At 41.6% G+C, this 72,089-nt stretch overlaps 1 protein-coding gene across 2 annotated transcripts; it reads left to right on the top strand.

The window, feature by feature from the left end:
* The first annotated feature begins 15,052 nt into the window (after nucleotides 1-15,052).
* On the top strand, nucleotides 15,053-56,788 carry WNT2 (wingless-type MMTV integration site family member 2). Of its 2 annotated transcripts, XM_012721083.1 has the most exons (6): nucleotides 15,053-15,864; nucleotides 17,863-18,089; nucleotides 23,007-23,284; nucleotides 38,020-38,284; nucleotides 52,370-52,492; nucleotides 54,140-56,788. In XM_012721083.1, coding segments are annotated over exons 1-6 (978 nt in total). In that variant the 5' UTR covers nucleotides 15,053-15,781; the 3' UTR covers nucleotides 54,142-56,788. The 2 variants fall into 2 exon arrangements, with proteins under 2 accessions (XP_012576537.1, XP_004677028.1); XM_004676971.2 differs by having other exon boundaries at nucleotides 52,370-56,788.
* The last annotated feature ends 15,301 nt before the right edge of the window (nucleotides 56,789-72,089 follow it).

Raw genomic sequence — 72,089 nt, 5'->3', positions numbered from 1 at the left:
AAGTTACAATCACAGAATGCTGAAAACTCTAAAAGCATCTCATGCCTGTCAGCAGCAAAAAGGTAAGACCTAGTTTTGACCAAGATACATTAGGCTAATGAAGGTTGCATCAAGAGCAAGGCTACAATTCTCAACTTTCAAAGCTTTTCTGTAGAAGTTTAATATCTAACTTAATTATATTTTAAACAGGATATTTAAAAGTCACTCAAAAGCAAAGCTACAATTTCAAGTGCCAGAATCAAAATCGAGGGGTTTTTATTAAAGGAGCATTTTAGAGTGCCAGCCTCTTTTTTGAGCTTAGCACTATGATGAAAGCTAATCTTTAAAAACACAGATAACCACGATGCCTTCTGCTCTGTACTCCAAGTCACTCTGTCACTGTTTAATAAATAATCATTTGTAGTTCTGTGGGGGTGGAAATAGGGTGGGGATTTTCTTTTTGGCATGTCCACTAGTGAGTAATACATTTATTTCAAGTGCCAATAAAAATGTTATACTGGACTTATGTGACACATTTGTTAGTTATTAGAGAAACTAATTCTAAACCATTTGAACTATTTCTCTACCTACAAATTCAGATTATTTTATCAATATTCTAAACAAAAGGAAGAAGTTTGTAATACTATAACATTCTGGGAGGAAAAGCAAATAATATTTTTAGGAGTGGCACCATCTCTGGACTTAAGACAGTATTATTCACCTTTAACCGATCTTTTATAATTGTTTCCATGAATACCCTTCCTTTCTGGAATCTTCCTAACACTATAACCATATATTTTTGTCCTTTGAAGTCCTTGTCTAGAGATGCCTGCTGCCTCTTCCCCTCACACCCCTAACCTGCCTCTCACCTCTACACTGACAGCAGCTAGAGCAGAAGGTAGCCTGAGCCTGGGTTCTGTTGGCTTCAGCTTATATATTCTCTGGGTCTTAGATTCCTTATCTGTAAAATAGATTATCGCTAAGTCTAAATGCCTCAGAATCCTGCCATCCCCAGAAATAAATTCAATTTGGAATTCTGAAATTACAACAAAGGTATCCAGGCCTTTTTATAAAAGAATTCATGCTTACTACGCAGACGGGTCTCCCCTGAGTGGCTTTACTTTAGATCTCATGTTCAAAGAACTGACAGAACTGTTCTTCCTATTTGATTATTGTCGATATTTTGTATTAGTATTTTAATTCAACTACTGAGCATCTAGTATGCATGAGATATTACATGCATGCATTATTTATCTTACATGAGATCAAAAAACCTAAATAGTAAAGACAATGAGAACAGTGTTGCTTTAAGAACATGAACTTAAAAAAAATTCAACCTACCTTGTAAGACCATTTCATAGGAAGGGATGTGGTTGGACAGTTGTTTTTTTGGTAAGTTTCTATAGTTAAGAATTTGGTGGTAGATTCATTTATGAGAACAGAACCTCAACCTCAATCAGTAGCCTCCTATAAAAAAAAAATAGCAAAGTTTCCCAAAGTGTGATCTCTTTTAGAATAGATTTATACCAGAGTTAACTTCTGCTGCCCATGGGTTTAAGGTTCATTAGTGTTAGGTTGATTTCTGTAGTTGCATATGTATAGTTTCCAATGTAAGGTATTAAAATACAAAACCTGGAATAGCCCATAGTCATACTCTTAACTAGCCAGTTAGTGATAATATTGTAATTAATTCATTTCAGTGGTAAAATGACAAGTAATTATCCTATTAGTGGCAACATTACCATAATATCTATGGTTAACTGTGTTATACCAAGATTGGACTTAAAATAAAAAAGCAAAAGTTTAGCACTATAATAGAAAGTTCTTAAATTAGTTTCTAGAAATACTTCAGCAGCATAGAATGATGGAAAAATTGTGATTTCTGTTCTTTGTAAGATTTTGTATCACAAAGCAGATGCTGTAACTCCAGGTCTCTTTTTAGGAATAAAGGGCGTATTCTCCCAGTTGCTGGGAATGCAACTTGCAAAGAGCCCTAATAGGGAGTTTTCTCTGCTAACAGATTTGCCTTCCCCAAAGCATGTCCTTTCCCAGCAATGACTAATCAACATAAGAAGTTTTAAGCCCCCCATTTCAGGGGCCCTTTTTCCCAACTCAAGAAAACTTGAGGGATCATCCAGCTTCCGAGTTCCTGATGGGACTGCCTGCAGGCTGTATGGAACTTATTATCACAGCCCATCTTTTCTGTTCCCAATCCTGCTTCCATACCTTCTTCTGCACAGGTACAGCTCTCCAGGGCCCTCCCTAAAAAAAACTCTGTGTGCTGTTTTCCACCTCAGGATTCACATCCCCGGAGCCCATCTCTGTCACTGACAAGCAGTGCTTTACATAAGTCGTGAAACGTGATCAGTATTATTTTCTCTGAAATTTAGTTTCTTAATCTGCAAATAAAAGTGCATCCTGAGCCAGAATTGCTGGTGAGTGTTAAATGCAATAACAGAGAAGGGGATGGAGAGTTTTATAATTAATGCAGACTTGTGGCAAAACAGGCCTTGGTTTCAAATTCAATTCTTCCACTCACTGGGTCTGCAATGTTTCAAAAGCTACCTCAGCCCTCCAGATCTCTGCCTCTTCATCTATAAAATGAGAATAATAATTATACTAAAAATTATTATCTTAATTTGTTTACTATATGCCTGTCACTTAACTCATTTAACAAAACTGGTATTTTAATAAACCTGTTTAGTTAAAACCGTAAGGTTAAATGAACAAAGACAAAGGATTTTCTACAATGCCTGGTACCTGGTGTACAAGTGAGTAGGTGGAAGCCAGTATAATTTCTGTTACTGCCATTCATCATGAAGCATTTGTAATGGCAATTTGCGCCAAAACTGATACTCTTCATAAGGAAAAATAAAGTTCAGTTTTTTTATCACCAAGATGATGATGTTTTTTCTGAAAATATTAGCAGTGTGACATGTAATTAAAAATAGTGAAATTCACTAAACTGACACAGATGTATTCCTAACCCACAGGGCAACAGTTAATAGGTCAGCAGATAATAAATTATCTGATAAGGCAATTTCCCAGCTCCCTTGCTAACGTAGCATGCTTAAATTCCGAGATGCACAATCAGCTGTGGATTAGTAGAAACTAATATTCTAGAAAACCGCACTCGCTAAAGCCGCCTGTGACAGAGAGTTAGAATTCTTCTGGTTCCACACATGAAGACTGGGGTGGTGTGAGGAAGTCGGCCACTCGGGATTCGGCTGTTGGCTTATCCCTACTCTTAACATCCACTTAATTTTTGCCTCAAGTTATCTCTTTGAAATGTTTTAAAACATACCATAAGGAGCACCAGAGTTTATCTACTGGATAGAGATATATTTTCTCAGTGTTTTAGTCATCATTTTACCTGAATTTAAAGTTATGCACACAGTCCTGTCTACTGGAGTACTGGTACTAAAGACATGGCAAAATTCAAGTTAAATAAATTGGTGAGTGACTCCATTTTTTTTTTTTTTTACAAAAGTTTATTTTTACATCATTTTGTACATTTTTTTTTCCCATCTCAATTGTAATCCCCGTGGGTTTCCCATCACCAAGTCACCCATGTGCCATCATCATAATCCCGTGCATTTCCCTCCCCACCGCCCCACCCCCCGTTTTTGATCCCATTCCCCACTCTACCCCCGCAAAATGTCTCTGGTATATGGCTGTTCATTATTCTTGTTATTTACTCGCCTGGTCCATTATACTCCTGCTATGAGTGAAACCATCCGGTATTTTTCTTTCTCTTTCTGGCTTATCTCACTAAGCATGATCTTTTCCAGCTCCATCCAAGTTGCTGCAAAAGACATGTGTTTCTCTTTTTTGGTTGCTGAGTAATATTCCATTGTATATATGTACCACATCTTTCTAATCCAGTCATCTACTTTTGGGCATTTGGGCTGCTTCCATGTTTTTCCAATTGTAAATAAAGCAGCAATAAACATGGGGGTGCATGTGTCTTTTTGAATCAGTGTTTTTGTGTCTTTTGGGTAGATACCTAGGAGTGGGATTGCTGGGTCGTAGGGAAGCTCCATGTTTAGCAGTTTGAGGAACCTCCAGACAGTTTTCCATAGTGGTTGTACTAGTTTGCATTCCCACCAGCAGTGCAGGAGAGTTCCTTTTTCTCCACATCCGGTGAGTGACTCCATTTTAAGCAGAGATACTAGGCTGCTACCAAGTACCTAAAAGCCATACGACAGAGGTGGACACTGAGGACACTGAAAGAAGCTTTTCTGTATGTCCTGGAGCAGCCACACCAGCTGTACATGATCTAACTCTGCCACATCAGAAAAAGAGAAGCCCTGTGTGATTCAGCCACTGTCGTTGGCTTTTCTGTTAATGGTGCCAATGTCACTCCCAAATAATACCAGGTGATGCTTATGTTACCTCATTCTGCAGTTTACTTTATCCATCAACATTTTTTTGAGAGACATTCATGTCATAAAGATGTAATTAATTGCTTTTAACTGCTCTAGAGTCATTCATCATCTGTCCATCCCACATCATACCTACCTGCCCCCACTGATCAAATTTCAAGTTATTTTTTATTTTTCAAAATACGGCACTGTACTCACTTGTACATGTGACAGTTTCTTAGCTGTTTTAGCGTGGTCTAGCCAGTTGCTAGGGCACAGCTATTTTCAGTTTCAACTACTGCTGTTGCCAGTTATTTCCGTTTGCCCCTTCGGATCCAGTGCCCACCCACCATGCTCTGGGAAGTTTCTGAATTATTCAGGGGATGTAATTCAATACCTGATGGGTTTTATCCAGAGGGAACCCCAGCAGAATGTCCGAGGCAGAGTGGGTCCTGCTCTGAAAGACTGCTCCCCTCCTCTGAGGAGCTCTGCACCACCCAAGACAATCCTACAATCTTTGATCCTCTGGGTTCCAGAAACTTGTATTCCCTCCCCTGTTCCTTCTGTTCACGGCTGTTAACAGATTCTTTGCCCACACATTCAAAAATAGTCTCTGTAAATCAACCTCCCTTGAATAATTCTACCATCTATTTCTAGGTGAAAGTCTTGACTGCATGGCTGCTGTCCTGTGGTCCTTTACAGACTTTCACAGGGCCTAAGGGTGTTCATCCCTACAGAGCTGAGCGGCACTTAATAGCAACTGGCTTAAATTATTTCCTCTCTGATTATTCAGTAAAGTGGATGTTTTGTTTTATTTTGTTCAACGATCTCTTTATGTATACAGGTTATTTTTTTCTCTGTAAATTGCTTTTTATCCCCCTCTATTTTTCTATGGGATTATCTTTTTCATGTTGACTTTAAATTTTTGAGCTCCTATTCCTTTATATTACATGTGCTGAACTATCTCCTAACTACACTTATCTTTTGTGTATGGTGTTCTTTGTGTCAAACATGTAAAATATTTACCTACATTTTCCTCTTTTAAAGTTGTACTTCTTTTGAAGTTTATTATTTTTGAAAGTTATTTTTTGCACAATTTGAAATAGGAGCTGTATAGCATTCCCCTGATAGTCTGTTTTCATGGCACATTAGTTGAATTATCTATCTTTTCCTATTTCTATGCCTGATTTCTAATACACTGATGGATCTGAGTTTTATTTACCTGTTCGTTACTAATGTGCATGGTTTAAAATAGAAGCTTTATGTCTTAATAGTCAGGGACACAATAGTAATTTGCTATTGCATTTTCACTTGTCTGTTGCTGATTTAGAACTGTAAATTATTTCTATACTTATATTGGATTCAGATCAAGATTCTGAATTGCTTAACTGTCTTGTTTATTCTAAGAGATTTGATAGTTTTAGGTGTTGTATGTGAAAATTTGATGGAAATTTTATCATTTCCATTTCATAATTATTTTTTTCTTGTTTTATTAGAACATTTAAGAATCTCCGTCTGATTATGATGGATGTTATTGTTTTGTTACTTTGGAGACTATATCTAGCATTTCATTATTAAATATGATCTGTTCACTGTAGGGCTAACAGATTGATTTCAGTTGTTCAAGAAATATTTCTTTACTGCTCTGTGAAATAAAATTTTTCAGTGTAATTCATGTCAACTTTTGAATTTTGCCAACTATTTTTTCTGTTTATTTTGTGAAGATAATCATGTTTTTATTTCCCTTCTCATGTATTCATAAGATAAGTACATTGACAGTTCTTTAAAATATTGACCTATTCCTTATTTACTGGTTATGATTCACATTTACACATGGTTTTATATTTATGATGGTTTCATCTACATGCATTAGTAATATTATTCCTTTCTTATTTGCCCTTGTCTAGCTGTATTATTAAGTTTATAGTGTCTCATAAAAGTGAATTTTGTAGCTCTCTATCTTTGAAATTTTGGTGAATTATAGTTGTTTCCCTTTTTCTAAGTTGTGTATGCTTTTGTTTTTTTTTCCTTTCTGGATTCATCTTGAAAGATGTTCTTCTATTTTGTTAATCTTTTCACAATAATAGCATTTGCTTTGTTGAAATTTTTCATTTTCTTCCTTCTATTTTCCCTATGTTTATTCTGTTTTTTTCTATTTGAGGGGATGTGTACAAAAATTATTTTGCATCATTCTCCTTTTATAATGTAAGCAATTAAAATTTAAGTTTTCATCTAATTATCACTTTAGCTACGCAACCATTAGTTACATCATAGTACTATTATTCCATTCAAGGTATTTTCTAATTCCTTTTATGAATCTTCTTTGAATGACATTTTCTAATTATTATTATGAGTTCTACTTAGAAACATTTAAAATTTTCCAAATTTGACTTTTTGGAAAAAAATAATCTTTTAAGAAATTCCTAGCTTAAGTGAATTTTGACCTGAAAATGAAGTTAGTGAAAGGTAATCAATCAATTCTGTAGTTTTTTGGTGATATTTGTTTTTACAACCTGGTATATATATTATCAATTTTTGTGTCTCATATCTGCTTTAAAAATTTGTTATTTTCTAACAAAAATAATGAACAACCATATACCAGAGACATTTTGTGGGGGTGGAGTGGGGAAGGCGATCAAAAACGGGGGGGGGGGGGGGGGGCGAGGGAAATGCACGGGATTATGGTGATGGCACACGGGTGATTTGGTGATGGGAAACTCGCGGGGATTACAATCGAGATGAAAAAAAAATGTACAAAATGATGTAAAAACAAACTTTTGTAATAAAAAAATTAAAAGCAAAAAAAATTGGTATTTTCTAATGGTGGAGTACAAACTTTTTATATATTGATGATATAAAATGTGTTGCTCAGATTTTGTAGCTCTAATAATTATTATATCTTCATGACAACATATAGATTGGAAAATGCCCACAAAATCTCTTCTCCCTGTGTCCATGCAATAGGATGGCAAATCATGAAAAAATGGAGTTCTGTTACCAGTTCATGTATTCATGTTGGCTGAGTGATTTTTTTAAATGGTACCTGAGCAAATGTGATGCAAACAAATACTGCAAAGCTTGTGCTCCTGTATTTGCATTCCTCTCTCTCTCTCTTTTTAGATTTATTTATATATGCATACAAGAACTGGGATGTAGGCTAGAGGTGCAGAAGGGAGAGAAGATTCACCAAAGACAGAGTGGGGAGCAGAATAGGCAGATCTAATCAAACATACTGCTGAGGAGAGCAGCAGGAAAGACAGGAGAGGTCTGCTGCACCATGTGGGTCACATCCCTGGGTAGGGATCAAACTCATGCTACAGTGGCTGCCAGTAGTGTGGATAGAGCTAAGACTTATTCCTGCACCACCCGAGAGGCCCTGCAATTGCTGTTTTGCTGCTTTTCAGAACTTCCATCATATGAACAGTTCACGATAATTTAATAGAGGGTGAGATAAACATGGTCCAGTCATCCCTCACACCAACAAAGGCATAAGCATTGAGTGAGGCTTTCAAACATATGCCTCCCCAGGTGAGACAAAGAGGAAGACTGACCAGCTGAACCCAGTTGAAATGATCTGAATAAAAGTGAGGTGGTGTATGGCTGTTATTTTAAATATCTAAATTTTGTTTATTGTGCTCAACTATGTATTATATAGCAAAAGCAAGTTGATCAAGTCAATTACTGAGCGAAATGAGTTAAATATTTCTAATATTATCGATTTGTCAGTTAATCTAGTATTTCAGTTTTGCAATGAAAATTTGAGACTGCGTTATTAGAGGAATTTAAGTCTAAAATTATTGTCCCCTTCCAACTAAATTGTGTCTTTTATCATCATGTATTCAACCCTTTTACTTCTACTGATGTTTTTGCCACAAAATCTATCAATGTAGTACAGGAAGTTCTAGTCAAAGCAGTAAGAAAAATAGATAAACAGGTATCCAAATTGGATAAATAAATAACTGGGGTACAAATTAGAAAGGAAGCCAATTAGAAAGGAAAACATTGTATTATTTCTTTAATGCAGAGATTTATTATATATATCCTGGACTTAGAATATGTATAAGTACAGTTTCATGATAGTGTATTTTTATTTAGCTCAGATTAATATGTCTTGAGAGTTCTTTCACCCATAGATTATTTAGAAGTATGTTGCTTAATTTTCAAGGTTGGAGATTTTCACTATTTCTTTCTTATTGATCTTTCCATTTCATTCCACTATGATCATTATTTTGTATGATTTCAATTCTTTTAACTTTTTAAGGTTTGCTTTACTACCCTGCATACACTCTATCTTAGAGAATGTTTCATATTCACTTAAAATAATAAATATTCTGCTATTATAGAATGTCATCCTGTAAATGTCAGTTAAAACCATTTGGTTGGTGGTGATGAGTTCTATGTCTTTCTGATTTTCAGTCTAATTAATCAGTCAGTTACTGAGAGTGGAATGTTGACCTCACCAACTACAGATGTATATTTGCCTCTTTTTTGTTTAGCTAGCAATTTTTGCTTCCTATATTTTAAAAGTCTATTGTTTGGTACACACATATTTAGGACTGTCTTTATTCGTAGTGAATTGATCCTTTTGTCTCTATGGCATGTCTCCCTTCCCAAGTAAATCTTTTTGCTCAGATATCTATGTTGGTAGTAATATATTCACATCAACTTTTTTTTTTATTGTTTACATGATTTATCTTGTATCCTTCCTCACTTAAATCTACCCATTTTATTACATTTTAAGTGAGTTGTTTGCAAACTGCATATAGATGAGTCTTGTGTTTTTATTCCTTCAGGTAATTTTTGTTTTTTAAATTGCTTGGACTATACATAAAACTGTACAATTATTGGTAGATGTTACTTATGTCTACCATTTCATTATTTGACTTTTATTTATCTACTATTTTATATTCCTCTAGGTCCCCCTTTCCTACTCTCTTTGGGATTATTTGAACAGTTCTAAATTATCCTAATTTGCTATATCTTGGGGTAGGTTTTTCTAGTGGTTGATACACTGATTATTGTCCTACACACAAAACTTTTTACAGTGAATTTGAATTAGCATTTTATGGCTTCGAGGGGGATATAGAAAGTTAGTGCTTTATCAACAACAAATGTTGGCGAGGATGTGGAGAAAAAGGAACTCTCCTTCATTGCTGGTGTGAATGCAAACTAGTACAACCACTGTGGAAAACTGTTTGGAGCTTCCTCAAACTGCTAAACTTCCATATGACCCAGTAATCCCATCCCTAGGTATCTACCCAAAAGACACAAAAAGATACCTGCCCCCTTATATTTATTGCTGCCTTATTTACAAGTGAAAAGACACAGAAACAGCCCAAATGCCCAAAAGTGGATGACTGGATTAAAAAGATGTGGTACATATACACAATGGAATATTACTCAGCAACCCAAAAAAATAAACACATGCCTTTTGCAGCAACATGGATGGAGCTGGAAAAGATCATGCTTAGTGAAATAAGCCAGAAAAAAAGGAAAATTACTGGATAGTTTCACTTATTGACCAGGCAAGAAAATAACAGTAATAATGAACAGCTATATACCAGAGACATGTTATGGGGGCAGGATGGGGAATGGGATCAAAAACAGTGGGAGGAGGGAAATGCACTGGACTATGGTGATGACACATGGGTGATTTGGTGCTGGGAAGCCCAAGGGGATTACAACTGAGATGGAAAAATGCATAAAACAATGTAAAAATTATTATTCTTTAAAAGAGTTAGTGCTTTATATACAAGTCCTTTTACCCTTCTTATTGTTATTGAAACTTCTTAAGTACAATCTTTACATATAATCTAAGCACCATCAGATAATTTTAGTTTTTCCTCAATCATCAAACATTTTAAATACCAGAGACAAGCTGGTGCTTAACCAGATATTAACCATTTCTCCTGCCTTGACTTGATTCCACATTTCCCAAGTTTCTTTCTTATGTCAGTTCCTTTTGATATTATATCATTTCTATCCTTAGCATTTTTTGAAGAATACTTTTACAGACAATGACTTCTCTTTGTTTTCCTTTATGTCAGAATTTATTTCACCTTTAATCACAAAGGGCTGAGGTGAATCTGTTACACCCAGATTTTATAATTTCTGAAGAGAAATTATCATTCTTTGTTCCCGTTAGTGAATCATCTGCCTGCATATAAAATTTTGTCTTTACCTTTAGCTTTCAGCAATTTTATTATGTGTCTTGCTATAGATTTCCTTCATTTTTCCTGTTGGGGGTTTTCTGAGCTTTCAAAATCTGTACCTTTGACAAAATTTAGGAAATCTTCAGCCATTATTTCTAAAAGTATTTTTGTTGCAACATACACAATGTCATACCTTGTGGAATTGTTCCAGAAATCTCAAAGCTTTGTTTTCTATCTCCTTTTTAAAAAAAAATGATCCTTATTCTTTTTTCTTTTATAAAGACTTATTTATTCATACAGAACTGAGGTACAAGCCAGAGGTGCAGGGGCGGTAAGAGAATTCAACAGAGACAGAGTGGGGTGCAGAACAGGCAGAAATAATGAAGTACACTGCTGAGGGGAGCAGTGGGTGGGTCAGGAGAGGTCTGCTGCACCATGTGGGTCACCTCCAGGGCTGACTGAAGCAGCTTTGGCTAGCCACCAGGGAGGACCCTCTATCTTCTTTTTTGGTTGTTGTATAATTACTTTTTCTCTGTCTTCAAGTTCACTCATACTCCTCTGTCATTTCTATTTGTTATTGGTCTTACCCAGTGAGATAGGTATTTTCCCTAACTCACTGTGAAAAAGTGAGTACATTTTTCAATTCTGAAACTTCTGTGTGGTTCCTCTTTGTATTTTGTGCCATGTGGGTCACCTCCCTGGCCAGGGTTTGAACTCTTGGTGCAGTAGCAACAGATAGCTTCATTGTGCTGTGCTTTAACCCCTTGGCCACCAGGGAGGTCTTAACTTCTGTCTTTAAGTCTGTTTCTCTTACCAATTTTATTCCATTGTTATGCCCATTAAGTAAATTTTTCACTTCAGACATTGTACTTTTTGGCTTTAGATTTGCATGTTTTTTGTGGCTTCCATTTCTCTACTGAGACTTTTCACCTATAATCATTGTTACCATGTTTTCTTTTAAGTACTTGAACATTTAAAGATTCATTTAAAAAAATTTTTCTTCTCATTTCATGTATCTGCCCCACCTCAGAAACATTTTCTTTTGATGTTTTTTTCACAAATATCTGCACACTTTTCTAACTTGCTTTTTTTTTTCTATTGTATGCTTGACATTGTTGTCCTTCTTTAGTTGGTATTTGATTTATTTTTGTAAATTTCTTTTAGCCTGTCTCATTTTTGTTCTTTGTTACAGCATGTTTTACAGGTAAACACCTATTTGGATTTTACATGAAGGCCTTTCTATATCTCAGATTGAATGCCTACAATGCTTAATGAGGCCTCTCCACCCCCACTGAGCAGCAACTGTAATGTCAACTCTTTATGACATGCAGTAGGCAATATCTGCTCGGCTCTACAGAGTCTTTTATGTCTGTCTTGAGCCTCGCTCTTGGCCAAGGCCTGAAGGTGAATCTCCACACAGTTAGTCGGACCACACTGTTCACAACTACCTATTTTCATAGATGCTGCCCTGCCATTTTCAGCTGCTTCAACAGCCCAAAATGCCATTCTCTCCTCCTTAATTAAGGCTGCTGTTCTCTTGGGTTCTAATTTCTTTCAAAAAAGTGCCCTTTAGCAGGAAAAAAAAAAAAAACAGGATAACTACAGGGTAGTTGGGGAGCATATCTTGTGATGTCCTTATCTGAAAGATTGCTGCTATATGGTGCCTATTGTCCAGTGTCTTAAAAGATTTGCTTTATAATTTTGTTCTGTCAGAGATCTTTCAGCAGGACAATAAATCAGATACCTATTACTCTCTTATAGCTGGAAGCAGATCTTGGATGTACATTAACATAATAAATGCACACTGAGGCTTAAATCACTGACATTATATTGTGTCCAAAAAGCACAACTTATGGCAAAGAATAGGCAAACTTGTGATTAGTATACATTTTAGGAGTGGTTAAAGTGGAGGGGCAGTGTTTTCAAGGGCACTGTAAACTTTCCATTGCAAACTTAACCTATGTTATTATGCATATGACCCTCTTAGTTGGGTAGACTTTATTTAATGTTAGATAGCCTACATATTCTATGTTTTAATCTAAAGTTATATATTTTTACATTCTAAACTTTAACAAAAATACGTGATTTTGTTATCTGATAATATATACTCTGTGTTGTTATGTATATGATATTTGTAGGCTTAGAAAGTTTAAAGGATCTATTTTTTTCCTTTCCCATCCTGGGCCTGTCCTATTAATCAAAAAGGTCTCTTAAGATCACTGATGTTGGAGAGACTGGGGGACGTTGAATCACTAGTTAGTGAGTAGCTAAATTGGCCCTAGGAAGAAGTCAGCCTGAAAGACAAATAACTATTTGGTTGAAGAAGTACTCCATTTTTAAAGGGTGGAGATGGTTTGGTAGTAAATTAGTTCTCTCTGCCCTGGGAGATTAGACAAACAATAGATCTAACTAAGAAAATAGACTGACTCATTTGGCTACAATGCTACACTGAAGTTACAAGCAAACTCACAATGTCCAGAAAGTGAATTGGGTTCTGTATACTGTAAATGAGTTTTACAGTCAATTCTGAGATTTCTCATTGAATAAACCAAAACTCAAATGTTAAAACCAGAGATACAAAGGCACTCTGAGCCCTGTCTCCCTTTGCCTGATCACTTGCTAGAACAAGGCTGAAATAACACTTCATTATTTACTAACTCTTCTTTCGGATGTTATTTATTATCATTATTATTATCAGTTACAAAAGAAGTGAGGTTTGCAATAATCTTTCCTCCTAATTTTCTTGGGCATTTTCCAGCTTCTTCCAGAAGTGAATACACTATCATCAAAGTGAGGTACAGATGAGGAGAGAGAAGAGTCAGATCTGCTGGGGAGGAAGAGAAATTGTACAGGGCTAAGTAATAGGTCATAAGTGAACAGGGGTGGAGAATGGTGGAAATGGAATCACAGATCTGGAAGAGACTAGTCATCTGGTCCACATTGGCTCAAGACAGGTCAGGAAGGGGTGTTTTGGGTGGACCTTGTTTCGCATTTGGATTTCACTTTTCTTAAACTTTGTCAACCTTTGCCTTTCACCAAGCCTGATTTCCTCCTTGCAAGTCATTGGCACATCTCCTGCACTGGGATGAAGCCCTTTAGCGTGCCTTTAATTACTTCAGGGGATGAACGGTTCTTTTTCCAGGAGGTCTGTTTCAGGTTTAGGTCATTCCATTGGCCTCACCAACAACAGAAGGGCAGATCTCCTGGCCCCTCAGTTAATCCCCCGGGTGGAAAGGAAGTGCCTCTCAGCTGATGGTCACACTCCACATTTTTCTAAGTCCCCTCAGCTGTGAGGACACACTGTGCTGAGGTGGGTGGGACTGTGAATGGAGAAGTTGTGTAGGTAGTTTCAGGTCTTATTGTCTAGGAGCTAGGCACAGGACTGCTGACTTCTCTCAGCACCCACATCCACACCCCTAGTTTATTCGCTGCTAGAAATGAAGTTTTGGCAACTTATGGTTCCCTCTGGGGCCACCCATCTCTTCTACACGTTCCACACGTCTGGATTTACTGTAAAGGACTGGACAATGGAGGGCGGAAGTAAATTTCAGCTAATTTCTTCATCCAGGCGAGAGGTTTATGAACATTAGCATGGAGAGGTAAATGAGATTTTTTTTTTTTTTTTTGCGTTCCGGTGCCTATCACATCCCTCCCTGTGTCCCCACACTCCACACCAGCCTGTGCTCACACTGAGAGCAGAAACGCCCCCCATACACTGCCCCACGCCCTCCCAGCCCCTCCCTCGCAGCCAGCACAGACCGAACAGAACTTCCCCTGGGTCGTGGCCCAGCGATATGGAGCGGCCCTGGCACTGAGCCCTGCTTTTCCCGAGTCGTGGGTGGCGCGGTGCTTGTTTGCCTCCCCTCCCTTTCCGGACCCAAACGGGGATGTATCTGGGTCAGCCTGGGAGGGGCCGGACCTGCCGGGGACCAGCGGGGGAAAAGGGGTGGTGATGACAGCATCTTTCAGGTTTTTGGCGTTTCTGAGGTTCCCTGGTCCAGCCCCTCACTGCACTCACACCCAGCGAAAGCTGATGCTCAGGCCGTCCAGGCCCGAGGAGTCTGGGCGCGGGGGGAGCGCACCCGTCCTTCGTATCTGAACGCCACCCTCCACGCCCTGCGAACAATGCAGCGCCCACCCCCACCCGCACACATTCCGCATCTGCCAAGACACGCTCCCAGGCGGCGGGTCCCTCCGCCCCAGGAAAAGAGCAATGGAACAGTTCACGGCCGCCGCGAGTTCCTGGTCTTCCTTCCTTTCCGGTGATAAACGGCGGGGCTACACGCCAGTTGCTGCTCAAGATGCTCCACCCGCGGGCCTGAACGCCTCTCTCTCTCTCTCTCTCTCCGTCTCTCTCTGCCTCTCCCCCCACTCCTCCCACCCGCTCTTGCTCTCCCCCTCTCCGATCTGTGGGGGCCCAGCTGCAGGATCCGGGGTCCTTGTACCTCAGACAAGCGCAGAGGTTGGGCGCCCGGCGGCGGGAGGCTTCCTCCCAGCGAGCACCGAGGAATCAAGGCCACGGGTCTTCCTTTCCCCAGGCCTGACCCCTCCCTCCCCACCCTGCCCTGCAAAGACCCTGCAGCTCCACGTTTACAAGTGCTCGCCCTTCCTCTCGGTGTCAGGGAAAGGAGCGGGCAATGAGTTGAGACTCATAATCCTGGGTTCTTGCATCCTGCACACAGATAGCTCATCTTCTCGCGCCCCCCACACTGCACGGCCGGAGACTTCTGTTCGCCGAGGCCAGTCTCGCCTAACCGGAACGCGAATTCCTGTGGCTGGAGCCCACGGATGATGCTCGCTGGCCGGGAGCTTCCCGAAAGGTGTCTGCCTCCCCAGGTGCTCGAGGCCACGCTGAGGGGCTCCTCCTTCCGCGCCTCACCTCACCCCCAGACATCTCTTGCCACCACCTCGCCCACCCTTGTCTAAACCCCCGCGCCCCCCGCCCCCGGGCGCAGCGCCCCCTCCCTCGGCTGCGCCCGGGCGGGGAGCTGAACGGACAGGGGCGCGCGGGAGGCGCGCAGAGCTCTCCGGCTGCCGGCGCTCGCCACGCCTGGGGAATTGGGCTGTGGGCGAGGCGGCTGAGGCTGGCCTTTATCGCTCGCCCCCTGGTCGTTTGAAACTTTATCAGCGAGTCTCGCCACTAGCCGCAGACGCGAGCGGGGGGCGGGGGCGCGGCGCGGCGCCGGCGGCCGTGACTGGGCGCTCCCGGCGCTGAGCGCTTCTGCTCGGGGCACGCATGGCGCCCGCACAAGGAGTCTGACCTGATGCGGACGCAAGGGGGTTAATATGAACGCCCCTGTCGGTGGAATCTGGCTTTGGCTCCCTCTGCTCTTGACCTGGCTCACCCCTGAGGTCAGCTCTTCATGGTGGTAAGTACTCTCGCGCGCACGCGGGCGCAGGGGGACTTTGGACATGGGATTGGGGTCACCACTGGCCACAGAGATCCTTCCAGAGGGCGCTTTGCGGAGGCCGCAGTTGCCACAGATTCTAGCCTGGCTGCTGCCCTATCTTATTGCTCTAACCTGAGCTCCTTCACTTTTCCACGAAAGACCATTTTAGCTTTGACAACTCAAAAAAAAAAAAGCCATCTACCCATATTACCCCCTCAAATGCAAATGAGACCTCAGATGTTTGGTTTATTTGGATCAGCAAATTTCTTAGCCCATTGAGAGAGGCACTAGCTGTGTCTCTAGCCATGGTATGTGTTTGGTGTGTGTGTGTGGGGGGGGTGTTCGTTCACCTTGAAAACCATACCCCCCCCAAAATTGCCATTACAGGCAGTCAAGAGCTATAGAACCCAAAGCAGGTGATTTTTGCTTTATTTCCCGTCCTTCCACATTCCAAATGCTTCACCCCAGTGGGGCAGTGCATTTGCTGCCTCCGGGAAGAGAGGAAGCCTTAAGGGGAAGTTCCAGAGCCCGAGGCTCTAAAAAATTCCGATTAAAACCCATTCAACCCAGAGTAACTTTGCTGCTGTCCTTTGTACATAGCTGTGCGATTTATTTATTTAGCAAAGTGAAGGCACACTGAAATGTAACAGGTTTTAGCATCATCTCTACAAGCCCAGGAGAGGACAGAGAAGAGTTTCTGGGTGGGAGAGATCTATCTCCCAACCTTAGCTTGAAAAGATAGGTAGTTGAGAGCTTTGTAATGTCCTTGTATCTACAAATGACTCTGAAAGGCTGTCCTGTGAGTTGATTTTAAAGAATCTGGCAAAAGTAAGGATTCTCAGGCAAAGGGAGGACTAGAGCAGGGAGCTTCAGGACATCAGAGCTCTTCAAGGCAAAGCGTTGATGGGAAGAGTAAAGTCGATTCTTTCCTAAGCCACTTTGAACAGGAAGGCATTTAGCCTTGACACTGCCGACACAGGATCAAAGATTGATTTATCAGAGTAACCATTTTTCAATAAAATGACTATTTCTGTTTCCTTGGGTGTATAAACATTATTTATTGCATGGGCTTTTTGTCACATTGTCTCTCAGCTGTCACTTAAATATATTTTTTAAAAGTCACAGCTGTAACGATTTTATGATCATAGAAAATAATGAAAATACAAGAAAAAGACATTCTCCTTATTTGATCGCTTCAAAAGACACCTATGGCAGCTTGGGTTATATAAAAGGTACCTTTCTAAACATTTCACAACTAATAGAGAACATCTGGGTAGAGATGATGATGTAATTTTTTGTTAAAGTTTCTTTTCAAAAGTACTTTATGGAGCTATAACACTGTTTGATTCTTCCAAACATTTAGTGTCCTTAATAACAATAGAATTTTTTCCAAAGGCTTTCCATAAAAGCCAAGAGGCGCTGGTGGAAAATGGAAATATTTAAAGGATTCTTTAGTAAGTTAAGAACAGCATGTCTGTGATGAGAGCGTCACCTTAGATACCAGCAGGTGTTGATTAGATAAATAAGGACAGTTTCTTAAGACAGCTCAACATTAGGTCCAACACATAGGAGCTGGGAACTTCTAAAGGTCAGCATCCCCCAAAGCCAAGTTCAGACACATTGTGCCATGGAGAGCAGAGTTTTGGGGGCTACATCTTTGAATCACTCTTCCCCACACACTTTGCCTCTTCCCCAGTCAGTCTGTCTCCTGACTTCAGACTATGCCTCTGCTGTCCCGCCCAGAGCACCCCCTGGTGGCCCTGACTTCGTGTCCAAGAGCCAGACTTGACTCCAGATCTCTTCTGCCCCTCACTCTTCATGCCTGACTTGCCACTAAAATTAAATCATCTTTGCTTTCTCCGATCACCAAAAGGAGAAGGAATTTATGTTCCCAAAGTGCTTTGAACTCTTAGGGCTCCTGGGAAAACACCGGGCCTCACTGTTGATGGTGCTCTCACCTCTGTGGGTGTTTCCCAGGTACATGAAAGCTGCAGGCGGCTCCTCCAGGGTGATGTGTGACAATGTGCCAGGCCTGGTGAGCCGCCAGCGACAGCTGTGCCACCGACACCCGGACGTGATGCGTGCCATCGGCTTCGGCGTCGCAGAGTGGACAGCAGAATGCCAGCACCAGTTTCGCCAGCACCGCTGGAACTGCAACACCCTGGACAGGGATCACAGCCTCTTCGGCAGGGTCCTGCTCCGAAGTAAGTCTCCTGCCCTCCTGCAGCTCCACACGCTCTCCTCCACGCACACTCCCTTCCCTTGGTCGGCAAAGTCCCCGCTCAGCTTTCCTTGCACTTGCACTTCATTCATTCCAAAATTTGCTGTTAGGTGGCATTGGCCCCGGTTGTATGGGATGAGAGAAATCAAGGGACTTCATCTAAAAAGTTGCAGGAGGCTGGTCAAAGTTAGGCTGCAGCCCAAGCTGGTGGCTTTCCACTCTTTGCTCTTTCCATCTGTCACACACTACAACTGCCCGTCCCTCCAGATTTAGATGTTGGCTCTAGGAGGAAGCAGGCAGAAGATTCTTTTGATCTGTTTTACTCTTCTGAGATTTCAATCCTCCAGAAGGATTGGAGCAGGAGATCAGGATGGAACACCCTTATCTGTTTTGTACATGGATCGTCATTATTACAAAACGCCATCTGAGTGTCATTGAGAAGTAGAAACAACTCTCTGCCCAATACCTGTGACCTTGATTCTGCTGCTCAGCCAGAGTCACTCCGTGTCCACCTTCAATGCTTTTCTATAGGGCAGGTCTTAGCCAGACTTCCCTGTACCAGCTCACTTAGTACACTAAGTGTTGCGGCACCGTTTATTCACTGAATGGTTGAGTGAATGAACAGACAGACTCATAGGGTGCCAGGCACATTGTAGGCAAGGGAAGGTTAGGGACCATGAATACATCTATTTTCTGTTTACTTAGAAGGAGCATTAAACACTATCTACTTACATAATAAACCTCTTAAAAGTTCTGAATAAGGAAAGTAGCTCACTAGCTGATAAATATTCTGAGAAAATTAATTTAAAACTAGATTCTATTAAAAGAAACCTATCACTTAATCTGACATTATTAACACAATGAACTTGGCATTATCTTCAAGAAATAGTATGACCCATTTGCTCTTGGGAAATCTGAAAACAGATTTCTGAAAATGCAGCAGCTTATAGATGAACCCCAGAAACAGGAAACTTTACACTTGTTTTTGCCCACTCCCCCCCTTAGTAAGAAAATCATTCAAGCTATGCACTTGGTAATGCTTAACAGAGGGTGTTTCTATCATGTAATCATCACAGCCCTAGGGTTTTATGAGGCCAAATGCATAACTGACTGTCTCTAAAATCCCCCAAGGGCGTAGTACTCTCACTCTCCGTGTATCCCTAAAGTTAATTTACTGCAATATTCTGCAATTTTATTCTCTAGTTTAAGAATTATATTCTTCTGCATTCCTCTTGGACTTTCAATATGATACTGCAAATTTTTGAAAGGTTAATAGTTAATTTCAGCTGCATGCTTCTTTAAGATTGCACCTACATTACTCACTAATGAATCAGTTAAAGTGCTGGACCTTATTTAAGAGACATTGCAAATACTAGAATGAGTTAATCTCTGGATGTATTGTTTATAGGTGCTCAAATTTTAAGATGTATTAGGATTTTTCTTCGTTAGAGTCCTCACAATCATTTTACAGTATCACAAATTAAATGTATTTCTCATTTATAGAATGATCACCTTTAGATTCTATCTATGGAAATCCATTAAGATGTCTTTGCCTTTAGAAACGAAAAGAAGCACCTTTTGGTCACAAATCAAAAGAACCAAATTTGACCACTGATGCTGAAGACAGTGGATCTATGGAAATGGAGGATTCATTCACAAAATATTTTAGCTTAATCTGGTCAATATTCGCTTCTTCAGAATCCTAGAGTTGCTAAGAGGTCAGTGGTTAAAACTAGAAGTAGCAGAGATAGTTAGACTTAGTCTGGCACCTCAGGTTAATAAGGGATCCTGACTTCTTGTAGTTCCTTCAGATTTCTTGCAGATGAAGCTGAATGCTTTGCCAGAGTACTCAAAACTTAAAACATTCATGCTACACAATTTCTTTCCATTCTTTACAGAGGCCAGATTTCTTCCTGGACTTTTATGTAAACTGCTGTGACTGTCAGTGACGATTTTGTGTTGGGTATAGGAGGGCTGATTTGGCCTAATATAGCATATCCTGGAAATAATCATGAAATTCCAACAAAACTATCCAAAGATTTTTACAATTAATTGCTTGGAGAGAAAAATCACATCTCAAGTTGTGTAGAACTCTCCTTTGGAAATCTAAATGCCCTCATAGGGGAATAGGAAAGGCAAAGGGCACCCGCACGTCTAGGACAAGCATGAAGCTATTGACATATGCATGATTGCAGAGAAATGGAGAACATTATCTCCCTTGCCCACACAGCTGGAGTAAAACGAACCATTTTTTAAGGAACATTTGTAATTCACTCATTCAATGGACTATCACCAGTCACAGGCTCAAAAACCTGTGACAGAATAAATCCCAAAATACTGCTGTAAGAATATGCCTCCAGAATTCCAGAAAAAGCCTTTAAAAAAAAATGGTGATTAGCTCTCATCCTTGAAAATGTCAAAGGGGGAAAAAAAAAAAACCCCAGCATTTTAAAAGGGAGTTGAATAACCCTATAACCTTCTAGAAGCCTCGCTTCTAGCTTTTGCCCTCTTAGGCATCAGTCCCCCACCCCAAAGAAAAGCTATGCCTGTGAACTTGGTAGACATTTCTTCACTTATCTCAATCCAAAAATTAGACTCTTTAATAGTAACACATCAGAAAGTATAAACATCACCATTTAGATTAGGATTTTGTTTCATTTTGTGATGACTTTAAAAGGAATCAGTTTTTCTAAGAAGAGGCCCAAGATCAAAATTTGTTTTGTTACAAAGCCAATGCTCGAAATGTGCTACTATTTCACACATAGCATTTTAGTGATTCATCTAAGATACTTAAGTGAAAACATCTTAGGGCTGTATCTACACAATACTAAAACATCTGGAGGTAAAATATAGAGTCATTCATTATGTGACCATTTAATTTAAATAAACAGTTGTCTCTTTAGTAAAGTGTTTGAATAATAAACGACAAAGGTGCTACTTTTGTTTTGGAATTTTTCTCTGAAATGTAGATTTCAGTGATTTTTTTTTCCATTCAATTAACAAGCTGATGTTAATTGTTTGCAGTTTACATCAGGATGAATTCTGAACCTAGACAACTTCTACTACTTTCAAAATACTGTCTGCTTGTTAACATCCTATCATCAACATCGTCTATACCTTTGTCCTAAAAGACCACCTCACAAAATTTCTTTTTTTCTTAAAAAAATAAACTAGGGCTAACTACATAAGCATTCCAGAGTTTTCCTCTATGTCCTATCTCTAAAATGTGGGCACTAGATACCAAATCCAAAGCCAGGCTTTAGCTGATTAATAGTAAAACTCCATACAAGGTATTTTCCTCAGCCATAAAGTAGCATCAAACAAGTTTTACTTACCCATTAGCCACTACCTGAGATTACTTCATATTCACCCCCATTAGTTACTTTCATCTATAAAATGTCTCACTTCTGTTTAGAAGATCCGAGATCCTTCTTGTCTGGTGCTCTTTACCATGGGCCCATGGCCATCACTTTTCTCTCTGGAGAGAGCTACCTGCTACCTGTGGCAAATATTCATGTAATTGATTTTACCTAACTACCAGCATGATTGATTCCTTTTTTGATGGTTAGAGGTTTGGGGGAGATATTTTTTGAAGGCTGAGGTAAGTGCCATTTAATATGGTGTAGATATGTTTTCCTGATTTTTAATAATGAGACTAGCAGAGCAAATATTGCAAGGGATGAATAGTAAATTTTAGCACTGAATGACAAACGGAAACAAGCAGAGCTTCCAGACGAAAAGGTGGTTTGTTCTCCCAGCTGTGTGGTTCAAAAAGTCACACTCATCTTGACACACAGAATTGCAAATGGCTCTCTATTTTCTGCTCTGCATTGGCACTAGGTTGTTCAGCTTCTGCTTTGATTGTTAATATTTTTGCTGCAGCAACCAATAATAAAAAGGCATACTAATAACAATGAAATACAGCTCCGCTTGAAAAATGAGGTGCACACGGACCCTACAGAGCCTTATATCTGTCACTATACCACAACACTGTGTTATGAGTTACTACAGATTATTAAAATAATTTAATGTAGTTATTGCCCTGAAATATGTACCTTTCAGCCTGTAAGTGAAAGTAGCCTGTGCTCTAATAAAGAACAATTCTAGGCAAGTACCCCAAAGGGTTCTTACCCAAGTCTAATTATAGGCGGTAAATTTGTTTCCTTCCAGAAAAACCAAAGAAAAGCTTTTCACTGTCTTTTACCCAATACCAGTGATTAGTGCAGGTGTTCCAGAAGAAAGTAAATTCACCTTAATAGTTAGACATAGTATGTAACTCAAGGATATTGCAGGCTGCCTTCAACAGTCTCTCACTTGTGAAAGTTGATGCCAAAGCGTCAAAGCATCAGTGCGCAGGCTGCTCACTGCCTGAGTTCTCACCCCAGATTTCTTTGAATTCAGTATTTCACTTTCAAACATTTAAATGGATACACACCTCCTTGGTTTTGCCTAGAGGCATGGAAGCTTTTGGTTTTTGTTTGTTTCCCAAAGATTGCTGAATACCAAAGTAGGTTGTGATAGACGCCATTGTAGGATTCTAACTGTAGATCACAAATGAGGACACTGAGGCCCACTGATGTCAGCACCTCTCTCCTCAGGCTCGTGGTATTCCAGGTGAGAGCAAGTATATGTGTGAGGTGACAAGGAAGCAGGCCACAGCAGGTTTCTGCTGCCTTAGCTGACATATGCTTGTCCAACTGACAACAGCTTATCTTTAGATGGACACGGTTCATATTCAGGCAAACACCTTGGCTCTAGAAAAGAGCCCTTGGAGAGGACGAGAGCCATTGTGCCCAAGGAGGAAGCCTGGGGAGGCCGAGCAGGCACTCATGGCCATTGCGTGCAGTTATTCAGAACTAGCAATTCCAGACCATGTTTAAGAAAAGCCTTTTTGTTTCAGGTAGTCGGGAGTCTGCCTTTGTTTACGCCATCTCCTCAGCTGGAGTTGTATTTGCCATCACCAGGGCCTGTAGCCAAGGAGAATTAAAGTCCTGCTCCTGTGATCCAAAGAAGAAGGGCACCACCAAGGACAGCAAGGGAACTTTCGATTGGGGCGGCTGCAGTGATAACATTGACTATGGGATCAAGTTTGCCCGAGCGTTTGTGGATGCCAAGGAAAGGCGAGGGAAGGATGCCAGAGCCCTGATGAATCTCCACAACAACAGAGCCGGCAGGAAGGTATGGATGGCAAGGGGGTCTGTTCTGTAGGTGGCGTGGTGTTAGAAGGCACTTAAACTTTCCTCGAGCAGAATTGAGATCTGGTCACAACTTCCCACTGCCTCCCAACCCAGAGCTGTTTGTGCAAAAGAATACCACCAACTGGGCTGAACATCCCCACCCACATTCCACCTTCCTTCCCACTGCTGAGTTGAAGGAGCCCACCCATTGCTTTTGGCAGGTAGAATCAAGTGTTTATAGGCCCTTCAGACACCGTATCATCCCGACAGAAGGGCTTTCTGTGGGTTAGAATAGTGCTTCATCCCCCACACAATGGCACACTGAATGCTTGATCTGAGCGATGTCAAAACTCGGAGCATCTGCTCTCAAAGTCATGACTGCAACTCACAGGCTGCTCAGCTTCTTCTAGATTAAGGGAATCTCTTCTTAGAATTAGTTCCACTCTCGCTCATAAAAACTCATCCAGCACCAGAAACCACAAGGAAGATAAATGGATCTGGGGAAGACATGACCCCAAAGGGGGATTCTGGCCCCTTCTCTAGTGCTGGCAAACCCTGGCCTGGGGGATCTAGCCAGTGTCATAACTTTCTACCTCCCATTTGCTAGATGAGAAAACAGGGGCTTAGGTACTCAAGAACACACAGTCAGTAGAAAAGTCAGGACTAGAACTCAGATTTCTTTCCCAGGGGTGCTTTGGCCAAATATTAAACTGTTTCCCTATTGGTGTTCAGCTCCATCAGTGAAACATGCCTTTCTACAGGGTGTATGACAAGACTAATCAGAGAATCTGAGTGCTATACCTTATGCTTTGTATAAAAGCATAAACTGGCTGGGCTAATCAGATGTTTTTTCAGAACCATTCTGGAGTAATCTAATTACAAATGGAAGAGATAACCATAATTGTGTTTAATCAAGAAGCACAAAATAAAAATGTGCTTGATATTAATATATAAAGAAAGATCAGCATAAAATTAAAGATTCCCTGAGGGTCTTTTAATAGGAAAAATAAAAGGAATGCAGATCTGTTTGGATGAAAACCCTTTAGCTAGGCTCAGGAAGGAAACAAAGCTCATTTAAAGAGGTTGGAAGGAGAGAATTCTTGCTTAGCACATGGAATAAGATGAGTGTGACCTGAACTGTTTACAAATAGTAACTTGCTTGAACTTTAAAAATCAACATTCCTTATTTTCATGAATTTATGAACTTATAGTGACGATTGCCAAGACTATAGACAGTGCTTGTGCAATCCTACAACTATGGGTAATTACTGTTTGTGCAATGGTTTGGATTAAAACAATTTACATTGACCTTTGTTTTGACATTGATACCGCATGTATACGTTATAAAGTGTGGTGTCTTTGAAAGGAGCATGCTGCCTAATTATTCAAGCGGTGAATCTTAGTTAGATGTCTCAGACTATTTATAGAGATAAGGGCATATGGTCATACACTGTACCCAAAAGAATGTTGACTTATCAAAATAAATGTTAATTTTGCTTAATGGGTCATTAGATAGTGAATGTTTCGACTCTTCAAGACAATAGAACTTAGCTGCTATAATGTAGGTACTGAATAAACATGACTTTGAATGCAGATCACATGATTCCACCCTATGTAGAGGTGAACAGCTGTCAAGCCTCAGATATTCTCCTGCCTACTCTGCAGAACTTAGGAGGCTACTTTTGATTGGAATAAAAGTGCACACACTGACTTTTTAAAATGTGGCTTTAATTAATGGTGGGTGGGCAGACTTTTTCAAGGAGATGCATGATGTCAGTGAATATGAACTTTAATGAGAGTAAATGTATTGAGATAAACATGCGTCTCTAATTCTCTTCTTGCGGTCATTAGACCCCAGTCTCTACTCCCCCCCTTTGTACCAGCAGAAGGTCTGTGGAATCAAAATGAGAACAGGCTGGGCTTGTGTTTGAAGGCAGGCCTCCTCCTGAGCTAAGTTTCCAACTGGGCCAGCTCTAGAAGACTCCAGACTCCCAATACTGACAGCGGCATCAGACCTTCCTTTATTTTCTTTTTAGTGTTTTTCAGGATTTCCCAAATTGTCCAATATGAACATCTTCTACTTTTAAAGTTGGAGCAGTGGGCCAAAATATTGTACTTGAAACAAAAACCATGTATTCCAAGATTACTCTGACTGATGCTGTCAGTACTTAATATAAATATGTAATTCAACACAACCATTCACAATGGGTCTTAGTTTTGCCCTAAAATGTGAACAGTTTATTCATTTATAATAGCAGCTGGCTAGAGCACCCTCATGTGTCTCTGTACTGTAATATCATTTTGGACTCTGTGCTGATACATCATTTAATTTTAATCATAGCTTCAACAGAATTTGTGTTATATTTCCTTCATATTTACTTGAAATATCATCCGTGAGTATAGTTTTCCTCCCCATATAAGACTAGTAAGTCCTAAAATGATAATATCTACTTTGTTCAAAACATTAGCTCAAGAAGCTTATTACACGACTTCTCTCAATACTTCTTTCTAGATCAAAAGATGCTATGAAAACTATATTTTAAGACAGATGTAGGTCAACTACATGTGACAGGTACTAGTTTGACATCCGCCATTTGCCCTTTCATAAGTTTGAAAAAGATTTCAAAATTATCCACTCCTTTCTCTAGATGAATCATCACAACCTCTTTGAACTTTTCTAAGAGAATCTGTATCAAAATAATCTCTGTATCAAAGTAATCTATGAAGCCAGATACTAATCTTCAATCACTGGAAATATTCTTAATTAAAATAAGAGGAATTCTATAAAAATACTTTCTTCAAAAGATATCTTTACTATAGGAAAATAGAAGATAGGATGTGAAATCACACTTACCTTAATTTTAATCTTGCAATACCTGTGGCTTCACTGAATCTCAGTTTTTCTTGTATGTAAGACAATATTCTCTGGTGCTATGGGGACACAAGAGTAAGACAAAAACTACAAATCTATACAAAAAAACTTCCAAAGCTCCTTACCCTTTAATGAAGGGAAGGTTAATTGTAACTTAGGTAACAGCATTAGGTACAAATCCAATTTGAACTATTACTTAGGATTCTATTTGATTGTCCCATGCATTCACAGACTTTGTTACAGTTTAAAATGCCAATACAGAAAACAGGCAAACAGTGTTTGCTAATATACAAAATACCGTCAAGTGTTTTGTAATTAAATCTTCCAAAACCCCCTACAGCAATAAAAACCAAAATAAGCATTCTGAATTTTCAGATGAGAAACTGGGTCTCAGAGGGATAAAGCGACTACCCCAACCCAAGGTCACACAATCATGAAAGGTAGGATTGGGGGTTCAAGCCCAGTTCTGTTCAACCTCAGTCCTTATTTACCTTTGCTTGTCTAGTGAAAATGTCTTAGTGTGTGTGTGTATATATGTATACACACACACATTCATAAATGTATCTCTCTATATATACACATATATAAACATTGACAGCTTCCCTTGGAAGGTAGTTACTGATGACCTTCTTGCTTTTTGTGTCTTTTATTTCACAAGTTTTCTAAAATGATTGTGTATTATTTTTCTTAACAACAGGGGGACAGTTGTTTTAAATGCCAGAAACCTAACTGTTGGCTTGAAGCAACTTAACCTTATTTGGTGGATTCACAATATTTTAACTAATAGGACTGCAAGTTTGAGAGCCTTATGCTTTTGTTCTGTTGGATTAAATGTGGTTCAAGGAATTACTTTGGGAAAGGCACTCTTTGGGCTGCTATGTCAGATATGGAAAGAAATAAGACAAGCCCCTAACCACAAGAAGCTAAATTTTAGCCAGACAGATAACTGAAACTCAAATGCAAGGCAAGCTCTCTACTAATACAATAGAAAAATTAGCCAAAGGGCCTATTAGTTGCAGAGAGAAAGGCGGTGTCAGTAAAGGAAGGGGGTGTTTGAACTAGGGATGAAGATTTCCTAAGACTGAAGCAGGGAAGTGCCTCCAGCATAAGGGCCTAAGACAAAGATACTGGAGCAGAGAATATCATAAAGTTGAGGAACAACAGAGGCTCCAGCCCCAGAGCTGATGGCTGAGAGTTCATAGGAGCTAAGGCTGTACATTCAAAACTCAGCCAAACCCGGAACCGTGAATGCTGAGCTGAGTGAGACAGACGTTATTGTGAAGCAATAGGAAGGCACTGAATGTTTGGGAAGAAGTTAGTTAAATTGAATTTCTAAATTAAATTGCATTATTAATTCTCGATTTTAGCAAAGTTCAAATCTTCCATAATATAAATTAATGACTTAAAAATACTAGTAAAGGGCCCTCCCTAGTGGTGCAGCGGGTTAAAGCGCAGCACTGAGAAGCTAAAGCCACTTCCTCATGAGTTCGATTCCCGCCTGCCCCAGAGGTGACCACATGGAGGTGACCACATGGCGTGGCAGACCTCTCCTGACCCGCCCGCTGCTCCCCTCAGCAGTGTACTTTGTCGATCTGCCTGTTCTGTTCCCCACTCTGTCTCTGGTGAATCCTTTCACCGCCCCTGAGCCTCTGGCCTGTACCCCAGTTCTGTATGCACAAATAAATAAATCTTTAAAAAAATAAAATAAAAAAAAATACTAGTAAAACTGAGAAAGCTTTACCACCCTGAATTTTATTTTCAACCACATATATGGACTGCTATCGATAGTAAGCTTTTGATGTTTAGTAATCAAAATTAGCATATGTCAGCTGTGTTGCTATTTATACTTTTTGCAAAATGCTTATATTATTCTGGGTTATTTTACTCCATTTGGGGTTTTTATCTGTCAGTGCCGCCTTGATTGAGACAACATGGAGGGCGTGGCTCTGAAAAGAACACTGGCTCTAAAACTTGAGCATAACCTTGCACAGCTTACCTACCTGGCATTGCCTTCTAATAGAAAACACATACACATATATATGAGGTCTTAAGCAAACTCGAGAGCGACTGTCCACATTTTGCAAATGACACTAAGATTTAAGAGGATATCCTGAAATGTTTAAAAAAGGAATTTCTGGCTGAAATTATCGAAAAATTCAAACTTCACTTGACCACCTGTATTTTGTATGGGAAAAGGTCAGAGAGGGTGGAGCCACAGTTTCTAGTTCCATTTTCTGCTCCAACCAGAACCATTCAAGGGCAGTGCTGCCGACTACTGGGCTTGCCACTGCGCTCAGTGCACAGAGGTGTTAAGACAAAGCAGAAACTTCTCAATTCCACAGGAAACACCTCTAATGTCAACAGAAATGGATTTAGGCTAGATGTAAGCACAGCATACAAGTAAGTAAATCTAGAGCCTGGTAAAGTCTTCCAAGACTAACTCTTTCAATGCCACTTAAGATGATAAAGAAACGGGTCAACCAAGAGAACTGGAGAGTGATTAAGGAGAAATCCCACTCTTCACAACTACTGAATATCGAAAGAAAAGAAAATGATGGAACTGAATTATGGAGCCCAATTGCTTATTGATTCATCTGACACAAATCTATCAGAGAAGCTAAGCATCTTTAATGATGCCTAAGTTTTCATAAGTAGGTTTTTGTTTTCTGATTGGTCTCCTTAGAAAAATGCATTATAAAATTAAATGCATTTTGAAAAATTTCGCTCACTAGGATCCCCGTTGTCGTGTTGGATCCCCAAAATAGTATGTGCACAATATTCTAGATCTTTCCCTATCATATGAATCCAAAAACTAACCAGAATTAAAGTCTCAACACAGGGAATAACTCAACAAAATTATTGCAGCCCCATGTAAAGTTCTATTATTCATAGGAAATATTTTTTAGACTGGCCTCATTAGTCAATAAGAATTATTATATATATGGTTAGTCAAAGGTAATGTTCTTGAATTGCACAAATATAGATTCTACACCTTATATTTTCCAGCTAAGCCCACCCACCGTTTTTAAAAAATGACAGTGCTCAAGAAATCACAATGTCTTATTTAATACATAAGCAAATCAGCTGCACCATTTGCTAATAAATATTCCTTGTTTTCCTAGTTCCAGAGCACATGAGTTTAAAAGACACACTGGTCTTATTTTTAGTAAGTCTTTTGTCTTGGAGATGTGAACCTGTCAAAAGGACTCGTTAATAAATGTGCTTGGCTTTAAGCCAGTATCTGAAAAATTAAGTTTTAATGTGTGTTTTCCTCAGGAAAATTGATATAGGACCAGAAACATATTAGTTTCTTTGTGGCATTCACCCAATTAAACAGTGAAGCACGAACACTTCTTCTAATGCTCACGTGCACGAACACTTCTTCTAATGCTCAAGTTTAAATAATTTAATCAAAGCACAGCATGTAAGGACCTAAGATAAATTCTACATAGGATGTCTAAGGTAGTTCAGTTGGCACTCATTTCACACAGTAGAAGATAGGTCCTTCTGACAGGAGAAGGATCAGCATGGCGTGACACAGGGTCTGTAAACTTAGCTTGTGCAGCAACGTACAAGAAAGAAAGAAATCCTCATGTTCTTCAAAGAAATCTTAAAAGGGAGCCTGATTTCAGAAAAGCTAACTTAAGCCATTTCATTCTCCTAGAGAAATATTTCCTGAACTGGCAAAAAAAAAAAATTTTGTAATTATATTTGGACACTTAAGTGTAAACTTTTTTGTAGAAATGACTGAACCTAGAGAACATGAACCCCCAGGTTGGCAAATGCTAGCAGGAGAAATATGGCAGAGTGGCTGAAGGTGTAGCCTTGGGGCAATTCAGGTTGGGGTACAACTGTCTCAGCCCCACTGCTGGTGAGAGTAGGGCAGGATCCTCAGCTTCTAGATATTTCCGTATCCTCCCCTGAAAGCTGGGACGAAAGCAGTACATGTATTTTCTGTGCTTGTGTGGATTAACTAGTGCCTAGAAAGCACTTAGCAGGATGTGACATCTGGGAAGATCCTAATGAATGTGATGCCTTATTCTTATGCTTTGACAGTAAGCTGGGCAGGTAAACATAAAATTGTTCTATCCTGCACAAGGTATTACCTTTTGCCTGGCTTACTAAGAAACTATTTACACCCTGTTGTGGCAGAGATTGATAATATTTAGATGTCTCAAATTCTAAAAGTAGGAAATAGCTGCCATAGACCAAAGACAGAATATTCAAAAATCAAAAGATGTAAGGGTCACAAGAAAAATCTACCAAGTGTGAGTTTAGCATTGATGTAACTATGAGCCTATTGAAGATTTTTTTTTTATTGAGAAACCTATGTGATGCTAAAAAAAAGGTTTCTATGAAGCAAACCGCTAATACTACTACAACTTTTAGGATTCAAGCTTATCACTTTTTTTTATTAAAAGCAAATTTATTTATTTATATCATTCTTCATTTTGTGCATTTTTTCATCATGGTTGTAAGCCCCATGGACTTCCCAGCACCAGTTCACCCGCGTGTCATCACCATAGTCTGTGTTGCACTCTTCCCACCCCAGTTTTGATCCCATTGCCCTCTCCACCCTGGTATAATGTCTCTGTTTTATAGTTGTTCATAGTTTTTCATTTTTACTTTATTACAGTTGCTTTTCCCCCCATCCCTTGGGCTCCTGCTATGAGTGAAACCATCCAATATTTTTCTTTTTCTAAGATACTTACATAAAGTGAGCAGGTAGTTATTGATAGGCCGCCTCAGAGTAAACATTAGATGGGATGAAGCAAGTGGCAAAGAAAGAAGTTTTGATGAATTGTACTGGCTAATCTGGTGACATAAAAAACCAGGAGAGAGATGAGAATGTGAAGAGAAAGCAAAAAGAGAGATGAGAATGTGAAGAGAGAGCTAACAATGGGATTTGAGCATCAGCTGACATTCCAAATCAAAGAAGTAGAACCACAGATCCTATAGTAAAGATTCAACCAGACAGGTGGTGTTGTGGACCTTGTCTAAATTCCTGGAAGAAGCTTTCAGTATCACACTGCAGAGATACAGAGAAGTCACTAGAACTGATTCTTCCTGATTTTCTTTCTTTCTATTATAAAAACAATGCTCTCACAAAGTAACAAGTTGGGCAGATCAGCAGTTCACCTCATAAAAGGAGGACCTTTCCTCCCCTCCAGAGGTTCCAGAAGACACAGACTAGGTGGATCAGTGTGGGGATGGAAGAAAACATTGACTTATTAATGCTTGTAATTGGTAGTAAGCAAAAATGAGAAAACACCAAACTTTATGAACACTCTTCTTTGGCCTAGAGGCTACACTATTGGATCTGAGATTGTAAAATGCAACCCGGGATAGTCCCTGATTGTACAGTTAACAGTGTTATACTGAGGTTTTTAGTATCAGTATCTAGATACATAATGGGAGACACAGTAACAGAACTTTAAAACGATCCTGTTTACAGCATTAACAGAACAGGCACTGCTGACAGTCTGGGAAGTAGGAGAGCAGGGAGGAGGTATTGCAGAAACCTTCCTATCACCAGGGAGTGCATGTATGGTTTTTCCAAACAAGAAGCAGGTTGCTCTTTGAAGTTGCAGAACCCTGATACAGCCACAGTAGGCAGGAGGGCCAGAGAAGGGCTAAGTTCTCACCTTCTACAATAAGAAGTCGACTAGGAAATACTTGCTGTTGATTGGCTGGTAAACAGCTAGTGATTTGCTGAGTTGTGCCAGTCCACACTGCATGGCTCCAGAAGATTCGTTCACCCCATTGTTGCTGTCCTCGTGTTTTGTTATTATGGCAAATTTAGGGCAAGATGTCCATAAAGTGTCTTGAGATTAGAGGGATAACTTTTTCTATTTCTCACAAAGCTGGCAGCCGGCTAGCAAGCGGCTGGTGTTACAGCACTTGGGGAGCTGTGAGGGGCTACAAGCTGGACTCATTAAAAGTGATGACCTCTTGGGGGTGGGGTGTGCTGTGCAGACTGGGAGGGGAACCAGGAGACAGGAGAGAAGGGTACAGAGGGCTATGGCTTTTTACCCTGATATATTCTGGACTATCAAATGGTTTTTAATCGTGTACACCTATTTCTTTAACTTACAATTTTGGAAATAATTATGAAAGACAAACACATAAAGCTGCAGGCCACCTGTGATGTCCTCAGCTTCTTCACGCGGCTCACTCCTCCCTTACCCCCACGTGAGAGGTGTGCAGCTGCTCCATCCAGACCTCCATCACTGGAGGCCCACTGAACCCCCACCCAGGGTCTCCAGAGAGGGAGGGTGTGGGAAGGGAACCCACCTCAGGCAGGACCCTCAGCCGCCGCTTGCTGCTCTAAAGCTGGGACTTTACTCCTCTGGTTGCCCCACCTTGCATTCTCTTCAAAGCAGGAGTAGCCCAAATTGCTGTCTGTGGCAAGTTTCTCCCGATAGTTATGGCGCACGGGAGACGTGGGTAGGCCACGGCCGCTCACTCACCCAGCAGATACCCCTGCCCCTCGCAGTATAATGCCCGCAGGACTGTCTCACCATTTCTCCCAGGCTCGGCCCGCAGAAGGCCTCACTCGCGGAGCCTAGCTTGGTGCTGTGGCTTCTTCTTCCTCAGCTGCATGGAGGAGATGCTCAATCCTGATCGCTTATTGGAAGCACCTGAGATTGGAGGCCACAGGGGGCGGGGCCGACTCCCAGTGGGGCTCTGAACTATCCGGTCTGCAAAGGGCCCAGCTCCTAGACCAGGAGAGGCCCACAGGTGACTTTCATGACCCGGGAGTGCAAACAACAGCTCTGCTGTCCCCAGGTGCTGGACCGCCCTAACCCCTGCTACTTTGCTAAACAGTTTGACTCTTGAGTTGACGGCTTGGATGGTTGTTGTTGTTTTTCTATTTAATATCCTAAAGGGCAGGTTTATTATTATTATTTTTTAAAGATTTATTTATTTATGCATACAGAACTGGGGTACAGGCCAGAGGCTCGGGGCGGTGAGAGGCTTCACCAGAGACAGAGTGGGGAGCAGAACAGGCAGATCGACGAAGTACACTGCTGAGGAGAGCAGCGGGAGGGTCAGGAGAGGTCTGCCACGCCATGTGGTCACCTCCGCGGAAGGCGAGAATCGAACTCATACGGAAGTGGCTTTAGCTTCTCAGTGCAGTGCTTTAACCCGCTGCGCCACCAGGGAGGGCCCTATTTTTTTAAAAAAAAAAAAAAAAAAAAGGAAAGGAAAGAACGCTTGCACCATAGAGCTGCCTCTTTCTGTTTTTCCCTCTTTCCAGACCACACAACTCCGCCCTGCCCGCCCCGCGCTCATCCAGTTGTAAATGAACATTCTTTCCCTTCCACCTCTGTAGATGCACCTATGTGCAGACTTTTAAAACATGCCTTGTACCACCTCTACTCTGGCATTTATCACTCGGCTTCCTTTATGCCTCTAAGACGATCTGCTTCCTTAGCCAAAGACCACATAAGATTCCATTATTAAGCAAATACCATAATCTGCTTAACCATTTTCCTATTGATGTCATTGGGGTTTTCTTGCTATTTTGCTACTGCAAATTATATTGCAATGACCATCGATGTGGGTGTATATCTTTCAAAACTTGTGTAAATATTTCCAGAGGAATCACCAAGGCCAAAGAATGCATGCATTTACAATGGTGCTAGATGTTGCCAAAAAATGCTCACTTAAATGGCGTATGAATTTGTTTTCCACCAGCAGTTTGTTAAAACATCTCTTTCCCCATAGTCTTACCAACACCAAATATTATCAGTGTTTTTCCTGTTTGCTAAAATGTGGGGGAAACGATGGGGCATTGTTTCAGCTTGCATTCTTCTGATGGCCACCGGGGTCCTCCCCGCTGGTTATTAGTTCAGCTTCTTCTGGGCATGGCCCTTTTCATAGATCTGTGCTGCCAACTGTTTGGCGGAGGCATGGTAACCCCCCACCCACCACCATTTCTTTTCTTCTTCCCCCCTCACCCCATAATAGGTTTATATCATCTAGTCCTGTCTTGATTAATTCCAGAAAAATTGAGAAACATATGGTGTACGTGATTCAAAATTTGAAAAAAGCACAATGCAATTTATATTGGGATGTTAGAGGTTTTAGGCAGGAGCACAGCTTTGGGACAGATCAACTCCCATTTGATTCCTAGTCCTGTCTTTGCCCTGCTGGGAGACCAGGGATCTTGCTTTCCTCACTGACCTCCTGGTTTTCATAACTTAGAATGGGAATAAGAGCACATCTCATTGGGGTCGTTAGGTGACATCAGATGGTGTGTGGCATGGACCCGGAGAGAGAAGCACTCAGTCATTGTGGTGGTTGCACTAATGTCATTAACACATTTTGACTCTCATAACATTTGAACACTGAGGCAACATTAACTTTTCTCCCCAGCAGAATATTCATGTCTTCTACGTTTGAATCCTCCTGTGAGCTTGAGTCCCATTCCTTACTCTTAAGTTCACTTTCCCAGTCAGGCCAGATATGTAGGCTTCCACTCCCTTCCCTAGTCACGTCTTTGACTGACAGGGTGTGGTCCTCTGCAAGCCTAAGGGTTTGAATGTCCACTCTGCAATCTTGGCAGAACTGAAGGCAGCTCCAGCCTGTGGGTGAGCCCTGAGCATCTGGCCAGGCTGTGTGTTAGAGTCAGGCCTGGAGATGGCAACAAACCCCATACCAGAGAGAGTCTCCCTCCCCCAAGGTTCATTGTCAGAGCCGGTGATTAACCCACAATTAAGAGCTGAGTATGGGCCAGTAGAAACACTTAGTTCAAAGCGTCAGACGTCAGAGATACTGAATACCAAGGAAAACTGACTATCTTTGGACAGAGCAAGATAGGGCAGGGTGATGTGGGGTCATTCAAGCATTTCAGCAACATCCCAGGTCATCTCACCTTTTAAGGCTGTAGTCTACAGTTTGTGGCTTCTCCTGCATTGGCTGCCTCATACCCTAAGGAGCCTGCTTCGGGAAACTATCCAGAGACAGAGAAAAGAACTTTCTCCTTAAGTTTCTCTAGAAATCTTTCTTTAAAATTCCCAACAGATTATGCCTTCTGACATATTGGTCCAAACTGAATCATCATATGCCTTCTGCAGGAAAAAAAAAAAAAAAAACAGTCAGAGGCACAGCAATGAAATTACTATTATTGATTTAGGCTGCTCTGAGTCAAAGAGAGGCCTGTCACTTCCAAAGCACTGGGCCGCTGGACACCTGAAGGAATGTAGTCAGGTGTGGGCCGAGGGTGGCCTTTTACAGTGAGTGAGGAGGCTGATGAACAGTGTGTGCCACCCCCTGCATGTGGGTTTGTGGGATTCAGAAGGTCTAATTTTGAGATCCAGTTTAAAATGAATATGGAAATATTCAAGGAGTCAAGTAAAAATACCAATTTTGACATTTGCAACCTGGACACTTAGCATTATAAAGGGAGGGAAATGATATTTCAGGCCAGGTCTAAAGCAAGGGGTATGATTCTGAGTCAATAAGCCAACTTTAAAAGGAAGAGATTTTGAGGAGTGAGCATCCATAATCAATCCCCAAGGCCTTAGCATGGGGTGAGTTTCGTGGGACTGTATTGAGCTCTTGGGAGGAAAAGCACCTGGATGCGGTACCCCCACGGGGCAGGCTGTGGAAGGCAAGATGGCCCTCCTACAGCAGAAGCCTGCCTTCCAGGTCCCCCCATGAGCCTCACACCCATTGCTGAATATAAAGGTATTGGGGTAGCGGGCACTGGAAGAGCAGAGTCCAGCAAGGAAGTGCATTCTGCAACCCTCTAGAGATCCTAGATCCCTGTGACCTGAGGGACAGTCCAATGACGCTGCTCCTGCTCCCTTCCGACCTTGCCCTCCGAAGCTGATGGGGATGGATTTCAAATGGAAGAGGTCATTCATTCTTTCCAGAGGGGCAAGCAGGAAAGAGCTGGATCCTGCGGCCTCCCCTGGAAGGGCAGGAGTGAACTCACAGTCCTCGTACTCTGTGATGTCTTGGCTTCCTTACTCTTGGATGTTTTTGAGACATTCTCAACCATGGGAAGAAATTGGGGCTGATTTCTAGAATATAGGCTATTTCTACACACTTGGATCCATGACAGCCTTGGTCAAAAACTGAGTGTGTGGAGGCGATAAGAAGGAATTCAAGCACCTGGGGGAAGGCCCCAGGAGAGAGGAGCCTGGATATTGGTATCGCTGTGTGGTTGGGTGGGAGGGGAAGGGCGGAGCAGTGCTGCAGGGAATTCCACCGGGCTGTGGGCTTGAGCCACCTGTCACCTACTTATGTCCCAGTCTTGTCAGGGAGGAGACATAGCAGCATGGAAACTGCATGTTCCAAATTCTTACAAATAGTCCTGTGGATGTTTTACCTAACAAATTTGTTCAGTAACCAACCACCTTGGAGGTTGTCTCTGCCTGTGCGGCGCCCTTCCTCCAACCTCACCTGTACCATTGTCTTGGAGATGCAAGTCAAGAGGGTGGGGACCTTTTGCAGGGGGGTTTCTCCTCTCTGATCTGCAACTTGAGTCAAAGTTCAAAGATGGCAGAGTGAGAAGCTGAGGCTGGTCTCCCCAATGTCCTGCTGTGTGCTCTCTTGCTTTGATGGGGGCAGTACTAAATTGTCAGTGAGGATGTCCTTTGTTTAAAAACAAAAGTCTTGCTTTTGAGATAGTAATTCAGAAAACAGACTGCACATAAAAGGAGTGCTGTTGAAGGAAAATTGATAATCATTACAGCATTAAATCAAATGCAAAGGGGGAACACAGAGGTTTTTAGCTAGAAAAAATTATTTGGAAGAAATACATTTACTTGCACATCCTATGAGTAGTAAGGACTTCATAGTTCTGACCACTTCTCATCCTGGCCCGGGATCCTTGCTCGCGCTAGCCGTTACACTCCACCTCTGAGGAATGGAAAGAACAGCAGCTCAGGGTGGTTGTGAGGATCATGAGCTGTAATAGCTCTTCATGAAGGTGAGTTAGGGAGAAATAGACCCGAGGGGAATAACTTCCAAAACCACCTGGGGTTGGTATAGGTCAGGTCTGCTGGCTAATCCCAAGACCAAAGCAGGAATTTCTCTGGACAGTTGCAGGACTCATGGGTGACCTCCCGTCTGCAGAGTCAGCCCACGGAGGAGGGGACTTGTGCTGAGAACCCCAAGATGGGTTTGCGCCATTTCCCTTTGCTTCCTCTCTAGCAAGGAGCAGAGCGAGCTCAGCCCTGTCGTTGCAACTGAGTAACTCCTGTAGGGTCCAGTGATAATCTCCCAAATGTATCATCATCTTGTTTCTCCACCTGATTCCTGTGAGCCCTGGCCCCGCCCTTCCCCACCTTGTAACTTGGGCAAACACTTATACCTCTCCTCACCTGCTCCTTAGTCAGCAGCAAAATACTCAGAGTAGCATAGGGTTGTCATGAAGATTAAAGTCACTGAGACCGAGAGTGACAGATCGGCACAGTGTGCAGAATATGGCAGGCAGCTCTGGTGACAACCATCACTGTCACTCATGTTTGTTGAAAGACATGGTTTTGGTGATTACTTTTTAACCTAATTTGAATAATAGTATACATTTTTAAAACAGCAAAGCTATATTTATTTGGAAAATATGCTGGTGCACTCCCTTACTCTTGAAACAGGCCCTCAGCCCTAGTAAAATTTTGTGATGCTGGTCATAAAATGGGGTTCAAAGTCAGGGGCTGCCCCCCCACACACACACCCCAACCCCCCATTGTAGTCACTGTGGTGTGACTGACAGGACAGCAAGTGACTTCGGACACCTCCCAGTCTCCAGGACCCTGCATCATCAGAACCTATGTTGGTCCCTGCTCAGAGGGCCACTGGTGGCCAGGGCCTGCTCTGCCTCTGCTGACCTTGTCCATCTTCCCTGGCAGGCTGTGAAGCGGTTCTTGAAACAAGAGTGCAAGTGTCACGGCGTGAGCGGTTCCTGTACTCTGAGGACGTGCTGGCTGGCCATGGCCGACTTCAGAAAAACAGGCGATTATCTCTGGAGGAAGTACAATGGGGCCATCCAGGTCGTCATGAATCAGGATGGCACCGGCTTCACTGTGGCGAACAAGAGGTTTAAGAAACCTACAAAAAATGACCTTGTGTATTTTGAGAATTCTCCAGACTACTGTATCAGGGACCGGGATGCAGGTAAGCTCAAAACACTTAATTCGTAGCACCTAATTCTTCCAATGATCAACACCATAGTTAAATGAAGCTCTGTGTTTTCTATCAGTGCAGCCTGCTGCCTTTGGGTCCAAAGCTCATATTCACGCGATGCATAGGGTGCAGAGAACTTTCCTGAACCATGGGAGAAAGGGTTTGATAACATGCAGATTCTGGAGAAAAGAGAACCCAACGAGAATATAGGTGGCAAAAAGTCAAAATAGGCAGCTTAGCAAAATTCTTTAACTTGGGCAGACCTCCAAACCACTACTCTATACAGTGGACTGACGTGCAATCTTCTGTGGACCTGAAGCTGAGCAGAGGACAGCTTTGCTATGTCTCTCCCTCCTTACTAGCCCTGCATCTGCAATGATGGAAGAGGGTCTGGGGCTTTCAGATTGGCCTATTATGAACGTTGTCATGCTTTCCACACCCTTGCTCTTTCAGGGATGTGCAGAAGTTGCCAGAATTCATCCCCACTGGCATGGCCATTGGAGGGCACTGGACAAGGGCTATGTAAGAGCCACTTCCTCTGTGAAGACTGCCCTCTCCCCTTGCGACAGCACCTTCTCTGTCTTGAGTTCACCCAGTAGCAGCTCTGTCATCCTCAGCACAACTGTTCCCTCTGTCTGGTTTTCTACACATGCTGCTCTCTGCCTTGAGCCCCTCTGGACTTCAGGTTGATCACAGTCTTTGCAAGGACTCTGATATAAATTAAGAATGAGTTGAAGTCTCGATAGGTAGGTGATGGAGAGCACACAGCCAACCTTGGCTAAACCAGCTTCTCAAATTTAGTGGAAAGCAAGGAAATCCATTATCAGGGAAAAAATCCTCGAATTAAGTTTTGAGATTTTTTTTCTTCCTGAATAATTGCAGAAGAACCAATAAGACAGTGCAGATGACAATCAGCTCCCAACATTAACTTGACCCAGAGGAGAGTTAGAATCAGGAAGTCCAGGATCTCCCCTATGCTCCCTAGTGGGGGGAATCTCCTCTTTGCCCCCCCCCCGGTGGGGGGGATCTCCTTCACAGTTTGATGAGCTTCTTCTGTGAAGAGAGCAGGTTCGTACATGCCGTTTGTGGATTAACAACTGCTGAGCAAAAGGGCCAGAAGCTGCTGCATTCCTAACATGCTTCAGGACCTCTAACAAGTCATCCTACCTGTCAGGCAAAAGTTGTGGCTGCATCATCATGAAACCTGTGCTTTGATAGGGGATTGTTTCAGAGGTCTAACTCCCTCTCTGCCATTAACTCTGTTTCATCTCAGGGTCCTTGGTTAGGACAGGGGATGACCATAGCAGGATAATTTTTAGGAACGACATACTCACTCCCATGTGGCAGGCACTGGGCTAAGATCTTCACCTAACTGGTTTTACTTAATCCTGTGGGCTGCCCTGTGCCATCGATGCATTGCAAGTGGTTCCTAAAAAAAAAGAGAAGGTGGCTTCTGGTTGATCAACACCAACCAAAAACCAAATTGCATATTATTAGTTGAAATCAGATAAGCAGCCCTCGATATTCTCATCCCAAATGTGTGAATGAGAAGAGTGAACAACTAGCTGAAGCTCTCGATGGTCTGACTGTGACCGGAGTGCCTGACCCTACCACCACCACTGGTCCCTCCTGAAGCCCAGGGCACGAATATGAGATGTTAAGAGGACCTGTTTCCCCAGGCCATCTCTTCTGGTATTTAGATCAAAGCAGTTGTGTTTGATGAACATTTAACTGTCTCATGACTATTCAGTGAAATGAAGGCCTGACTTTCCCTTTCCCACAGAGGAGATTCTGAGTCTAATCCCTGAGGCATCTTCAGGATACTTAGATATGCTTTCCTACTTTTCTTTTTCTTTTCCCTGTTTTGAACAGTGTTCTGTTTCTTGATCCTAACATACCAAACACATATTGCATATTATTTGTTGAAGTACTTGCACACATTAGGGCCTGATCTGTATCTTCTTCATGACTCCACAAGGAGTCGATAAAATGGTAGTCTCACTGCGCCATTTCACGAAAGGAAGCTGAGGTTCTGACACACAGGTTATAGATTTTGCCCGAGGACTCTCAGTTGGTAAGAGATAGGACAAGGACTTGAACCCTGAGCCTTCCTCTCAGCCACTTTACTCTACCTCCAGATGGGCCAGCCGTGAACTTTTGGGGGTGGGGAAGAGTGCTATAATTTGTTCACTCTCTTATGTCTGTTCCATCTGAGACTCATTCCAGCTTATCTGATTTAAAAAGATGTGAATTTGGCTCTTGGTTGGTGTTGATGGATGGGAAGCCACCTTATTATTTACTTTTTATGTGGTCAGTTCGAGTGTATTAGATCAGATTACCACTAAAATTCCTAGTGTATTCATAAATTATCTGAACTACACTTAATGGCCTTTTTAGCTGAGCATACAAAAGTGCCAAACTTTACAATATTTCTTTTTAGTTCTGTTGACCATCAGATGACTATTTTAGTGACCCTAAGACTGGGGGTATTTGATATTATGTAAGCAAAAGTTCAGATTGTTGACTGAGTCGTGTTGTCATTGTTTGTCTTTGGAATCCCAAGTAATCACATGTACGAGATACACATTTTCCCTGGTCTGTGTCATCTGTGACCTCCTAAAAACAAGGCTTTATCCTGGCTGGTTTCTACCAGAAACTTCCATGAGTGGCTTGTAGCTTCTCTTTTTAGTAGCAGAGAGATATGACAGAATCTGAGGCCCACAAGGAGGGAAGGTCCTCATACATAAATCATAGTGGCTTTGTCCTTCCACACGGAATGAAGAACTAGAGTTCCTGTTAACTTCCTGTCATAGCAAATGTGAACAGGAGTTTGTTAAAACAAACTTTAAAGTAGTTCATTGTTGTGTGAGCACACCCACAAGGGACTCTTCCTCTCTCCACTCATGCTGTGTTTGGGAGTCCTTTTTCTGGATGTAGAGCCCCCTATTCCAAACAGTTTACAATGACAGGCTCCAGGCTCTAAGATAAATCAGAAGTTTGCAGTGCATTGAAATCAACACAAATAACATTTTTCATTTCACTACTAAAATGAGCTGTAGGGTTTCCCTAGGTTACCTCATACCACCCATTCTGTTTTGTTGTGTCCCTTTTTCTGTCATCTGCACTCAGTATTCATCCCATCGGGTACCTACTACCAGCCAGCCAGTGCTGAGAAGGCCGTGGGCTGAGCAGGGACAACATTGTCAAGCAGTAGCAGTTTGGACCCGCAGACTTTATTCTTGCTGTTCAGCACCTGTTTCCTGTTCAAATTAACTCTGCAGAGAGCCGGCTAGTTTTGTCAGTTTGGTCTGTGGAATGGAGAAAGCCTACAGGTCTGGTCCACTGTTTAGCAAAGTGAGGGCCTCTCTGAGACCTATTCCCGGGAGTCTGTTGGTGTTTTCAACTTCAGTCCCTCAAAGATTAAAATATCAATGGTTTAGGTATTCCATCATCCCTGATTTCCCATAAGTGTTGGATAAGAAATCCAGAGAACTATCCTTTTCTTGGAATGTTTGATCTCTTCCAAAGGGGGCGGGGGGGAACCTTACTTATTGATGAGATCTAGATAAATGTCACCTAAAAAAAATAAATAGCTCCCACCCTGACTTACCAGTGGAAGAGGGTGTCCTTTCACATTGAGGCTTGCTATGTTGGGGGCCCAGCTTACTGAAACACATTAAAGTCATTTCTGCCCACAAAGCTTCCCTGGGTTCTGCTTGGCTGAGGTTATCGAGTCATCCCTTCAGTAGTGTCCTGATAATGATGCCTGGACTAGACAGTCTGGGTGGTGAGAACTGTAAGGGTAGGTTAGGGAACACCCTGGGAATTCTTGCGTGGGAACTGGCCCAGAACCCAAGTGGGTAAGAGGGATAGGCACTGGGGAAATCCCTATTGCAAACCAGGCATTTTCTTTGAATCTTCACCACAGTTCTCTCCATTTATAAAAATGAAATGGATGTGGGGTCCTATGAGTGGGCCATCATGGGCAACTCTGACTTATTTGCTATCCACAAATCACAGCAGAGATTCCTTGATCACCTATGGAGTAAAGCCCGTATCACAAGGCAGCCCGGAGACACCTAGACCGCTGTTGACCAGATCATGTGACTATCTCCATGGTGGTCTGCCTGTGACAACATCAAATACTTTGCTAACGCAAATGTCACTTAGCATATGGCCACAATGCTGCTTCCCTGTCCCTTGTAAAACTTTGTCCCCTATTCCTTTTGGACCCTGTTTCTCATACCACTGTCACGTGACCAGCTTTTACTAGCCTGTATGATGTTAATAAATGGCACAAGCACTTCTGCTTGAGCAGCAGTCTGGCCTTGCAAACCTCTTCACAACTGCTGTGTCCCTCACCATGTTCTGCTGCAGACTGGCAGAAGTTTCTTGTCGTAACAAAATGGAGGCTCTGAATAGTTACTTGTCCAAAATGTTCGGGTCTATAAGTGACAGAGTAAATAAAATTCAAAGTAAAAAATCTCTATTTTTCTCATTATCCCTCTCCTTGAAATTTGGGCATAAGAAGAACAGGGCCCTCATGCTTCCGAGACCTATGGAAGCATGAGGAGAGGAACGTCAGCACAAGTGGGGAGACTGAAGTGGACAGACTCAAGCTTCCCCACATTTATCTCAGAGCACTGGCAGGCCCCCTGCACATTTTCAACAATGTCTTTACTTGTTCCTAAGAAGTGATAATCAAAAGATAGAGGAATTTTCTTACAGCAACAGTAACAAGAAAAGACATTGCCCCTTCTCTTCAGTGGAGAAAGTGAGTGCTCTGAGGCTCAACTATAAATACTCCCTCCTGCAGCTCAGCTAGTACAGTTGTGTGCTGTTGTGCAGGTGACATTTGGCAGGCCAAACTGGAGGCAGGGCTTTCTGGGATGGGTGTGCTGGTGGTTCTGTGGTTATCTACTTTGGTTATTGCCCCAGGCATCTGTAAATCAAAGAAGTCCTTCACTTAGAGATAGGTGCATCTCTAACTAAGGAATGTGCTCTCCTTCCAGAGAAGCGTCTGCACCTAATCACAGGCCACTTTCACTGGTTATGGTGCAAAAAACCCTGACCTGGACCAGAGGTCACCCTGAGGTCTTCTCTCTGACTGCAGGAAACAAGCAACCCTCCACCTCTTTCTCTCCAGTCAAGTTCAAAACACAAATGGAGTTCAGCAGTTATTTAACCTATTGACTGCTGAAAGCCTGATACCTAGCTGACAGCTGTAGCTGTGTCTGGTGTAAGCATTCAGATATCACGGGTTTTTTCCCACACAAATCATGTTTGGAAAACAGCTAAGAGCCTGTGGGAACATAATCACAATGTCAGTTTACAGACATTGGTGTTCTAGACATGCCCTGTGGTGTGGCCCAGCTGACAGAATCTTTGAATGCTGTGATCATTGCCTAATTAACAACAACAGAACCACATGGTAGCCAGGAGCAATGGATGGGTCATATTTTTGGTACTAAATGTCCAGTTCCTACCAGTACATCTTAGGTCGTTCGATTTTTTATGGAACTAACATTTATCAAGCCTCTTCTAGATTCCAGATACCAATAGCCTCAGGAACGCAGTGATGAGGAAGGTGGTCTTGTTCTTGCCCTTTTTGGCTTCACAGGTGTCCTGGTGCTCATAGAGAAGTGATGGTTTGCAGCAATGACACTGAGCTAGGTTCTGGGGACGCTCAGACAGGCACATGGTTTTTCTTGGGTTTCAGTTGTCACTTCATTACCATGTTGCAAAGTCTTACCTTCTATTTGTCATTTGGAAAATGTAAAGACTAAGTTATCCAACCCTGTCAGCTTTGATACTTACTGCAGGTAGCCATGAATTGATACTTAACAGGTACTCAGACACCTCAGAACAGATGATATGAGAAACGTATTAGTGAGGCTGATGAGTCACCTTTTTAGAGCAATTATTGACTATGTTATACAACGAATATTAACTCCTATCCAGTGGACCTTCTTTTCAAACTTGTAGCGGTATCTATTATAACTAGCATCTCGTTCTTCCAGAAAAACTCATTTTCTCGACCTGCGTGATGCCACATTCTCCTGGGCCAGTAGCTGCCTTTCTGTTTCGGCTGCGGGTTTTTCCTTCTCTCTCCTACCCTTGAAGATACTCAGGCTCAGTGGGGCCTCGCTTCTCTTGCACTTCCTTCCAGGGCCCTGTCCTCATTGCTGTGGCTGTTAGTGCTCTCTCTATCCTCACCTGAGTCCTCTCCTCATCTGGTGTTTAACTTGGTGCTTAATTAATAGCTTCACTGGGATTTTCCACATTTCTACCCACTTTTCTCAAGAACACAAAACTGAATTCCTGCTCCACCCCACCCCTGAAGCCTCTTTTCTCATCACCCTTTCTCCAGACATGGCACTGCCGTCCATTCCATGGGTCAAGCCCTAGCCCTGCAGTCACTCTGCTGTCTTATTTCCACATCGGGTGTGTCACCAGGTCCCCTTGAAGTGTATTAAGGATCTCTGCTTCTTCATCTCACAATTCTTGTTATGAACTAATAGGATGTGCCACAGGTTTCAGTAAATTTCTTTAAATAATGTGCCTCCTGTCTTTCCCACTGGACTCTGGTTCCACACGCACCACTGTATCCCTACCTACCACCTAGTATCTACGTGTGGGCAGGTGTGGGCAAGTTATCAGCAACATAACACATATCTGTCATATTAGTTGAATTCTGAGTTATATTCACATTGTGTCTTAGCTTAAAGATAACTTGGTTTCTTTGACAGTGTACTTACTGTCTGACTGTTGGCTATGAAAATTCCCATGTAAGCTTAAGTGGTAAGTGGAAATTTTCTTCATATTTAAGTGTGTTAATGGGGCATTTACAGAGTTTAAGATGTCACTGGCTGCCCATTTCCTTGGATGAGATAAAAGGCCTCAAATAAATGTAGCAACACACTGTATCTATTTTTATCTTTTAGCAACTACCAAATTCTTATTTCTTTTAGTCTTTGGGAGGCCTTTTTCCTTTACTCCTATCAGTGAAATTACTGGATAGTTCATATGATTTTATTGTTGATGTAAGAAAAATATGTTTTACATCTAATATTATTTTATGTTACATATATAGTCTATAAGTTAGTGTTGCCTTTCAGTATATAGATCTGTTAGAATTACTATACTTTTTAAGAAACACTAAATATGCCCTCATTTGAATTAAATGACAGATTTGTGAATATTGTGGGAAAAAGTCCTTTTTAAAAAAAATCAAAAAATTTTTATTTGCTCATTTTGAAATCTCCTAACTTCAAAATAATAAGATTTTTGAAAATAGAAAAAACCTATTTGCTTATTAATATGTTGCAAGAAAAAGAATGATGTTAAAAGACTTCAGAATCACTTATTTTGTTTAAAATTTTCCCATGAAACCTATTTTGTGTTGGTAAAATGAATCTCTAAAGATTCATACACATTCCACATACACATACATTCCACATTTTTCTAGGGAAAGAGCTCTGTGTCACAGATTAGGGCACTTTCGTGGCACCGATTATCACCTGCTACTCTTTCTACAGATCACTAGCTGGTAGCTACAGACAAAATAACTTCTCTGAGTTTCTTAATATATGAGTATTTAATTTAGTAATTTCCAAGATTCCAATGGTTCAATAAATGAATAGGCTAATTTTACTCTAAGTTTTCAGTAACAGAACCTGAATGTGCTACCACTGACTCCTGCTCTTTCAAATTTCTATCGTGTTAAAACCTGTCACACTTCTTGTGTATTTTCTCTACATAATCATGAAACCATGGGATAGAAACCAGGTTTTAGCTACTCCACTCTCATTACTGTACCTGAGAACCAGGTGAGCTGTGGAAGTGCATCCTAGGTTAGGAAAGGAAAGGTGCTCTTAATTTTTAAGAAATTGATTATCATTTACTTAAGTCTAATGACCACTGATTTATTAAACTTGTCATTTGATAAGTTAGCAGATACATGTTGACCACCTGAACATTATGTAGTATGTAGAAGAAACATAAGACCTAGACCTCCCTTGTCCTTAGGGAAAAAAGATGCTTGAGAAATCAAACATTTTAACAGTGTTTGAAACCTGTTGCAGGATGTGTATTTGAGAAGTAGGAGGGAGGTCAGCTGAGCTTGGAACAGACACGGAGCGAGCACAATGGGAGGTGCTGAAGTGGCCTGAAACTTGAAGGATGAAGAAATTTCCAATGTAAAGGAGTGAAAGGAAAGGCCAGAATAGTTGATGAGAGTAACTGTCAGATGACTGTGACATCAGAAAGCAATTTCCATGGGACAGCAAGAGATGGTTTGATTAGAGGGGAGCAGTTGGGTCAGGGAGAAATTAATTTGGTCAGGTTGAGCAGAGTCAACCATATGTTCCAAGATATGGAACATCTTAAAAAGTCTGACCTCAACAACTTTAATTCCACTATAGGATTTTCTAATATAATGGGAAATGTCAGTAAGACTGTTCTAAGCTATATGAAAACATTGAATAAAATCATCTGAGATAAGTGGAAATTAATGTGAAGAAGGATAAACCATGCAAGTAGATGAATGTACAATCTAAAACCTTTGCTCTTTAACATTCTTTTCTCCCTTCAATAAATCTGTTTCATTAATGACAACGTGTAAGTCAACCAGAGGAGAAACAGGCTGTGAATGACGGGGCTTTAGTGCATCTTGCTTTATGCCCTAATGGTCAACATATGAGCTTCTGTCAGCCTGGAGGGGCAGGAGACACTGGTCCATCCACAGAGTGTGTGCACACGAGATCGCCCTTCCTCTAGGTCCCTGAGGCGTGGGTCTGGGAACCATTAGTAAAAGCCCTCCATCCTCTCTGCTGTCAGGAAGATGCATGTTGGTGGAGACAGAAATGTTTTTGCACCAGGAGCCCTGACTCCAGAATTAATTTTATAGCTCTGGGGATGGGATGTTCAATTCTGTAAAGCTCCCTCAGCATTGCCCCACCAAAAGTATGTTATGTGGTCCCAAACTTACGTAATCTGAAAACGCTCTTTCTTCAGCCTCCTCCCTCTCCTCCCCCACCACCACCTCCCCCACCCACCCCACACATGTGATTGCTCTTGTGTGAATGAGTCAGGGTGAGGCCAGAACCTGTGGGTCACAGGAGGAACGGTAGACGTGAATGAACCCACGTCTTCTCACAGGGAGACCTCACAGACATTGCATGTCACCTGGGTCTACAGACACAGATCCAGGCAAATGAGCCCATAAAAGCATGCACAGCATGGGGTAAATGAGAAGATGGAACTCAGCTCATGCATCTAGAGCTGCTTCACAACAAACAGCAAAGGGAAGTAAAAAGAGGTGCTTCTCATCTCTCCTTTCTGGCATGCTCTGTGTAAGTCAAAGCACAGTAAGAGATACTGTAATAAAGCAATATGATTTTTGAAGCAAACATTTGAGGTGTAAAGCATCTACCTCTGTGTTTTTCCTTTTAAAATATCCATTTAGGAGACTCAAGGTAGGGTCATTGTTAAAAATACTTTTTAAAGTTCTTTATTTTTTTTAGAACTAACCAAAGATGCTTTTTAAAACCACAATAGAGTGCAAATATTTGACTGATAAAGATCAGTTTGGCTTTGGGAATGGGTCAAATTGATAGAATTAAGTAAGGAGGAGAGTGTGAAAAGTGATCAGGTCAAGTTGCTCCATGTTGAGTGAAATACAAATAGATGCCATTGGTTTATGTAGATTAGAAAGGTGAACTAACCCACCACCTTTGGGACACACACCTTGGGAAGATATGCATCCTGGCATTGCCAAGAAATTAGTAACATTTCTCAAAAAAGATGACTGAAATTCAACAGGAATATAGTGCAAGAAAAACAGCATAAACCTCTAACACCGTGTTAACTACCCCTGTTTGTTTTCTTGTGTAACTTTAGCTGTCTTAATTGTCTGTGGCTCTCCATGAGCTGGAGGAAAAAAGGTCCCTTCCCAAAAAGTTACATGGACTACTCTTGCAGGTTTTATATTTGATGAAATAAGGAAGAGGACAGGAAAGATGGTAAGCACCAGTGAAACAGTGAGTCTGCTCTCTGTGGCCAGCAGGGCCCTCGATAGAGCCTCTGCTAACTATCACCAAGGTTAACAGCATCAGTTCTGGAGTCAGGCAAACCTGGCTTTAAATCCTGGCCCTGCCACCTGGTAGCTGTGTGATCTTGGGCAAGTCACTTGGACTGCCTGCCCCTCCGGTGCCTTTCTTCTGGAGCACAGTGTTGCCCTTTGGTGTAAAAACTCAATTATAGTCTATTGCCCTTGGGTTAAACGCTACATCCTAGCCACACTGAGATTTTTCTGCTCCTCCAAACACATTGGCTTTACATGTATGGCTTCTTCTTCTCCTCCCTCTTCTATGTCTTGCTATTAAAATACAAAAAGCCAGTGAACTGTCTCAAATGGACGTAACCATCTGACCTGTGCCCAGATTAAGAATCTGAATATGTCTGGTATTCTGGAAGCTTTCCTCATGCCCCTTTTCACTTTCCCCTCCCCCCCCAAAGGAGATCACTGCCCTCATATCTGTACCATAGACAACTTTTCTTACTTTGTACTCTGTCGGTAAAAACATACAGAATAGTTGCAGATACTGCTGCTGCCTAGCAAACTTCATGGTCTAAAAGAACCTAAAATCCTCACCTGCCTTCATCATTGCAGCTGTGCTCTCTGACATCTGCTTCATCTTCAAGCCTCTCAAAAAGACCTACATTCCGTGGCCATCTTCCTCTCCTCCCTGTCACTGGTCTGTGTGCTGCACCATCCCTATCATTCTACTGAAACTGCTGTTATCCGAGGACACTGGTGATTCTTCGTTGTGAGACCAAATGAGCATTTTCAGTCTTTTCCTACTTGACACTTGTAAAATGAACCACCATCTTACAGCGACTCTCCCTCTTTGGCCAATTGTGTGTTTGTTCTGTGGGTCTCCACCCATTATCTCCCACCTGGATTCATCCTACAGCCTCCCTGCCCCAAGCTGCTCTTTCAAAATCACTACTCTTACCTGTCATCACTGGTTGCCAACCTGGGGAGGCTCCCTGCCTGCAATAAAATAAATTGTAAGCTATCAATATAGCAAAGCAGGAACACTTTCTAGCCTGCTGCCCCAACCTGCTTTCCCAGACTCTGGCTAACACATGTCTTGTGTCTCGGCCTCATTGAATCTGCTATGTTTTGACCTTTCCGTAGGTGGTTCTCTTTAGCCTGGAATGTCTCGCTTCCCATTTTTCCTACAAATCTACTTGTCCTTCACATCAACTCTCTGATACCATTTCCTCTACTAGACCATGCTGGTAGAAGCTCCTTTTCTGAGCTTGTTCTGGCTACTGTAATATTAATACTAATAAACACCATTATTATAATACACTTGACTTGCTCCGAATATAACTCCTCAGGGTAGGGTCTTATTGCCTACTACATCCTAGGCACACAGTGAACGAATGGTTAACATTTATTGAGCATTTACTATGTCAGGAGCTTTCATGAATTATCTCATTCCATTCTCACCACAGCCCTATGAGGAAGGAACTGTTTTTTATCCCAATTTTGAGAGGAAACTGAAGCTTAAAGAGATTAACTAACTTGCTCAAGGTCACACAGTTGATATGTGGCAAAGCTAGGACTTGACCCCTGATTTGTTCAGGTTTGAAATATCCTCACCCTACCTCCAAAGTTGGTCTTCAGGGGTACTTTGCATAAAACTCTATCATAGGTTACAGTAGGTGTTGAGCAAATGGAACCGTTGTCCTGGGAGTAGTGAAAAGATTTCTTTACATATTCCCTCTCTTCATTACACCATGTATTTCTTAAGAAGAGGAACTGAATGCTCATTTTACTGCCACCAACACCCAGACTCCAAGCAACCGACACAGTGACTTACACAATCTTTGTGTTCACTAAATGTTTGTTGAAAAAAATAAGGGGTGTGCTGTTAAGAAACAGACTTGGGCTGTAAATCTTTTTGCACTATCAGTGCTTTTGAGCACTGTCCTGGTGTTGCAGAATCCAGCCTCACCGCTGCCTCTTCTAACCCTTTGCTCCTCAGCGGGGCCATCCCTGGCTGACCCACGCTCCACCCTGACCCCAGCCTTGCCATCCTTCCTGTCCCCGTGAAATTCCTCTGCTTGCCTTCCTGCTGTAGTGGCCTGATCACACTAAGCAAGCTCTGCCCCACCCTCTCCTCCTCTTAACCCCATGCTCCACTGAATCTGACTGCTTCCCTGGTCATTCTTGTCGGGCAGGGCAACATGACATTTATGGAGATAATTTGAACACAGTGGGGATTGTGATAAACAGGGAGTCACGAGTCACTGTAGCAATTATGAAAAGGAGGAAATTCCTAATGAAATAATGGAAGAACTGAAAGTGAGTTGTCACTGTCTTTTTCATGCCCTTATCAGTTGTTTTTTTTAATAAAGAGTTAAGCTTATCTAGGTTTGTCAATTATTTAAGACTGTTGATTGCAAGTAATAGAAGCTAGAGTAATTTGAGCAAAAGGGCATATTTATGATTACAAGGATACAGAGTCTCTAAGAATCCAAAGGTTGGAATGCCGCCAGGTGTGAGTACTGGAAATAGGACCAGAAAATAGCCTGGGATGTGAGCAGCATTCTCCTCCCGTGTCTCGGCCTTGCTGTCTCTGTACATCTGCCTTTTTCTTTTCTCTGTGTGAACCTCCTTTAGTTCACAGACTAAAGGCTGGTAGGACTACTGAGTGTATACTTGGTGGGAGTGGTTGCCCCATTAAAATTACAAATTCCCAAGGAAATTTACCTGATTGGCCCAAGATGACCCAGATGCCTGCCCCTGGTACAATCAGCAGCCACTAACAGAACAGAATGATGTTGTTCAATATGGCTTCCAGGTGCCCACCTCTATGTAAGAGAAAGAAGAAGAAAGGATCTTTGTAAATTATGCAGATTCTCCAAAAATGCCTGTTAAATTTGGCTTTTGGGTTATAGTTGTCTTGTAAGAGAATTTCAGGTGCTTTTCCAGGAATAGAACAAATTAAGGGGCTTCATTACTTCAAGATTCTCAGAAACAAATACATAAATATGAATTACCATTTGCCACACCCTAGTTAACTAATGCAATATCCCACTGGTAATTCTTTTTTTTTTTTTTTAAAGATTTATTTATTTGTGTATACAGAACTGGGGTACAGGCCAGAGGCTCAGGGGCAGTGAGAGGATTCACCAGAGACAGAATGGGAAATAGAACAGGCAGATCGACGAAGTACACTGCTGAGGGGAGCAGCGGGCGGGTCAGGAGAGGTCTGCCACGCCATGTGGTCACCTCCGGGGCAGGCGGGAATCGAACTCATGAGGAAGTGGCTTTAGCTTCTCAGTGCTGTGCTTTAACCCACTGCGCCACCAGGGAGGGCCCCACTGGTAATTCTTAATGGGTGTTTTATGTCAATATTGTTCATCAAAGGCCAAGGATCCTGGCTTCAACCAGGTGCCTCAGACTACAGCAACAAGGATGAATTAGGCTGTGTATTGTCTTTTCTCAGAAGCTTCCACAAATGATGTCCTTTCCACAAATGAGAGAACCAGAGTTCTCTCTTTCTAATAAGTCAATGTAATGAGGTCTGAGAAGACAGACTCCTTCCCTTCTGAGGGGTGAACATGTCACAAGTTTTGAGAGCACTAACCTTGACCACTGCTTCTTCATGTGGTTTGAGGTTGGGAAAGAAGGTGCTGGGATAGCTCGTTCTTTCATTCTGCTCTGGCCTTGCCAATTCAGTGATTGATCAGCCCAAGCCTGGGTAAGGGTAACCTGAAAACTTTACTCAACTCGGAAGTGGGACTGCTGGCATTAGGTTGGCCCAGGCAGTTTCAAACCTCACGTCCATTCTTGCTGGACCTAGCCCTCTGGGTATGATCATGGGCTGTGGCTCACCACGAGGGAGGTCACTTGCCGTGGGTCTTCAGAATGGGTGCACGTCTCAGCTGTGAGCAGGTGGGGCCAGAACCCTGTGCTGGAAAATGACTCTTCTCCTCCAAGACATGCTGCAGTCTCCCTGCACCTTTTCAGTGACAGCATCCTGGTTTGTCTTCCAGGCTCCCTGGGTACAGCAGGCCGTGTGTGCAACCTGACTTCCCGAGGCATGGACAGCTGTGAGGTCATGTGCTGTGGGAGAGGCTATGACACTTCCCGGGTCACCCGGATGACCAAGTGTGAGTGTAAGTTCCACTGGTGCTGTGCTGTGCGCTGTCAGGACTGCCTGGAGGCTCTGGATGTGCACACGTGCAAGGCCCCCAAGAATGCCGATTGGGCAGCTCCCACATGACCCCAGCGGAGGTCACCTTTCACCTTCCCTCTGCCAACGAATCCATTGGATCTGCAAGAACACTGGGCCTTTGGGTTCTCTCGGGGTGATCGTTCCAAGGCATGTGACCTTTGTCTCAATAAAAGCCCCTTCTCCCTCCCTCAGGGCCCAGGTCTAGAGCCACATGTTATACACAAAGCATGCCCAATTCTCTCTGACTTCCAGCATTTTGGAGTACATTTCTTCTGGTCATGACAAGGCTGTTAGAGGACATGGAGATATGGGTCTTGATCAATGTCTCCATCTAGAAGTCTCCTTTTTGTAGAGCAGTTGACCAGAGGGAGTAAGAGTATCTCAAAAGAACCTTCTGTGTCTTACTACAAATGTGCACAAATAAGAAATTCCATACTTCCATGTGGAGGGAAAAGTAAAGAAAGCAAACACAACTGCCATTGAATTAACTTTTATTCCTGAAAAGACCAAGCAAAGCTTATGCCTTATCAAGTGATCTTCACAGCCATTACCTCCTGGGGTAATTAGTCATTGCCTAAAGAAGGATGGCTTTCAATAAATTTTAAGTTTAAAACACATTTTTTTCCAGGCATTTATTACCATATTAAAAGCTGATTATCATATTAAAATCTGATGTGAGAAGGCATAATTGTTATCCTTTGGTATAATTTTGAAACTTTGAAAAAACAAAAATCTCAGAAAATGGTTGCTTTGCATTACTGCCCCCTCGAGAAAATAACCTGGAGAAATGAATAAGACTTTCTCTCACTTAGGAGCTGGAGGGCATTAAAAGGAAGATTTATTATCTGGCAGGATTCTGTAACTATTGGGTGAAAGTAGAGGAAAATAACTTAGTGAGTGGAATATTAGAAAATGTGTCTGTACAGATAAGAAAAAAAGGAAGGAATAAAATTTCTGTCTGGTATAATGCAGGTGGCCCATGGAATTTTGTAACTGAAATGGTTTTGGGAATGCAAACTTTGAGGTTGACAAGACCAGAGGACCAAAATGCTGACAGAGATCTTTCCAGAGCTAAGTTGTGGCCAGCCTTTACCCATCAGCAGATGCCTGAAATCAGTTGGCCACGTGTGCAGGCGAATCTCTGCTGGTACCCATCACCCTTCCAGCACCTCTGAGGCTTCAGGATGACAAGATACCATAGCCTAAAGCAAATGACACATGGCTTTGTGTGTAAAGTTAGTAACCCGGGCATATTATGTTACAAACAAATCTTAACTTGGAGATTACATTTAAGGGTCCTAGCTGTAATTATGGGAGCATCAATATGTAAATTGTGGTCAGCTCCTGCCACAAGCGAAACATCCAGGGAAATTGAAGAGGCTGCCTGGCCCACTTTGCAAATTAATGAAAGAAAGGTGAAGTTGATGAAGCTACTTCTCATCCTCTCTTACACTTAGGTTGGTGTTCTAAACAGAACTGTTCACAAAACTCCATTAGCTCACAGGACATTTCAATACAAACTTCTGATGTCCAACTGTTGACGCTTGCTCATTTTGATTCTTTGACCTCTATTCTTGCTTTACATTAGGACATCTAGACTGAGATCAGTGGGAAAAGCCTGCTGGAGCATCTCATCGTGATCAATATGTGCACCCTTGTCCTCTTAAAAAACGACAGGATTCTCCTTTCCTCCATTTTGAACTCCAAAATGGGTTAGCTGATGTTTCCTAAGTGGCTCTTTCCTCTTTTGAATCTATGGAGCAAGAGAGTGGGGGCAACTTGGGATGGTGAGAAGATCAGAACTGTGGGCTCAGTTTAGTCACACCAAAGCCTGCTGTGATGAAGGGGCTTTCTCAGTGGTTCCAGGCCCTCAAACTCTTCTTCCTTCTGGGAGAACTGTGAAATCATGAGTCCATGGATGTATTTAGACTTGGAAAGGCTTTTAAGGGACACCTCAACTCCCCCTAATTTGCTTCCAGGGGAACTGAGTCCAAGAAAGGTGAAAGAATCTCCACAGATACCACCGTTACCCCAGCGCTCCATTAAATAGGACTGTGGACCAAAAGTACCTGAGAAAATTAGCACTTTAGCTATTAAATGAAATTAGTTGGTCTCAGAATTAATTTGGTGGAACCTAAATAATTTTAGCATTCTAAGGGGATATTCATTATTGGCTTTTCTTTCACCCCTGAGATGACCTAACTTTTTACACTTAAGTGGTCCTTTCTGATAAGAAACAAGGGGGCAAGCCACAGCCATATAGAAATGTGCATACATTGCCCTGCAGGTAAGGGAGACCCCCAGCTCAAGTGGCAGTGGGTGAGCCTTTGAAGGAGCAAAATAAGAAAGTCAGATACTTTTATCTGCTTTTACTTCTAAAAGAGAAAATCTTCATTATTTGAAAAAAAAAATTGTGAAAACAGGCGAAATCATTTGAAACTCATTTTCCTTAGGATTTGATAGAGGATCAGTATCTGACTATCCTAATATAGGCTAAACCTTCATTATCTGAGAACTCAAGGAACTGTATAGCACAAGCTACTTAAAACAGAATAATGAGAGTCTACTCCAGTGAGACATCCTCACAAATTCCCCCAATAACAATCTTACAAAGTTTTCTAGTCCAAGATGACACTTTATTTTCTACAAAATCTGAAATATCCCTACACAATAGAAGATCTTGACTGTTCTGCTGAAATTTCCTACAATAAAAATGTAATCTGCACATGCCTGAGACTTAGCAAATGGGTTGTTTTCTTCAATAGTTTTGCACAGACCACAAACTGGTCTGTGATGCTGACGGATCTCCTCTGTATTCTGTGAACACACTTTGTCAGAGGTCTTTCTCATTACAGTAGACTGGACAGCCCCTCTCACTCTGGAAGACTTAACACCCTGCCATGAGAGACATTCTATCCCCTCAGACGGCTTCCGCTCAAGCACAAAATCCCCATGCTCAGCTCAGTGATGGGGCCCTGGCATGTTACTTGAAACAGATGCTTCGGGACAGAAGTGGCAGAGACATAGGGCACCCCAGGACACTGGCTCTCTGCTCTTCTTTTATATGGGTGTTACCAGATTGAAACAAACAACCTAGTGGAGCAATGAAATGGCAATTTAGTCTCCACAGGGTCAGGTAATGGGAGGAGGAGCGAGGGAAAGTGTTGCAGAACCCTTCTCAAAAACCCAGGTGAGGTTGCGAGGTGAGGTGGCGAGTCACTTTTTCAGCTCTATTGGTAACCTCTACTCTTCCTTCAGCTTCTGCTTTCCTGTCCCCTCCCAGCTCCTACTTCCAGAGGAGGCCCAGAGGCCCAGGCATTGTCCAGAACCTGCAGCCCCATTGTGTATCTCTACTAGAGGCAGCCAACTTTCTTACGAGGGGTTTCCAATTGTCAGAACCATATTCCTTTATACTGGAAACGTTACAAAGCTTAAAAAACCTACATTTCCTTTTTAAAAGAGGTATTTTTACAGTCAGAAAATCCAGCTTCACATGGACATTTTTTGGCCTTATTAACTTATTAAGGAATCTTACATCAACTCTACAAGAGCTAAAGCAGTTCTCTCACTCGGAAGCAGCCAACATGACCAAGCATGTGCTTGGACTTGATGGCATTTTCAGGCCTGGATATTGTTATTACTTCTCCTTTATTAAAGGTTGGCTCGGGGCTGGTGTTGTCTCGCTCAGCTGAAGAACATTCACCTCCCCACTTGCCTGCTCTCAAAATAAAGGCTCAGAGAGGCGTCCAGTGGACCAGAACCACTCTTTTGTGTCTATTTACCGCACTTCAACCTGGGTTTCCTTATCCTAAGAGCAAGGGTTGTTCTCTTAACAAATAGATCTCACCAGTTCCAAAGCTGGTAAACTGCTTCTGTCAGGCCTGTGCTGACCTTCTGCAAAGCAATCCGCTGGGGTAAGCTGACAGCTAAGTCGTGCTTATTTTGACCTTCTCCTTACCTAGGCAGAGAAAATTCTCACTCATCCATGAGAATGTGCTTTACATTTTTCTAAGGATCAGTGAGGTGACAGGTAGTTTGTAAAGCCAAACATGATCATTATTTTTCTAAATCATAGTTGTTTCAGTTCTAGTTTTTTTTTCTAATATTCACATGGATTCCTGTTTAACCAAACCTCCCACTTCCACAAGCTAATAAATGTGTCACGCAGATTGTTACAAAGAACTATTGTTATTTACAAGTCTACATTTTCTGTGAAATCAAAACATAATAAAGTGAATTTTCAGTGCTGACTTTGTTATTTTAAATGTCTTGCCAAACCCTCTGGTGAAAAGAAATCCCTGCAGGTTATGGGAACTATTCCCTTGTCCTTTCTCAGGACCACATTTAATACAACTTGATCAAGAGGTGTCTTTCAAGACTGTAAAGATTTTCAGGAACGTCAACTGACTTATCTTACTGTAACTATTCTTATAAGTTCATGGGTAAGACATTCTGAACTGAGAAATGACTCCATATTTCCACCCTGTGTTCTCCTGTGGTCACCATGGAACTGCTTGCCCCTGTTGGTGCCAGCATACTTTTGTGGTGTTTGTTAATTCAATATCTCTCTGCAGCAACCAGTTGCCCCCCTCCATTGACTTTTCTGAATTATTGCTTTCCACATAAGTACTTGTTCATGCCTGAAATGGCATTTTCTCAGCCTGTCTAGAAATACAGTATCGCTTGATTCAACATTGAAATATTTGTATCCTAATTGTGTGTGCTACTTATATACAAGCAACAAAAATGGAAATCAAATCTTCCCCCAGCAAAAGAAATCCATGCACCCTCTTTTCTTTTGCCCAGTGAATTATGTTTTGGGGTGACCTGACTGAGCAGTTCAGTACCCCCAAGATGGCCCCATAGTCAGGAAGCTTGCTATCCCTCTAACACTCCATCATTCTTTCTAGAACTATTTCACTTGGATGATCTGAAGACGATATGGTAACATATCTCTCTGTGTTCTTCAAAGGACATTTTCCTTCAAGTGTTTTTGCCTAGATATTGTCAATGAAATTTCCCTATTATCTAATCCTTTGTGAAAGCTGTTCTGTGCATTTGTAGAGTCTTTAGAAGAAGTCCTGGTCCCTAGCCACTAATCACTAGGAACATCTTCTCTGCTCCCCAATTGTTACAACCAAAAGTGTCTCCAGACATAAAATCCCCAGTGGGGAAGGGTAATAGTGAAACTGTTTCTGGTTGGGATTCAGTGATCTAACACTTGGGGTAAGTACTCTATTGAAATAAAAGCCTTATATTTTCCTGTCATTTTCAGTTTAGGAACACTTCACAGGGTGTATAAGCCTAATGGGATTCAGCTAATGACACATTATTCATGTATCAGACTAGTGGGCAGGAATCTTTTGGAGGAGGGTGTGATTGTAGGAGTATCATGGAGAGCAACAAGAGGAGGCCTGAGGACTGAAATTCACTTGGATCTACACTGTGGGTCTGAATGTATAGGAAAGTATAGGGCTTCTGGGTTCCTGGGGGATGGTTGCTAACTGGGGGCAATCAAAGGAAGGATGGATGATTTACAAAGAGAAACAAGAGAAACAACAGTGTGGAATGTGGTTTTAGAAGCCAGAGGCAGAATTTTTCTTAGAACGCCTCAGTTTTATAACACTCAGAGAAAAAAAAAAAAAGTCCCTAGGAAATGGTCTGGAAGGTGGAGAGTGAGAGCACTGTTACCCTGCATAGAATAGTTGAATGTGTTTGAGTTTCTCTGGACAGAGGAGAAGGTCATAATAAAGGGGGCTGCTGCAAAGCAGAGAAAGTCTATTTCAAGCACAGACAGTGGGGACTTGAAAGCCAGAGTGGGTATCACTTTCAAATTGATTATGGAAACACATCTCCATCCCCCACCGCCAACACATATACACTAGCAGTTGGCCCTACTGCAGGTAACCCTAACCTTGCCTGGGTGATATTTTAGTAGAGCAAAGCAAAGTACTGTTCAATACATGCTAGTGAGAAGTGGGAAAGAGCACATGATAGATACAAGATGAAACAGAGTACAGAAAGAACAGACACCTCACCGAAGAAAGCAAGGATAGCCCAGCTGGGTGGAGAATTTGGGACTAGATAACAACTAGCTGAAAGAATCAGAGGGCCCTCTCTGGTGGTGCAACAGGTTAAAGCACAACACTATGACTATCACAGCCCCTGAAGAATGAGTTCAATCCCTGGCCAGGTTGGTGACCCACATGGCGTGGCAGACCTTTCCTGACTCATCCGCTGCTCCCCTCAGCATTGTATTTCCGTCGATCTGCCTGTTATGGTCCCCACTCTGTCTCTGATGAATCCTCTCACCACCCCTGCACCTCTGGCTTGTACCCCAGTTCTGTATGCATAAATAAATAAATCTCTAAGAAAAGAAAAGAATTATAAAGTCTCTTTTCTTTTTCTTGACAGTTTTTCCAGGATCCCTTAAAGTAGTAAAGAGCAGAAAGCAATCACTTAGATGATGATTCTTTATCTGCTCTTGATGCTATTATCTAGTTCTAGATAATAAAGCAAGGTCAAAATCTCATCAACACATCGATTTGCTTTTTAGACTATTTTTGGATTTATAACTTGATTTTGTAATTTCCAAGTAGTTACTTACCCTGTGAAAGCCCCTGTAATTGAATCACAGGCCTGGATTTCCCCAGCCAGTCTACCCAATCCTATTTTAATAGCATTGAACAGACTTTTTTAAGATCCACAGACAAGAAGAATCACATTACTGCCCGTAAACCCAATTCAAATAATTAAATGACGAAGATGCATCCAGTATCCAGTCCACTGAATTGCTCACACCCATTACTTCAGCAGAGATTGGGGAGCTTTGCAAACCCATCTGTAAATGTTTAGCGGTTTCATGTTACACAGGTGGAGGTCACACACCAGCTGAACAAAATGTGAATTGGAGTCTCCAAAAGTCTACTTCCCATTTAAACTTTGGCATCCACCCCTTGATCATTACTCTCCAATAGTAATGATGAAGACCTCATGAAAGGCCTTGAACTCAGAGTCATCATTATAAAATCATGCTTCATTAAGACAAATATTCCCAGAGTAAAAGTAGAACTAGAAGAAGGGAGTACAGGTTTAATTTTCCTATATATTACTGTAACTAAAGCAATGCCTTATCTTCTCAGCAACTCTCATGAAAATAAGCACTACCATTTTTTAAAATATTTACACCAGCCCTTGGAGATTTTTATTACAAGCATGATTCACAGATGAGAAATGTTCCTCTTCTATAAGGGCTGAGAGACTGGAATAAGAAAACCTGAGTAAACTGTCTATACAGACAAATGAATTTGAATGCTTCTTCTGGCCATTCTTAATCATTCATTCACTGATGATTTTCTTTTATATTTTCTGAACTGACTGAATGATTAGGTCAAGATAATCCCTCTGATTTTCATATTGTAGGCATGTAACTAAACAAAAAGTAATTGAACAGTTACTTTTTCCTGTCATAAAGAAATGATATTTCAACTGAGTAGTGAGGTTATATACTTCTAGAAAGTTGAGAGTGAGGATTCATGGAGTCACAGAATACCATATTTAGAAAGAACAATGTATACAATTTATTCCAATCTCTACATTTTATTCAGAGGGAAACAAAAGAAATTTCATGGTTCAGACTGTGATGTAAGCAAGACTCTCTGAATCATCTTCAGGGAAGAACAGTTATTAATTCAATCAGTCTGGATTGAGCATCTCCTGTGAGGCAACCACTCTGCTACGTACTTGCAAATGCAAGAGTGATTAAGACAGACAGGCCCTTGCTGAGGGCCTTCTGGGAGGGCTAACACCAAACATGTGTACTTTACTACTTACTTTACAAGCTGTTCTACATGCACAATTGGGTTTTGTCCTTAGAACCACCCTCAGATCTAAATCAGATTATCCTCTGTTTTCAGATGAGGCAAGTTTCAGAGAAATTTAGTAATTTGCCCAAGATCATACAAAGTTTTAAGGGGGCAGAGCCAGGATATTTGTCTCTTAACTTGTGTTTCTAGTATACCAGAACTCCCTCCAACTAAAATGCAGTGAGGGATACTTGTCCAATGGGCTATTGGACAATGTGGTCCCATAGCCACATTTTTCCAATGGAAAATATATATATATATGGACTACTCAAGGATTTCTGATGTCATTTATACATGATCCAGGCAGGAAAACATAGGTAGGTAGAAGTTTAACAAAACTTTACCAGAGAGCAAGTGACCTTTAGTTACACATTTAGAAAAGTATTTCATTTAAAATAAAAAAGATTTGAGATTCTCCTAGAAAACCTGAAATATCTGATCATAAGAAACTACTTTCTCTGTCATTGAAAAGTCAGTTCACAATTGATGATTCAAAAATATTATGTATCAATTCAAACATGGAGTGAATCATGATTTAAGTGTTTTCTGACATTAACAGTATTGATTACTAAGGCTAAAATGGCAACTTTTTTTAAATTTCATAATAGTCTTGCCCTCTTACACTGAAGAAGGAATGTAGTTAAAATTTTAGCAACAATACCACAAAAATATTTTTCAAAAGTGTATTTAAATGTAATAATGTGTTTAAAATATCTTTAAAAGCACAACATGCATGTATATATACAGATCTATTTGCAATCATAATTTTTCATTTGTAATCATAATATTTTAATTGTATAATAGGAAGTATGGTTGGTCTTTCTCTTTAGAAGCAAACTGGGAAGATTTGTATAGCCCCAAATTATTAGATCTTTCAAGGGTTAACAGGTGATCTTTCTTCTACCTTTTGATCTTGAAGCAGGTGCTGTTTCTAAGCAGACATTACTCAGCTCCAGTTTACTTCACACTTAGTCCAACCTTATAGTTGAGATTGTTCTGATAGTAAAGAGATTAGCCAAAAGAAAGTCTTCTCAGAATATAAGAGAGCCAGGACATGTCCTTACATGAATATTTGAGAAATATAGGGGATGGAGAGAAAATCGTTGTCTACATGGAATGTTAAAAGATGGGTGATGGAGGCCCTCCCTGGTGGCGCAACAGGTTAAAGCACAGCACTATGATGCTAGAAGCAGCCTCTTCAAGAGTTTGATCCCCAGCCAGGGAGGTGTCCCACATTGCATGGTAGACCTCTCCTGACCCACCCACTGCTCCCCTCAGCAGTGTACTTCGTTGATCTTCCTGTCCTGCTCTCCATTCTGTCTCTGGTGAAGCCTCTCATTGTCCCTGTACCTCTTGACTATACCCCAGTTCTATATGCATAAATAAATAAATCTTTAAAAAAACAAAGATGGGTGATGAAGAAGGCGAATTTTTATTACAATTACTCTGAAAGTATATGAATAGGTTTATATTCATGCTTATTCAAGATGAAAATAAATTTCCCCTGGTATACACTTTGTGAGAAAGCTGCTAAGAGATGGAGAAGGTGATCATTAAAGAAAGCAAATAAATAAATAAGATATAGGGAGTATAATCCTGCCTAGACGATATTCATTTTTTTTTTAGCAATAAGTAGGTAAGATGGTATCCAAGAGCAATTTTCCTTTTTCTCTGACACATAAGCAATTTTCCTTCCAATAATTATAGCAGAATAAAACCCCCAGATTGATTAAATTGATAACATTGAATGGCAATCACTCATCTTCAAATTCCATTTTCCTTTTAGTATAACACCTAAAATTCTCACCCTTACAAATGCCACCTAGAGATTAAGAAGCTATCTTCTGAGGTAATAATGCATACTTCATTTCTTAATTCATTGTCTCGTCAACAAATTTCTGGCATAATTTATAATCTACCAAATATTTCCTCAAGAGTTAGAGAAACAGCATTGAATATGTAAGTAAATTAAATGAGACTTCTATTTCTTATAATATGACAGACTACATATCCCCCCCCCCAAAAAAAAAGCCTCCTGTTGCAAAACTCTTAGAAATTCTACATAAGATAAAATGAGCATTCTTAGAGAAGTATAAATAACCTTTTCCTTCCCCATTCTCAAATACAGGAAAACTCCAAAGGCCTAAAATGAAGAGAAAACTGTAAACTCAAGTTTTGATATCAAAGTAAAGGTTTACTAATTTCCCTGTCTAGAAGACTGCAGTTTAAAGCCCATCAGTTTAAACAATACGGTCTTAGGTCTTCCCAAAATGAGGAATTAGAATTAGGATACAACATCCCATTCTCTCTGTCATAAAATCAAAACTTTCAAAGAACCAGTCATTAAGAGAAAAATCAGATTCCAGCAGAAAGAATTAATCAGGAACTAATATGATATGAAGAGGGGTTGGGGTAGGGAAAAATTGGTTAATCAAAATAAATGTACATCTTTAACCTTTTACAGCTACCAGATTCTCCTCACCTTAGTTTGATGTTAGAATTTATATAGCTTGAATGCTCTGGAATGGCTCAGGCAAGAAATTAATCCCTCTAAGACTTTTAAACAAATAAAAACCCTTTCAAGATTGAGTTGCCTATGATTTATAATGAAAGAATGAAATCTCTTTGAGGATCACATTTTTCAAACATACTGTAAAGCTTCAGTAAACCTGAGTTCCTAATCCAAAATTACAAAACAGTTTATCAGATAAGCCACAATTATTGAGAATGCATAGAAAAAACTAACCACAGACTTTGACTCAAGAATATCAGATAATAAAATTGTTATAGATTTTATAGAGTTGACTAAAAAAAAAGTCTAAAAATAATAAAATAAAATGAAACATATATAGAATTAAGACATAATACTTGAAAGAAAAGATTAAATTAAAAGTTAGTTTCAAAAGAAATAAAAATGATACCCAGAAATTTTAAAATGTAACCACTGATATTAAAAACTTAGTGAGTTTCTACTTATGGTCACATCTGAGTAAAGTCTTTTCCCTGCTGCCATCATGTATAATCAAATTCTCCCAAAGAATTGCAGAAACTTTTCCTAAAAGATTTGATTTTAAAATAACCAATCAGGGACCAAGGAGCCATTCTGAGCCATAGGAAATAATCATAGATTGTGTGGTAAAGAAGAATCCAAACATCAAGCACTCTGGTTCTCTTCTTTTGCTTAGCTTTGTTTTTCTTAGTAGTAATTAAAATCTGCCATTGTTTATAACTACTGGTGTTGCTAAACCACCACCAACACTCCTATAAGCAAATGAGAAAAGAGTAACTTAAGATGCCAAAAGAAGAGAGTTCCAAGAGTTGTGTGGTCAGATTGGAAATAGTAATCAGCTTTTTCCTTTGAAAAAGCTAGTTTTGTCAGAACAAAGTTTGGAGGGTTGAAGAGGGGATGTGTGAAAAGATACCAGAGACAGATTGTTGAGTATGAAGTCTAGAGAGGGGATAAGAAGATACTCCATGACAGCTTCAGGAAGAGGCAAGATTGAAGAGTGGTATATATATATGTATGAAAATATTTGACCATTCACTTAGCTCAATGAAAGAGGGACATGAAATAGAGACAAGAAAGAGGAATTAGTGATGTAGTCATATCCTGGAGGAGAGTGGAGCACTTAAAGCAAAAAAAAAAAAAAAAATAGATTTGGAAGAAAATGAAGATGAGTTGTTAACAGAGATTTAGTAAAACATTTTTAAAGGGCATAAAGTGTCCGTATGAGATGAATGAGAGACACAGAGACAAGAGACCAATGATAGATAGAGACATATGGATGGTAAGAGGTTGAGCAGCAAGAACAGAAGTTTGTGATAAGCAAGACTTGAAGAAAAACAAGGTGTAGTTGAGTGCAGCAGCAATCAACTGCTGAGAGAAACTCTGATGCTGGTCAGGAATCGTTTCAATGACAACCATGGGATCCTGGTAGAACTGAGGAGGTAACCTGAAGGGAGCTGGGAGCCTACGAGATCAAGTAAGGTAAAGACAAAGGTTCTCATGGATCCTAAGAGAAGACTTACTGGGGGAAATTAACATAGAAAAAAGATTGTCTTCATGGAAGGAAAAGTAAAGCATCCTAGTTTTGGAAATATAGTTACAAAGGGATGAGTGTATGGTTTGGCTTTGATAGTAGAATTTAGAAATCAAAACAAAATGAGATTATGACTGGGAAAGTCTTTCCTAAGCTATAAAATACTAATTATGTTTTATATGTTGTTTTCATTATTTTTGGAATGCATGGGTCAAGGAACTGTAGAGATGACCTGGTATGTGAGTCATCTGTGTGGACACTGAGGTTGCCCAGAATGATGGCAAGGAAAGGAATGGGAGGATAGTTTCTTTTTTTATTAGAGAATATGGAAAAATACCCACTAACCATGGATTACAAGGAAAAAGATGGTATATCTTCATGTTGGACACTGGCCTAAAAAGAAGGATGGTTTGTTTAACAAAGGTATTATTGAAACATCTAGGAGACAGCACTATGGGATGACAAGAATTCTAACCTTTATCCCAGGCTACAGGAGAACAATCTCCATTTCAAAGGTATTGAAGACAAAAGAAGTCATCAAACATGTTTAAGGAAGACTCTTGATGCAACAAACAACAATCCTTCAAAATCACACACACACAAACACACACACACACACACACACACACACACACACACATGGCGGGGACTTATTATAAGGCTATATAGAGCCCTGAAAGAATTCCAGACAGGAACAACTGGGTTTTGACTAAGCTGACATTCGTTTCCAGAAAGATGTTAGAGACATCTTTCCACTTTTGGTACACTCTGATGGCCCCTCTGCTTCTCTGTGGGTCACCCCTTCCTCTTTCTTAGCTTCTTCCTTCACTTGTTTAAAGTGCTGTATGACCCAAGTTCACTGCTGGCTCCAACTCTTCATCATGACCTCACACTTCCCACACCCTGTCTCTCCTTCTCTCTCCTCTGGTTCAGTGAGAGAAAGAAACTAAGCCTGTCTCACCAGCATGTCAAAGGCTTTAGCCCACTTTTGGACTGGTTGTCCAGACGTCAGACAGTTCCCCTCCTGGGAAGCCTTATAGGATCCAAGTGTATTCAGGAGAGGTGGTGTAGAAGGCAGAAATTTTGCATATGTGTCACTGAAAAGGAATCTCAAGACTTCATTAAGTTCGAGGATGGAGGGAGTGCGAGTAGCCACACTAAAGAAGCCCGAAGTGAAAAGGACCTGGGGGAAGGTTGGCAGAGACAGAGACCCTGAGAAACGGGATCAAGTAGCTACATGGTGAGGGCTATATTTCATGTTGTCATGGCAAATCAAAGAGTTGGGCTATAGACTGAACAGAAAGGCTCACTAAACTGTGCTTGAGCACTGTGCGGAATGCCAGCTCACGTTAACTCCTGTGCCATTCAAAACCTGGAGGGGAATAAATGGGCACATCCAAAGACATACTCTGGATGCAGCTCTTCAAACTGAGCAGAAATTAGGATGTGGGATAGTTAGGTCTTTCAAATTTTCCTTCTTAGAATAGAAAGGAAAGAGAAGAAAGAAAAGAAAGAATTTGAAAAATCAATGCCCAGAAAAGTTGGACTAAGACAAAACAGTGAGAATCATTGTCCTCACAGAGTGAAATGGTAAGCAGGCATTCATCCTGATCCTTGCATATGTTTGGGGGTGATTCACATATATTCAGATGTTTAAGTCATTAAGTAATCTTCTCCGGTGTCCCTAAGGCATTGGTCTGACCATGGTGAGTCTATTGTCCTGCCCACCATAGGCCAGTCTTTCTCTGGGTACAGAGAGAGGGCAAAAGAGGCAGCTCCTGTGTGGCTGCTTATTGCTCCGAGTTAGTTCTTCCAAATAAAGACACAGAAACAGAAATGGAGTAGACAGAGGAAGAGCTAGGAGAGGAGAGAGAAGGGCCCCAGTGGTGAAAATGGCATGGGTGGAAAGAGAGAATGGGAGAGAGAAATTGTCACACAGCAATGCCTAGAACACACAGAAGAGTAAGCATGCTAGTTCTGGAAGTATTATCTGTTTCCCACCTAAAGAAACCAGGTCTTCTTTTAGGGGCAAAGAAAATTCAAAATATACTTAAGTAAATGTCTTGTGCAATAAAGCAAGGAAGTGATCAGGTCAAAAAGACATGGAGCCAGATTGATTGGGTTCCTTCTAGTCAAACATGTTACAATTTGTGCATCAAAATTAATAATGATGGCAAGATTATAATCTATGAATAAATAAGAATTCAGGAGTCCTTGAAGACATAGATATGTGGGGCATTTACAGCGTGTCAAAGTCCTCCCCCTAAATACTTACAAATTAGAAGGGCTGGGGGATGTCACATGATAGATCTTAACAGAGTGATCGAAGCCTTCATTGTTGGTAAGTGTACAAGTCAAAAACACATTGCATAATACGATACACTGAGGAACACAGCATTGCTTTGGGGATAGTCCTAAGAAAGACACATCCTGCAACTAATCATAAGGAAATATCAAACAAGCCCAAACTGAAGAACATTCTATCACATAGCTGACCTTCACTCTTCAAAATGCTAAGGGTTTGAAACTAAAGGAAAGATGAGGGTCTGATTCAGAATGAAGAGTAGTGAAGGACATGACAACTAAACGCACCGTGTGGTTCTGAAATCATCCTTTTGCTGTAAAAGACAGAGTTAGGGCAAAGGAAGATGACTGGGATGGTCAGCATGAAGGGTGAGTTTGCATAGTGTTAGGCCAAGTCTTCTGGTTTTGAGAGTAACATGTTCAATAGAACAATGGCTGGATTGGCGGGAATGACACCAAAGCACTTGAGGGTGGTGGGACAGCACATCAGCAGCTCAGGCTTAGTCTGTGGAGTCCCTTGGGTTTGGAACTATTAGAAATAAAACAGCAGGGTAAGGCAGAGAAATAGGGGTCTGGGGAAGAGCCATAACTCACACTCTCTGTTGTTATTTGGATCACCTAGGTTATTTGGATGACCAGCAACCACTGGCAAATTTCTTTGACACTTTGATAAGGTGATCAAAACATCTCCTTCCTATAACTTCACTGATTTTAGACCCTCACCTTTTCCTGGGGTCCAAGACCCTGTGCAGATATGGGCAAAGTTGCTCAAAGTTGCTGGAGGGAAAAGGGTATCTTTCTAGCCCATGCATATGAATTACAATAGCAGTGCCATTTGAATAACTGATACCCCTCCTGGTGACAGCTGCAGACACACCAGAGCTGAACCAGGGACTGTTCAGCTAATTGAAGTGCCCTGTAGGTTCTCTTTGCCCTCAAGAACCTTTCTGATAAATAGCTCTTGACCAGCTCCTTATATGGCTATAGACAGCCCTAAGAGGTTGAGATGTATTTTGGACACGATGTGATTCTCATTTCTCAAGGGTCTCAGGGCTTCCCCTTTGTGGCAGAGGGGGCTGGCAGTGGGCTCCGGGAGCTCTCATGCTCTGCTCCCGGACAGTCACTTTCCTCTGAAGATCCCTCCTTATCTTGAAGAAGAGAGGCGCCTGGTGCTTGTCACACTGTGTTGGGCAGCGGTACGATAGTGTGAGAGATGACCTGGGGGAATCAGACCTGCAGAGTTGCAAAGGAGAAGAGTGGCTCTTGACTTGTTCACCCTTTGAGAGATTTTGGGGCCCACCTAGAATAATTTCATGTGCTCCCTTGGCAATACTGGCTGTCCAATTTTTGTTTGTTTATTATTCAGAAGAACCATAGTAGATGGAAGGATTACTGGTCCTGCTGCTATCTATTGCCACATGAGAACTCTAGTCAGGAACTGCCTGTGAGAATGTTTCCCACAGAAGACTGTGCCCCTCACCATAGGCACCACATTAGAAGTGGCCAGATTGATTATGCACGATATATGCTGACTGACTGACTGATCAACTGAATGACTGACTGACTGGCCGACTAACTGAATAGAGAAGGGAAAGAAGTTGGTAGCTCATTAGAAGTTTGTATTAGTATTGTGAAGCAAACAAATAAAAATAAGTTGTCACTGTGGGATCTTATTGAAGGCATCACATTTTTACATTCTGTAAACCTAAAACTTTCTATTATTGATGCTACTACACAGATGCTTAAGAGTACGCTAGCTGAAAATGACAAAAAGCAATAGTTGTAGAGGACAAAAGCTCATTTTGAAGTTAATGTTGCAGAAGGAAAATGTAACATTTTGTCCATGGTCTTGGTAGATTTTTCCTTTCACACCCTCTACCCCCCTCAGTGTGGCCACTCATGTCCACACCATCACTGGCCTGCCAGAGGCTACAATTACTCCAACATGTGTCCCAAATGGCCATCACTTTCTAACCTTCCCTCCCAGAACCCCAGAGGATACTACTGGCCCCCATGCCCAGGTAAGCTTCTCCTATGGGGGGGAGTATCTTGTCTGAAGAGTATGAAATAGAGGAGGAAGAAAACCTCCAGGAAAAGCAAGGAGCCAGCAATGAGGAGACAACTCCCAGGCCCCGCCCGTGGCAGCCCATATTTAACGTGGGGCTGCAACTGCAGAGTGAGAGCTATTCAGAAATGTATACCCATGAGTGTAACGAGCTGTAATATATGAACTGACTTTGGAGTAATATGCTTAACATAACATTGCAACCAGGGGAGTCATTTTTTAAGACTAAAACAACGAAGGGGAATAAATATCATTGGTAGAGAATGAGTGACGAGGGAGCTCCCAGTGAACAGGGGATTTTCTCACTCTGACATCAGATTCTAATTGCAGAGGGACCTTCTTAGTTGTCACCACTGGCTTAGAAAAATAATGTAAAATACAATTTGCTGGATAGAAGATCCATAGACCTTGGGGTTGGTGAAAACTCCATTTGGCAGGGCCCCCAGGACAGTGACAGTTACCGACTAGTCACCATAACCAAAAAGAAACAGTTCTTAACAGGCTTTCAGTTACCACTACTGGGTTCCTCCTGGATGATGGAAGAGAAACCAGAACTTGAATCATGACAACTGTCCCTCCACCTTGTTCAGGTGTTTTTGGTGAGTCCAAAGACCTAGAAGCCTCCTGGCAGTGCCTGGCCAGCACCAAGGGAGATATATGGACAGCCTAAAATGGCTTTGGGAGCACAGCAGCAGTTGAGGCTGGATGCAGCCTAGAGCCTCGCCTCCTGACTTCTCGGGATGTCTGAGAAGCTCAAAAGGGCCGTGCATGGCTGTGGAACCCTTCCTTTGGTTTGACATTGGTCTCGTCCAAAGTTTCCCAAAATGTATGTTGTGAGTGGTTAATAAGTATTCTCATAAAAAGAGGTGCTGTGATCTCAAGTGCTCAATGAAACAGCTCTGTCTAGTATGGGATTTCTGGCACTGTGATTTCCAGGAAAGGTGAAGACTGAGTTATATTCCAAGAAAGGATTTCACTGCACTAACATTTCTCAGCACCCCCTGTAGGAGATGCTCTTTACACTCATTACAGGTTCTTCTTCTGGGTTCGGGTCTACACAGAGCATTCTATTGATCTTCATGCTTTTCATCATCTCATCTCAGAACTTACTGTCTCCTATCATAAAATATAGGGCTGGAATGTGAAGATCACAGTGACTTACAAGAACTGCTCAGATTATACATCTTCCTGGGGCCTACAGGGTAGTGCCTCTGCTGCACTTGTCCATGGGCCTTAAGACACAAGTAAACTGCTTCCAGCTGCAAAGGAGAGGCAGGCAGGGCATTAGAGGCAGGCGAGCAAGCATTCTGTCGTCCTGCCACGTCAGGGTCATTGTGCAGGGGCTCAGAGGTTCACACACAGGCTGTTGACCCATAGAGGCTCAGGGTCTTCCAGGGTGGAAGAGACCGTGCACACCGAGTGCCTGGTGAGGTATAAGGCGCACAGTAATTGTGAACAACGATATCTGGGGGACAAGGGGTATAGAGAAATGACACCTCCAAGCTAAACACTAATTTGGTAAATCAGTGCTCTTCATTAAATTACTGTCCCAGAGCAAATCTAGTTTGTTTCATTTTAATCATATTTTTCTGAACTACTAGAAACCAATGCTCTCTTTTGATTTGGCATCAACTTCTCTCTTCTGTGTGTCTTTCTGTCCTGCCAACATCTGTTGAGCTTTGTAAGCTATAAAATATCTGTAGATCGGCCCTCCCTGGTGGCACAGCGGGTTAAAGCACTGCACTAAGAATCTTAAGCCAATTCCGCATGAGTTCGATCCCCGCCTGTCCCAGAGGTGACCACATGGCGTGGCAGACCTCTCCTGGCCCGCCCGCTGCTCCCCTCAGCAGTGTACTTCATCGATCTGCCTGTTCTGCTCCCCACTCTGTCTCTGGTGAATCTTCTCACCCTCCGCATCTCTGGCCTGTACCCCAGTTCTGTATGAATAAATCAATAAATCTTTAAAAAAAAAAAAAAAAAACTAAAAACTTAAAAAAAAAATATCTGTAGATCATGAGGTGTGCAGAAAAAATCCATAATATGGAACTCAATTTACTTGTCTAGTGGGAAACAGGCAAGTGATGCCATTCAGGATAAAGTTGGGGGAACATGATGCTATCTCTGGCACACAGTTGGTCCACAATAAACAGTTGGAATAAATGAATGGATTAAAAAAATTTATAGTGGAAGGAGGGATGGGTTAAAAACAAACAATTTACAGTGGAAGGAGGCTACCTTCCTTTTGAGGGGTGAAATACCTTTGAGATAGTAACTCCTATTTTCTTCCTCCCTTCTCTTTCAAGTAGGAGTCCAGATTTTCTACTTTTGCTAAAGAAAGCTATCAGGGAAGCAGTCTGAAAAAGCCTATGTTTGAAAGTGGGGACTCTCACAGCAGAGACAGAAGGGAGGGTGAAAAGCTGAGAGGCCTAAAGTTTGGCCCACAGGTCTGTGCCTCAGCAAGCGTGACCAGGGACACTCAGGTGGGGCTTGGCATGGGATAGGATCTCAGGTGCGTGGTATCATGGGAGAAGAGAGCCATCAGGCTCAGGAACACAGCGGGCTTGGATGACGATGTTGTCTGAGGCAACCAGGACACACGCTTTTGAGATGTAGGTATTGAGGAATGGGGACCCAGAGCAGAAATGAATGCTTTTAAAATAATTATATATATATACCTTGCATACTCCAAAGCTGTAGCTTACTGCCCTTTCCCTAGACAGACACACACCAATCTGAGGTTTGCTTGCCTTTTGATGATAGTTAAGGTTTTCACTTCCAAGGTTTTCTTCCTCAGGTTGGTCACAAAAAACTTCACGAGGCTGAGGACCCTAGGGACTAAGAAATCACCATGAGCTGGACACAACAGGAAACAACTGGTGAACGTGGGAAGGAAAGCTCATTCTCTTCTGCCTTCTTTGTCCCTGCTAGAAAATTGTTGTTACTCTGAGGCACAGATCATCGGTCCCCTGAATCACATCCCTCAGTTTAGCCATGGTTTCCCCCTCTTGTGAGTAGTTCCTCTCTGGGACCATGGAGTCATTTCAGTTACCTCCATGTGGCTTCATTGTGTCATCTCCTTTTCTCTACCGTTATTTCTCCACTTCCTTTTACCCTTAGAATTCTAATTTACATATCCCATCTCCATGCAACTGCTGTAAAGTCCAATTTATTATATTCTTTGGGTACTTTTAAATCCTTGCATGTCACTCCTGTGCTGCATTTCCTGCAACCGGGCTCTTAACAACCCTCATGGGGCTGTTTCTT

This window comes from Condylura cristata, unplaced genomic scaffold (genome assembly GCF_000260355.1).
Source record: "Condylura cristata isolate star-nosed mole 26May11 unplaced genomic scaffold, ConCri1.0 scaffold00005, whole genome shotgun sequence".
Lineage (NCBI taxonomy): Eukaryota > Metazoa > Chordata > Mammalia > Eulipotyphla > Talpidae > Condylura > Condylura cristata.
The sequence above is the reverse complement of the archived record's forward strand: the minus strand, read 5'-3'. Positions and strand labels throughout refer to the sequence as shown.

What these genes read in the sequence shown, in the direction of transcription:
- WNT2 (XM_004676971.2), top strand. Translation starts at nt 15,782, where the DNA reads ATGAACGCCCCTGTCGGTGGAATCTGGCTTTGGCTCCCTCTGCTCTTG. An exon ending in CGGCAGGGTCCTGCTCCGAA is followed by an intron (nt 18,090 to 23,006) that starts GTAAGTCTCCTG and finishes TTTTTGTTTCAG; the next exon opens with GTAGTCGGGAGTCTGCCTTT. An exon ending in ACAACAGAGCCGGCAGGAAG is followed by an intron (nt 23,285 to 38,019) that starts GTATGGATGGCA and finishes CTTCCCTGGCAG; the next exon opens with GCTGTGAAGCGGTTCTTGAA.